The sequence below is a fragment of the Rattus norvegicus genome, chromosome 2 (assembly GCF_021556685.1).
Source record: "Rattus norvegicus strain SHRSP/BbbUtx chromosome 2, alternate assembly SHRSP_T2T, whole genome shotgun sequence".
NCBI lineage: Eukaryota > Metazoa > Chordata > Mammalia > Rodentia > Muridae > Rattus > Rattus norvegicus.
This window is the reverse complement of record NC_141535.1, coordinates 180,370,079-180,442,167: the sequence shown is the minus strand read 5'-3', so window position 1 is coordinate 180,442,167 and position 72,089 is coordinate 180,370,079. Positions and strand designations below refer to the sequence as shown.

The 72,089-nt window shown below is 39.5% G+C and overlaps 2 protein-coding genes, 4 long non-coding RNA genes and 2 pseudogenes across 7 annotated transcripts; 5 read left to right on the top strand and 3 right to left on the bottom strand.

Moving 5' to 3' along the window:
• Positions 1 to 3,561: 3,561 nt before the first annotated feature.
• On the bottom strand, positions 3,562 to 6,164 carry Dnajb6-ps8 (DnaJ heat shock protein family (Hsp40) member B6, pseudogene 8; annotated as a pseudogene).
• A 2,646-nt stretch (positions 6,165 to 8,810) lies between these two features.
• On the top strand, positions 8,811 to 11,024 carry LOC147996373 (uncharacterized). Its single transcript, XR_015672230.1, has 2 exons — positions 8,811 to 8,861; positions 9,817 to 11,024. It is a non-coding gene; the product is annotated as an uncharacterized LOC147996373 (long non-coding RNA).
• Positions 11,025 to 16,575: 5,551 nt separating this feature from the next.
• Anxa7-ps1 (Annexin A7, pseudogene 1) lies at positions 16,576 to 19,891 on the bottom strand (annotated as a pseudogene). Its single transcript, XR_015672220.1, has 2 exons — positions 17,601 to 19,891; positions 16,576 to 16,908 (listed from the first exon to the last, which is right to left on the bottom strand). The product of XR_015672220.1 is annotated as an Annexin A7, pseudogene 1 (transcript).
• A 7,120-nt stretch (positions 19,892 to 27,011) lies between these two features.
• Positions 27,012 to 28,768, top strand: LOC134485934 (late cornified envelope protein 1A-like). The gene is made up of 2 exons (XR_015672215.1): positions 27,012 to 27,058; positions 28,062 to 28,768. It is a non-coding gene; the product is annotated as a late cornified envelope protein 1A-like (long non-coding RNA).
• A 6,100-nt stretch (positions 28,769 to 34,868) lies between these two features.
• On the bottom strand, positions 34,869 to 36,511 carry LOC103691634 (late cornified envelope protein 1C-like). The gene is made up of 2 exons (XR_015678144.1): positions 36,461 to 36,511; positions 34,869 to 35,504 (listed from the first exon to the last, which is right to left on the bottom strand). It is a non-coding gene; the product is annotated as a late cornified envelope protein 1C-like (long non-coding RNA).
• An 8,912-nt stretch (positions 36,512 to 45,423) lies between these two features.
• Positions 45,424 to 47,283, top strand: Lce1b (late cornified envelope 1B). The gene is given in 2 exon segments (NM_001429384.1): positions 45,424 to 45,474; positions 46,606 to 47,283. A coding segment is annotated over 1 exon segment (441 nt). The 5' UTR covers positions 45,424 to 45,474; positions 46,606 to 46,627; the 3' UTR covers positions 47,069 to 47,283.
• Positions 47,284 to 63,918: 16,635 nt separating this feature from the next.
• On the top strand, positions 63,919 to 65,420 carry LOC103695131 (late cornified envelope protein 1C-like). Its single transcript, XR_015672195.1, has 2 exons — positions 63,919 to 64,103; positions 64,807 to 65,420. It is a non-coding gene; the product is annotated as a late cornified envelope protein 1C-like (long non-coding RNA).
• A 3,803-nt stretch (positions 65,421 to 69,223) lies between these two features.
• On the top strand, positions 69,224 to 70,960 carry LOC120100586 (late cornified envelope protein 1C-like). The gene is made up of 2 exons (XM_087637628.1): positions 69,224 to 69,295; positions 70,322 to 70,960. Exon 2 carries the CDS (start codon positions 70,345 to 70,347, stop codon positions 70,759 to 70,761), a length of 417 nt encoding a protein of 138 aa, XP_087493754.1. The 5' UTR covers positions 69,224 to 69,295; positions 70,322 to 70,344; the 3' UTR covers positions 70,762 to 70,960.
• The last annotated feature ends 1,129 nt before the right edge of the window (positions 70,961 to 72,089 follow it).

The following is a 72,089-nucleotide window of genomic DNA, read 5'->3' as shown; positions in this document are numbered from 1 at the left end:
GAACATGTATTAGTCACTAGATTTAACACTTACTAAAACCCAAGTTATAAAGAATTAATAAAGTTAAGTTCTTAGTGCTTAATGAATAATAAAGGGTTAAATTTTTAGGACTTCACGGAGCACTGAACAGTAAGAGTTAAGTTTTTAGCACTTAATGAAGCACAGAATAACAAAAAAGGTAAGTTCTCAACACAGAGCAGTAACTATGAGTTAAGTTTCCTTAGTGCTTATTTAAACATAGAGTTAAATAAAGCACAGAGGATTATAGTACTTAATAATGCTCAGGGTTAAAGAGAAAAGAAGCCAGTGATTTTTACACAAAGAATAAGCAAGAAAGACTTTAGAATCTTTTAGATGTTATCAGCAAGCATTCAGCATAGCTAGAGAGCTAGAAGCCAGAGACCATAAGTCTTTAAAACTTAAGTCTGGAGACCATGAGTCTTTAAAGCTACTTCTTACCAACACTAGGTCCTTCTTCAAGCCCATTCCAGGCTGGGCAGGCTCCTGGCAAGAGAGACTTTATCATCATTTCCCATTGTCACTTCTACAAGAAGGGTCTTTAAAGTGCACTCACTCAGCATATCAGTCCCCAATCTCTACTTCTCTTTTTGATTTTTCCATATGAAGTTGAGAATTGCTCTTTCAACGGATGTTAAAAAATGTGTTAAATTTTTGTTGGAATTGCATTCAATATGTAGATTGCTTTGGCTAAGATGGCCATTTTCTCTGTTATTCCTACCAATCCATAAGCATAGGAGATCTTCCCATCTTCTGATATCTTCTTCAATTTTCAGGGACATGAATTTCTTTTATAACCCATTATATAAACCAACTGAAAGAACAAAGTCACATGATCATCTCATTAGATACTGAAAAAGCCTTTGAGAAAATCCAACACACCTTCATGTTAAAAGTGTTGGAGGGATTAGGGAGTGAAGGCACATACCTAAACATCATAAAAGCAATATACGCCAAAATAATAGCCAACATCAAGTTAAATAAAGAGAAACTTGAAACAGTCCCACTAAAATCAGGGACAAGACAAGTGTGCTCCCTCCCTATCAATTCTTGAATTTCTAGCTAGAGCAATAAGACAAAAAATGTAGAACAGGGGATACAAATTGGAAAGGAGGAAGTAAAAATATCACTATTTGCAGTTGATGTGATACTATACGTATGTGACCTCAAAAAGTCTTCAGGAGAACTTCTACAGGTGATAAACAACTTCAGCAAACTGGCTGGATATAAAATTAACTCAAAGAAATCAATAGTTCTCCTTTAAACAAATGATAAAAGGGTTGAGAAAAAATTAAAAGAGGAAAAAAAAAACACCTGTCACAGTAGCCGCAAATAATATAAAACACCTCAGTCAGTATATCTCTAATCAAGCAAGTGAAAGAATATGACTCCTTTGTACAAGTACAGCACAATTTTCCTTTTCTTTCTTTTTTGAGGGTGTGTGTGTAGTTCTATATTGTGACTGTTACGAATGATGCAATGATACACATCGGTCTGTAGGTGTCACTGTGGTATGATTATTCTTTGGCGTATATTCGGAATTGGTGTAACTGGATCCAAAGGTAATTCTTGTGTGGGTTTTGAAGTTCTTTTTCTCCACCGTCCTTACCAGCATTTCTTGCTATTGGTTTTCCTGATGGTGGCATGATTGCTGTGAGCTGGAATCTGAGCATCAGTTTCTTGTCCATGTTCCTGATGGCTTAAAACAGTAAACTTTTTTCACATGTTGCTGGTTATTTATTTATTTACTTTTTTGAGTAGTGTGTCTTACCCTCCTGGGTCCCCTGCAGCGTTTGACCCCTACTGAGCCCTGCTGATGCAAGTAGAAGCTTTTTGTTCCTAACAAAGGAACGCCCTGGCCCAGCAGGGACACACCGGGCATGGTTCACTCCTGTCTTTCGTTCTTCCATCTTTGTTCCTGGGGGCTTAGGCCTGTCTTCCGGATCTCCGCAGAAAATTTGGGGCACAAGTTTGGTTTTTTGTTCCTGAAGCCTTAAGCCGGGTTTTCCCACTGGGCTTCCTGGAATTTTCCCCCCGGTGAACTTGGGGTATATATTCCGTGAATAAAGGTACAGATTTGGCATTCCTATGATCCGAATGACCCGAATATGTGTGTTTTTAAATCCCGCAGGCTTATGCCCAGATCTCGGTGCCATGTTGGTGCGGGCATCAGCAGTAGTGGTTGTTTATTTTCCCTTTTATTAGTTGCATCTCTTCATGGTAATCTTTTGCTTCTTTTTGTAATCTAGGCACTAATTCTCCTCCAAACATATACTGATCTACAGTTTTCTTTCATTTTGTTAGCTGTCCCTTTCCTGCTTGTTATATTTGCCTAGAATGCACTTTGAAATTAACCTCTCTCTTTATCACTTTTTCCTAAAAATGAACTTTGTTTTTTAGAAAGTCCTTGTGCATGTATATACCTTGAAGCATTTTCTCCCTCAGTTCCTTCAATAGTTGTCAGTTTTAGCTCTTGTACTTTGACTCATTGGAGTTGATTTTTTTCTTTTTTCTTTTTCCCTTTCTTTCCTTCCTTCTTTCTTTCTTTCTTTCTCTCTTTCTTTCTTTCTTTCTTTCTTCCTCTCTCTCTTTCTTTCTTTGCTTCTCTCTCTCTTTTTTTTGGAGTGTAAGTGAAACAGGTGTGTCTATGAGGATTTCTGACTTTCTCATTTCCAGTTACTGAAGAGGAACTCTCTTCTGCAAAGCATTTGGACACTTTCATAATGATTACATGTCTGTTCGTGTTTTGAAGTTTGCTTTAGTGTTGTACACATTATTTCCTGGCAGTCTATAGCAGTTTATGCTCTTTAACGTAATAATTTTGTTCTGGAATATAATTTGAAAATAGGTATTGTGATACTTTAACATTGTGCATTTTCTTCTTTTTCATGAAAGAATGCACCAAACACATTCACATTTATTTTTTAAGCAAATGACAGAAACTCAAATTACCTGCTTCTTTTAAACCTAAACTTACCATTACATATTTACACAATAGTGAAACTGACGAGGTTGCCAGCATCCTTGAACAACCAGAAAGCATCCTTAATTTGCACTAAACCAGAAATGTGTTACCTTTGAGGCAGTAATAGATTGCATCACTAAATACTGAAAATAAAATAGAAATATTTCTGTAGACGATTCATCTGGCAATGTTAACTTCACAGCAGGCTGACACTGCTCACAATTCAACACAGCGGGAAGAAGATCCATGCTGGTGTGAAAGACAATCTCCTCCTAGCAGGACTCAGGTGTCACAGCTCTCACCTCAGAGAACGTTTTGCTTAAAGCAAAGCGCATATAGAGCTTATAACAATTTTAAAGACAAAAAAAATGAAAGAAAGGTTTTATTTTGTTGTCCCAATAACAAACTCAAAAATCTGATAAATGGGGGCCCCGATGAACTGTTTTATAAACACTTTATATAAGGTACAGTTATACAGAAAGTCGAGTTCGTTTGAAATCCTCAAAAAATAAAGTTCCTGTTATTTCTCAAATCGTGTTTGTTGTGGTTTAACATTTCTGTTAAATGCGTGTGTTGAATTACTTGTTATCCAAGCGTAGCAGGTGCTCCTTGCCATTTTTCGTCAGGGACGTTAAGTGTCCATCTTCTTCAACTTCTACTCTTTCCTGACCGTTCTGTACAATTCTCTTTACATGACTTTTTTGTCATTAACTATTTTAGTTGGAGTTGCCCATTCCCATTGCTGCCAAATGACACTGAAGAGAAGGAAGTGAGACCGCCTATGACCTAGTGACCCGAATGGAGTAAAGCCTGTATCAAAAGCAGGAAATACACGCCTAAAAGAAGGAAATCCACTGAAGGCAGAGAAAGGAGCCAGCACCTCCGCTTCTACTTCCTCCGGGACCCTTTCTGTTCCCAAAAAAGTCATCAAATGGGTCTTAGAAGAAGTCAAATGAAAATGGGTTCCCTCCACCAAAAAATTCCCTCAAGACATCATCTAGGTTACGGTATGTGAAGCCAAACTCAAATGGACTGTCTAAATGACTTCCACCTCCTTCTCCACCACCATTTAATCCTTCTTTGCCATATTTGTCGTAGATGTCCCGCTTTTTAACATCTGATAATACCTCATATACCTCAGCTACTTGTTTGAATTTCCGCTCTGCTTCTTCTTTATTTTCAGGACTTTCGTCCCTGTGCCGTTTAAGTGCCTGTTTTCGATACGCCTTTTTAACGTCCTCAGGTGAGGCATGTCTGTGCACGCCCAGCACAGTGATCCACCGTGTTTTAACAGACTGTTGGAACAAATCCGAGGCCAGTGAGGGGGATGTCAAGCAGCTGGTCTCCTCGCGGCTCTGTCACAGCTGTGCTGGTGGCAGTGGTGGAATTTCCTCCCTCTTTCCTTTCTAATTATTTTCACAATAATAACTCTGTTAGTATGTAAGTGGGAAGCTTTCCCATCTTTAGTGTTGCCTTCAGTGCCTTTCTTTGGTGTCATAAAGAATCCATGTAGAACTGGATTTTCTTCCTTGATTTTATTTCACGGCATTTTTAGTTTTTTAAATTTTACAATGGAAAAGGATGTTTCCAGAGTTCTTTGACACTCCATTCAGTTTTCCCTTATAGCAATGTTGCTACCGAGCTTAGAATACCAAATTTGCAAAACATTGTATGTGAGCTTTTATGGGGTTATTTTAGGGCATATCAACAGTGGTCATTTTTTCCCCATTTTTCAACCTAACTCCCCTTTCTCTTTCTCACTGTATTATTATTATTATTATTATTATTATTATTATTATTATTTTATTTCCTGCCATCTACTCCTTTTGGGTGTATTTGATTCTTTTTTGTTCTACAGCATTTTGGTGTGCTATGAAACTGCTAGTTTATGCTCTCCTGACTTTCTTTCTGCAGGCACTCAGAGCTATGAGTTTTCCTCTTAGCACAGCTTTCATTGTGTCCCAAAAATTTGAGTATGTTGTGCCTTCATTTTCATTAAATTCTAAAAAGTCTTTAATTTCTTCCTTTATTTCTTCCTTGACCATGTTATCATTGAGTAGAGCATTGTTCAGCTTCCTTGTGTATGTGGGCTTTCTGTTGTTTTTGTTGATATTGAAGGCCAGTCTTAATCCGTGGTGATCTGATAGCATGCATGGGATTATTTTAATCTTCTTGTATCTGTCGAGGTCTGTTTTGTGACTGATTATAAGGTCAATTTTGAACAAGATACCATGATTTGCTGAGAAGAATATATATTCTTTTGCTTGAGGATGAAATGTTCTATAGATATCTGTTAAATCCATTTGGTTCATAACTTCTCTTAGTATCTCTGTATCTGTGTTTAGTTTCTGCTTTCACAATCTGTCCATTGCTGAGAGTGGGGTGTTGAAGTCTCCCACTATTATTGTTTGAGGTGCAATATGTGCTTTGAGCTTTAGTAAGGTTTGTTTTATAAATGGAGGTGCCAGAATTGAAAGTTCATCTTGGTGGATTTTTCCTTTGATGAATATGAAGTTTCCTTCCTTATCTTTTTGATAACTTTGGTTGAAAGTCTATTTTATTAAATATTAGAATGCCTACTTCAACTTGTTTCTTGGGACCATTTACTTGGAATTTTTTTTTTTTTTTTTAGCCTTTTACTCTGATATAGTGTCTGTTCTTTTCTTTAAGGCCCTCTATTTAGAAGAAAGTTTTCTTTAATGGAGGGTGTGGACTACACTTTTCTCTGGACTATAGGAACAGATATATAATGTACAGTTGGGGATTATACTACTGAAGTAATGATTGTGGTAAATTTGCCTCAAAGATTTATGACCTGTCTGGCCCTGTATAGTTGCCTGGGTTTCAGTATCAGACATTGAGTAGATCCTAAATGTAATCATAGAATAGTTGGATAACCCCAAGGTATGCCACAAGTATGGCCTTGGGTTTCTTAGGCTTGATGCTCCTTTTGTGCCTCACAGGAAAGCACCTGATAACTGAAGCCCTCAGTCTGTCCACAGTTTACTCTCCATGATGTTCACGTTGGTTGAGGTTTAAGTTTCCAGAGATCACACTCAAGGCTAGATTTCAGTCTTCTTCGAGCAAGCATACCTACCTCATACATACCTACAGTCAGGCAAGTAAGCTGAGGACCTGGGTGTTGTCTTGCCCAGAGGCAGAAATGTGGAGTAGCTACCATCTCAGCTACATCATCCTAGAAATCCCAAGGTTAGCCTGGCATAACTGACACTGGACAAATCAGGGATCAGTTCCTGACCTCTCCCAGTAACTAAGGCTACTGTAATAATGTGAGCAGAATAAGTCAACCCAGATGATACAGTTATTGACTCTGCAAGGTCATGTGACCACACATACCTCAGTCTGCCTCAGATGTTAGGTATTTTTTTCCCCAGTGATTCAAGTCTTTAGGAATAGCTTAAATGTCACTGAAGATGGTAGCAAGAGACTTTTATATCACCAAATATCTACAGAATAAAATGTGTTCAACTAGGGTTTATAAGAAAAATTATAATCCACAAACAAGCTTGAGGAATTTGTTTTAATTATGTTAAACATTGTACGAAAAAAGATTGAATCAATTTACATTATTAAGAGACTTAAAGTTGTAATATACATTTTAGGAAAAACCATAAACTAAAAGACAAAAATCACATCATTTAACTAAGAACAAATTTGAGAGCAGGAGGGAAAATATTTCATATGAACTATTCATAAAGGTCTTTACTTCTCTTAAGATACTTACAGTCCTGAACAAGTCTTTGCTAATGAGTTGTTGTAGTTATTCCTGGGAGGGCATATGGCTCTTTAGCTCTTTTGTCTCATATGCAGGAGTATACAGACAATACATCATAGCATATGACTGTTCCCGTGTTTTTTATAGGTGATCAACTTAATTTCCTACATACCATATGAACCCTCTTTCTAACTTTCTTGTTAGTAATATGCCATCTAATATTACAATTAATAGCATTCAGTTTCCATGAGAGATATGTGGTGGTTTCTACAGATCCAGCAATATTAAAAAAGTTAAGACCAGAGTACCATATTAAAGGATGATCAGATGTAAATTCATGAAAAATCTAATATAAAAATATTTTTAAGACATATGCAAAGCAACAGACAAAAAGGAAATGTATTCTCTCTGGTATCAACCACTGCTTTATTATTACTAAGGTTTTATTGATTTTAATTATAGTTATTAATTTATTATTTTATTATTTGCAAATTTTGTTTCTTTGGGACATTCTCATACACATTATTTATTGAATAACTCCATCTTCTTTTCTAAATTATAATTTATATTTTTCATTCATTTAATTTATATCCTGCTCACTGACCCTCCCTCTCAGCCCCCATACAATTCTGCCCTCATCCCTCATACCCTTTTCTTCTGAGTGGGTGGGGGGAACCCTGAGTATCCTCCCACCTTGTACTTCAAGTCTCTCCAAGGCTAGGCGTCTCCTCTCCCACTGAGGCCATAAAAAGTAGCACAGCTGGAAGAACACATCCCTCATTCAGGCAAGAGCTTTTGGGATAGTCCCTGTTCTAGTTGTTCAGGACCCACATGAAGACCAAGCTCTACATCTGGTACATAAGTGCAGGAGGCCTAGGTCCAGCAAGTGTATGTTCTTTGGTTGGTGGTTCAGTCTCTGAGAGCCCCAAGGGTCCAAGTTAGTGGTTTCTGTTGGTCTTCCTGTGGAGTTCCTAGCCCCCTGGTGGCCAGCTATCTTTCTTCCTATTCTGTGAGTCCCTAGTCTCCATCCACTGTTTGTCTAGGACTCTCCGTATCTGTCTGTGTCAGTTGTTTTCAATTATTGTTTCTGGGGCAAATATTTTGTATTTAATTGCATTTTTCTGTGTATGTCTGTGTTTTATTTGTTCAGTGTGTATACCTTTCTATGTTTATGTCTGCATATTTGTTTGTGTGTGTAACTGTATCATTGTAGTTAAGAAGAGGGTGTTATACGCCCTGAATCTAGAGTTACAATTGGTCCTGAGCTGTCCCACTTAGGTGTTAGGAATCAATCTCAGATTCTTTTCAAGAGCAGTGTGCATTCTCCACTGAAGAGCCATCTCTCTATTGGTGTGTTTAAATATCATACTACCCACCACATATTTAACAGTTTGTAAAAGTCTGTTGGAAGCCATATAAGAGAATTTTATTTTTCTTTATCCATGTCTTGGCATTTCATTCTCCTGAATATTCCATGGTAATAGTTTAAGTGGGAAATGAGACTGACTCAGTAGTCTTTCAGAATGACACCTCAGCATGTCTTGGTGCTGCACCAGATCCATCATGCTGGATTTTACTGCTTTAGATGTTTAAAGTGTACCCACATAAGCACAGCTGTGAAAGTATATGGATGGAAGCAGGCAGGCAAAGATTGTCAACTATTTTTAGCTTAGCATGCTTTAGATGTTTAAAGTGTACCCACATAAGCACAGCTGTGAAAGTATATGGATGGAAGCAGGCAGGCAAAGATTGTCAACTATTTTTAGCTTAGCATGCTATACATCACAATAAGAACCAGCAGAAAAGTAGGATGATGAAGAAATGAGTGGTGCCTAATGCAGACACCCTGTAGGAATGCCAGGTTTAAGGATCTATCAGTTCACTTCCTCATCTCATGCCTAAGTCATGCTCTAAGATAGATGCAGCTTGCCTTGCCTGCAAAGAGGAAGGTTGATGAGCAATATCTTATCATGATCTGTCACAAAACCATGTGGGCGTCAGGAGGCAGGGCATCCCATCCCTAGCCACTGTCTCACAGGCTGGGACACAGCCCAGGTTTAGAATAAAAGGACTGATGGAGAGGGCCCTTCCATCCACTTATTGGCTGAGATACTCACAGATCCTGTTCTACCCCTCATCTTGGTAAGTGTCCCCTGGAAGTAAGGTCAAAGACTTCCAGAGTGGAGCTAAACTAGAGCTGGAAAGAAGAGTGGAAAGGAACTCTTAGCCTTGTGGCCAGAACTGATAGATCATAAAACATCTGAGGTTTGAGGCAGTGGTAGCTTTGTCAGACACTAGCCACAGCTTTAGTTAGGGAGGCACTAGGAAGTCTTGGGTAGTCTGGCTCTGGAGAGCGCAGAGTGACTTCAGTGTTATAGGTCAGCTTAGGATGGAGTGCTCAGCACGGATAACTATGCATCTAGACTCCTTTCCAGGGGGAGGGATGGCTTTTAAAGAAAATGCCTTTTTTTTCTCTGACAATGAAGAGCTAGAGCATGGAAAGTTTACAGGACTTCACTTTGGTTTGGGAAAGAAAGTCATTCTTCTGGGATATGCTCATATATTTCTTTGATATGAGGGATACCACTAGGATGAAACTGACCTTTCCACTCTTAGCCTTAGCAGTTGGTAATTTGGACACATCTGAACTCTGGCCTCATAACAAGGGCTAGTGTCCCCATATCAGGTTGGAACAAGTACTGCTATTCTTTTGTCAGTGGTTGAGCTTACTCCCTAAGTGTTCTCAAGGGTCCTTTGAAATACTGACCATAAACTAAAAGCACCTTTAAGTACTGATTGATCTTTCCTTTACAATTAGTCATCTCTGGCACACATATGAAAACTTAGAATAGCAGACCTTTATAAAATGTCACTAGGCATTGATTTAGTGCTGCAACATTACAGGGAACAATATCTCATGTGCTTGTGTTTCTGATGTTCCAAAGACGTGAGAAACAGGATGTGATAATCTAAGTATATTATAAATGTACTGACTATAGATGCTGTTTCTATGATGATCACTAATGCTTCTGTGTGACCTGGATGGGTCAGGATGCCTCAGTGTTTGGTGTCTGACATGTGTGTGATTTTCTCACAGCTCCTGAACACACATACCTGAGATGTCCTGCCAGCAGAGCCAGCAGCAGTGCCAGGCCCCTGTCAAGTGCCCTCCCAAGTGCCAAACCCCAAAGTGCCCTCCAAAATGCCCCCCAAAATGTCCTCCCAAGTGCCCCCCTGTGTCTTCCTGCTGTAGCCTGGGTTCTGGGGGCTGCTGCAGCTCTGGGGGCTGCTGTGGCTCCAGCTCTGGTGGATGCTGCAGCTCTGGGGGTGGAGGCTGCTGCCTGAGCCACCACAGACCCCGCAGATCTCTCCGTCGCCATCGTCACAGCTCTGGATGCTGTAGCAGTGGTGGTAGCAGTGGCTGCTGTGGTAGCAGTGGTGGCAGCAGTGGCTGTTGTGGTAGCAGTGGTGGCAGCAGTGGCTGCTGTGGCAGTAGCCAGCAGTCTGGAGATTGCTGCTGACCTGGGTGAGGAAGACTTCAGTCAAGTGGTGCAGGAGGAGCAGAGTCTCAGAAGACTCCCCAGTGCTTGATGATCTCTATTTTCCTGCTTCCCTCCTTCCATGTCCTCTGGTGTGCTCAAACGTCCTGGCAAATGATTTTCAGTCTCCTCGGGAAATGACAATTTCCCTTTCCCCTTTGTTGCAAATTAAAAATGTCTTGACAACAATTCTTGACAAGAAGGTCACTTTTTTTCTCTCTCAGAATCATCCTGATTAACATCCCTTCATCATCTTCTCCTTCAAGCAGAGCATGACACCTAGAGCTATTGTCCTCTTTTACATATGTATGTGCTTCCTATGACTTTATACTGTGTATTTTATCTGTTAGAAAAAATTCTTAGTCTTTTTAATAGTAATGTCTGTGTGAACAATTAGAAATGGCAATCACTTCTCACAATTATAAAATAGGGAAACAAACCCTATGTCAAGGGAGTTGAAGGTGTATGTCCACTCTTAGACACTTATTAGAAGAATGATTATTTCACACTCAGATTAAATGAGGACAATTAGGACATTAGTCAGTCATTTCCTTCTTCACTTTTTTTAGTTGTTCTCTTCTAAACAAATTTGTGAACTAGAAATGCATAAATGTACACTTTTTCCATCATGTAACTTTTCTCTTATAACTGATGTGATATAATGTGAATTTCCTATTGGCTGATCTTTGGCAATGCTCTCATTCTTTCCCCTGTCTTAGTACCTGCTGTATTTATTCTTGACAAATAAATGCTGAGTTCATCAGTGGAGAGTGAATTGTTAGAAATCTTTTCATATTCCTGCTCACTATTTCTGTGTTTTAATTACTACATATTACTGCAGTATTGCTACACAAATTTCTCTTTGATCTTGTACTTTCCTTCATGTCTCTAACTCTGTCCATTGTCATTAGTAGGAAAGAGACTGTCATCATTTTCCCACCATCACTTCCACAGGAGTGTCTCTAAAGTACACTCACCCTGTCAATTCCCAGTGTAGTCAAGTTTACACACACACACACACACACACACACACACACACACACACACACACATGTATAAATGTATGTGAAAATGTCCCTATAATACTTATTCATATAGCTGCATAAAACTTAAGCAAAATAAAATTCATTCGTTTAAATCTAAGTTTATTCTTAAATTTTATTTAGAGTTATATGCCCCAAAGAGCAATGGATACTCTATGAACCCTGTTGAGAACTAATCACATGCAATTTGAACAATTTATAAAACAGCATAGCTCACTATAATATATAAATGGATGTCGAAGGTCATTCTGATTCTCAGGAATCTCCCTGACACCTGGGACAACTAGTTGAGTTATCAATTCTGTAATGCCCCACTTGCTGGGACCCTAGCAAGCCCAGCAGCCATGAGGGCTGTCCTGTCTGCTTTGCACTCTGTTTTTTTTGTTTGTTTTTGTTTTTGTTTTTGTTTTGTTTTTTGTTTTATTCACACCTCTAACTGCAACCCTGGATCTATACTCCACAGCTCAGAGCTTATCCTACCTCCCAGGAGGTCTGCTGCCACCTGAGATAACCAGTGCTGCCTGTTTTCCTAGAGGCCTTTTGCCACTGAAGACAACAAGAGGTGGTTTGCCATTAAGGACTACCATCACTATCTGTAGTCTCAGAGTCCTGCTACCAACAGGGACTACCAGGCCAGCCAACATCAGAGACAATCAGATGATTAAAGACCAGTGTAAGAGCAGATTCAACAAAAACCAGGACAAGATGGCACCATTAGAACCAAGCTCCCCTACTATAAGAAGCCCTAACATACTTAAAGATATCCTAACATATTTAAAGAGCAAGACAATGACCTTAAATTACATCTTATGAAGACTCTAAAGGCCTTTAAAGAGGAAATAAATAAATTCTTGAAGAAATACAGGACAATACAATCAAACAGAGAGAGACCTTTGAATAGGTAATAAATAAATATTACCTATTTATTTATATAAAGAATATAAATATTCCTTATATTTGAATACATATAAAGAAATACAGGAAAAAATGCAATCAAACAAGTAAAGGAAATGAATAAACCTGTTCAAGACCTGAAAATGAAAAAGAAAAAAAAACAATAGAGAAAACAGAAACAGAGGCAACCTTGGAGATGGGAAAACAGAACAATATGAAAGAGAACAGAACAATAGATGCAAGCATCACCAACAGAATATAGAGATGGAAGATAGAATCTCAGTTGTAGAAGATACCATAGAAGAAATTGATACATTAGTCAAAGAAAATGCTAACTCTAAAAATTTCTAGCACAAAACATCAAGGAAATTTGGGACCCTATCAAAAGATTCAACCTAAGAATAATAGGAATAGAAGAAAGAGAATATTCTGAGACTTAAGGAGTTAAGGGGCAGGAAATAGCTTCAACAAAATCACAGAAGAAAATTTCCCTAAGTTAAAGAAAAGGATGGATATAAACATACAAGATATTAACAGAACACAAAATAGATTGGACTACAAAGGAAAATCTACCTGCCACAAAATAAAACACTAAACATACAGAACAAAAAAAGAATATGAAAAGCTTCAAGAGAAAAAACATACAGACAGACATGTCATAATTACACCTGACTTCTCAACAGAAACTCTAAAAGCGAACCAAGTTTTGCAGACTCTGAAACTAGATGTCAGTTGAAACTACTATACCCAGCAAAATGTTCAATCACCATAAATGAACAAACCAAGATATTCCATGGCAAAACCAAGTTTAGACACTATCTCTCCACCAATTCAGCCCTGCAGAGAATAATAGAAAAATATCTAACACAATGAAAGTAACTATATCCAAGAAAACACAAGAAATTAATAATTTCACAGCAAAACCAAAGGGAGAGAAACACATACACACACACACACACACACACACACACACACACACACACACACACACAGAGTAATACCACTAACATCCAAATAACAGGAACTACCAGCCATTGGTTACTGATATATATATATCATAACATCAATGGACTCAATTCATAAATAAAAAGACACAGGGAAGGGCTGAAAAGGGGTGTTGAAACTGATTCAAAAAAGCAAGCTGGGGTATTCATTCTAATATCTATTAAACTAGGCTGTCAATGAGAACTATTCCAAAGAGATGGGAAAGGACACACCATCATCAAAGAAAATCTACCAAGATGACATCTCAATTCTGAACATATATTCTCCAAATGCAAGGACACCCACATTCATGAAAGAAGAATTACTACAGCTTACATTGAATCTCACACATCAACACTGGAAATCTTCAACACTCCGCTCTCATCAATAGACAGGTCATTGAATCAGAAACTAAACAGAGAATGTTCTTTGGTTGGTGGATCAGTCTCTGGGAGCCCACAAGACTCCAGGGTAGTTGAGTCTGCTGGTCTTCCTGTGGAGTTTCTATCCTCTCTGGGACACTCAATCTTTCCCTCAATTCTTCCACAAGACTCATAGAGCTCCATCTAATCTTTGGTTGTGGGTCTCTGCCTCTGCTTCAGTCAACTGCTGGGTGGAGCCACTCAGAGGACAGATATGGTAGGTTCCTGTCTGCAAGCAGAACGAGTATTATCAATAGTGTCAGGGAATGGTTCTTACCCACCAGATGGGTTTGAAGTTGGGCCAACCATTGCTTAGTCATTCCCTCAGTTTCTGCCCTGTCTTTCCCTTCACCTCTTTTGGGCAGGACAAATTTTGGGTTAAAAGGTTTTGTATGTGGGTTGGTATCTTTATCATTCCAGTGGGAGTACTGCTTTGCTACAGAAGGTGGCCACCTCAGGTTCCATATTCCCCCATTACTAGGAGCCTCAGCTAAAATCACCCTCAGACTCCCTGGAGCCGCTCCCATATCAGGCTCTGGAACATATTAGAGATGCCCCTGTCCCATAGCAGCTGATTTCATTTCACTCTTATGACCTTCTCTTTCCTTACCTGATTTTCCCTACCTGCCATGACCTTCGCCAAACCCTCTTCCATCCATGTTCCTCCTTCCATCCACCTCCAATATCTATTTTATTTCTTCTTCAAAGAAAGATTCAAGCACCCCCCTTGGGCCCACGTTGTTATTTAACTTCTTTGGGTCTGTGATTTGTAGTGTGGGTATCCTGTATTTTATAGCTAATATCTACTTATGAGTGAGTATATACCATGAGTGTCTTACTGGGTCTGGGTTACCTCACTCAAAATGATATTTTCTCAATCTATACCTTTGCCTGCATGTTTCGTGATGAACTTGTTTTTAATAGCTGGATAGCATTCTATTGTATAGATGAAACATGTTTTCTTTATTCTTTTTTTCCATTCTGTGAAATAATATCAAAAAGGAAATTACTTCCTTACTTCCAGCATACAATGACAATATATATATCTATATGGATATATATATATATATATATATATATATATATATATATATATTTCTAAAGTCAGAGCTACAGGTGAGTGCTGCTAAGTTCAAGCCTATCTTCCTATCTATCTTGGAATGAAGCTTTACCCCACCCCCTCCTTAAATCACATTTGTATAAGCATTCTTTTTGTAGTTGATTTCAAGTATGGGAAGTTCATTTTTACAGCTGGGATACACACACATACACACATACACACACACACACACACACACACACACACACACACACTCCAAAAGAGAGGAATAGGGGCATAGTGAGAAAATATTGGACCAAATAAAGAGCAAAAGCCAGCTGGGAAAACTCCAAATCTTATAAATCCATGTCTGTTGTCAAAAGGCTCCTATGGCTATTCCCTTGTAGCTCTCTTGACTAGAAGACCCTCTTCTCTACTGGGCTGGATACACTCTTTGTGTGTAATTCTTATTGAAAGACACCCCCAACATGTCTGGAATTTCCAACATGTTGGGGTTTCCAACAAAATCCAGGCTTCACCCTCACAGATTTATGCAATGGCCTCTAAGGCCTGCTCTTCAGACCTACCACATGCCTGATCTCAGAGGTTATCCTCAACCATAGAACAATATTCCACAAACCCTTTATTTCTGTATTCTTCATGACCCTAAAATCAGAGCCACAGGGTCAGTGCTGCCAAGCCTATCTTCCTGCTTGGAATGAAGCTATACCCAACCCCCTCCTTGAATCACATTTGTATAAGCATTCTTTTTGTAGTTGGTTTCAGGTACAGAAATTTCCTTGGGAAGTTCATTTTTACAACTGAAGCTTAGCTGGGTAGAGTCTTACCCTGAAGTCACAACTCCCTTTATTTCACTAAGCATCTTGGTACTTAACTCCTTAAGTACTAGTTACAGCTCTAACATGAAACATCTTGCTGTTCTTTTTCTTCTCAAATATTATGCATTTCTGTTTCCTCCGCTTGCTCTTTTGTATTGTAGACCTGCATACAAGGGATTATTAAAGCCACACAGCAGAATTCATACTCGGCTTAATTGAAATCTCCTGTGTTGATGAAATTAGTCTGAAATTTTTCAATTTAGCCTCAAGAGATTTTTAGGAAAAATGAAGAAAACAGCCACTATTTCAAAACCAAAATGTCACAAGCATGGTCTGCTAGTATTGTTCCTAACCTCCAGTTAGGCTTCCATAGTCCATGTTGTTCTCAACAGTGTTACCATCCAAGATTCTACTAGGGTGGTCTATTAAACCTTGCTTATCTTGAAGATTAGAACTGTGACTTCTTTCCTCTTCCTCTGCAAGCTCATACCTGTACATTTTCCTGAATTTCTCATCTCCAGCTCTTTACTGCCATATTGTGCAGCTTTGAGACTAGTGCCTACATGTGTTCTCAATCATTTTTCTGTTCCTTTGGTAGGTCTTATTAAGCAAATATCCTTTGTTCCATTGTTTGAAGGAGCTCCCTGACTTTTATTTGAAGTGGTGAATGTAATACATATGATACACAATGTAACATATACATTGTAACATATACATTTTGTAAACCTGTATGTAAGGTGACTACTCCTTCCCTCATCTCTATAAACTGTAAACAGGACTACTACTTGTACTTTATTGGGAATGGAAGGCCAGATCTCCTTACTGTGTATAGTTACTTAAGGAAACGACTCAGCTTTTGTAGTTAGACCACTCAGTGTTTTTAGTTAGACCACTTGCAACTTAGTGTTTTGTTGAGTAACCATTTTGCAGGAAGTATTTCCATTTAAAAACATAAAAGATTAATGTTCCAATTACTTGTAGCTTCCCCAGTATCAATTAGGACTGTTTGTGGGGCACTTGGGAACTGTTTTTTTTTTTTTTTCTGTGAATTTTATTTAATTTGAAATCCGGATTAGAGTGAAAGCAGTGGGAGTGAAGCTTTACAAATATTACATTATTATGTCATTGACATGGCTTTTACACTGATTGGATACAGAAAGAAAAAGACTAACATTAGAATTAAGGCAGTGACAACATGTGCAAACGCAACACACCCCCTGACAGGCCTCAGTGGAAAACCACTCTGATCAGTTGGTATCTGACGTGGCTGCATGCAGGTCTCATTGCTCGGAAAGATAGGCACTGAAAAACTTCATTCTTTAAAGGGAAAAAAATCCCCCTTACTGGCCAACGATGGCCAGGAGCAGCTTCCTGTAATCTCCACTCGTGTCACTTGCAATCATCGTGCTTAAGGTCTTCTGACACATCTATGTTGTAAAAATATAAAAATTAAAAAAAATATGGTTGTCTTTTGCCTCTCTGAGTCTACACCCCGGTGCCCCAAGATATCTGCTAGATATCTTGGCGGAAACACAGCCCAGCCGCACACTTTCCTACACTCAAACCCCCACATAAAGGAACTCACATCACAATAATCTTAGATCCAATTTGTAAGATATAATTGCCCACTTAAACATACAAAGCCCGGTACTATCCATCCCTTGAGAACATTAATAACAACCCGTAAATACACAGAGCAGAATCTTAATATCACCTGCCATCTTGTCCTGCCACGGCTTCTCCCCTCTCTCTCCTGTCTCTCTCTCCTGTCTCTCTCTCCTGTCTCTCTCTCCTGTCTCTCTCTCCTGTCTCTCTCTCCTGTCTCTCTCTCCTGTCTCTCTCTCCTGTCTCTCTCTCCTGTCTCTCTCTCCTGTCTCTCCTGTCTCTGTTCTAGTCTCCTCCTCTTCCTTCAAACTTCTCTCCCGCCCATCCTTCCTTCTCCTCCAATGACAGACCTCCTTCTATCCTGTCCCTGCCCCTCCCCTGTACTTTACAAATTCAATGGAGAGGTGGTTCTGGTGAAGTTACCTGAGTCCTGAGTACCAGACTAGGCAGCTGTCCTTGGGGCAGTGGAATTAGCATCAAAATACAGATAACTCCAGGGCAAACCACAACACTTCCCGGTGAACATCTGTTTTATCTGAAAGAGGTCAATCTCACTCCTAGTGACCACAATCCTGACCAGGGTGGAGTCATCCGTTCCAGCGCCTTTCATGGAATAGTAGAGTCACTCAGTGAAGAAGGCAGGGCGGCTGAGGGCGCATTGCAATATGGTCTTCAAACCGCTTTCAACATATCCGGAAATTTCCCGGCTCACACTGCTTAGCAAATTTCGATTAGCCATCCTGGAATAAGCCTCCTTGGTGGCTCTCAGCTGAGGGAAGCTCCTTGTGGCAAGGATCATGCTGAAACAGGATTCGTCTGTCCCTAGCCTCCCCTCCCCAGCCTGATAGAGGCGCTGGGCGTCTTCCTGGGCCATCTGGTGGTTTACACTCAGGCTCTCGTCACGGTTTCCCTGGCACATGGACACGAGGAGCCATTCGAAATGTCCTGAGGTATCCGATCTAATGTCCCTCTCGAGCTCGCGACCAAATTCTAATTGATAGCATCTAACAATGTCTTGGATTTCTTAACTTGTTCTTGTGCACAAAATCTCTATCAACACACGCTCTTGAGTTCTTGCTCCCTGCATCGCCTTCCATAAACTCCAGGCCTCATAGTATGTAGGATTGATCCTTCCAGGGCAAGGATTAATTCTTCCATGTTTCCACTCAACTCTGACTTGAGATCTTTAATTAAATCCTTGCCATACATAGTCTCAAAATCTGCTTTAATTTGTTGCCTCTGGTCATTGGAACGGTTAGACACAACATCCACAATCGCTTGCTCATCAGTCCCAAACCGCTTTATTGTTTTGCGGAGAATTTTTGCATCTCTCATAGCATCGAAGTTGGAGGCTGGGCAGATTGTTCCTTGGGTGCCCTGAGTCACTGAAGGCTGGTCAGGGTAGGGAGATTGTCCTCCGGGGTACTGAGACAGCATCTGCCGTCCAGGAAAGCCACCTGGGACTGGAACCTGGGCTGGTCCACCGCCGTAAGACTGTGCAGGTGGCTGTGGATAGTCAGAAAAGCCTGCTTCACCGGGTGGGGCCCCAAAGCCTTGGCCTCCAGGATAGGCTGGAGGACCCCCTGGATTTAGGGTTCCAGGATAGCCCCCAGCGGCTGGATAACCTCCAGGTGTGGGGTAGCTTCCAGCTCCTGGGTAGCCACCACTAGGAGCTGGTGGGTAAGCACCTCCTCCCATTGGTGGAAAGCCACTAGGGTACGGATACTGACCCAAAGTGGGGATAGAGGACTCCTGACCTGCAGAAGGATATCCAGGGAAAGGTGGGTAGCCTGTCAGGGGGTAGCCTGGGTATGACATTCCTGTTAGGACACGCGCAGGGTTCCACGACTACGGCTGGAAGGCCAGACCAGAGACTGGGAACTAGCCTTGTTTTGTTTTTCTAACAGACATTTGCAAGACTGAACATAATAGATAAATCAGTTCCTTCTGAAAATGTGAAAGAAAAAAAAAAAGCTAGGTAGTTAAACTTAAATTGACATCATCTTGTTTAAGCATATTTTATTTCACTAAGAGAAATTTAATATCAAGGACTTTTATTTTTTTTCCTCCATCTTTATTAACTTGGGTATTTCTTATTTACATTTCAATTGTTATTCCCCTTCCCGGTTTCCTGGCCAACATTCCCCTAACCCCTCCCCCTTCCTTTCTATATGGGTGTTCCCCTCCCCATCCTCCCCCCATTACCGCCTTTCCCCCAACAATCACATTCACTGGGGGTTCAGTCTTGGCAGGACCAAGGGCTTCCCCTTCCACTGGTGCTCTTACTAGGATATTCATTGCTACCTATGCAGTTGGAGCCCAGGGTCAGTCCATGTCTTTGGATAGTGGCTTAGTCCTGGAAGCTCTGGTTGGTTGGCATTGTTGTTCATATGGGGTCTCAAGCCCCTTCAAGGACTTTTATATACTCTATTACTAGGAAATCGTTTTTAACTACAATTTAAAAATCATTGAAAACGTGATCCACATCATAGCCATACTTTTCCTCAAATTTAGTCAGATGAGCTTCTCAGAGTGAGGTGGGGTGGGGATTGGAATACCACAAAGACCCACAGCGTGCTTGCAGGCAGTGTGTCCCTGGAAAAATTCGGGGCCAGAGCAGCACTGTTAACACAAGGTACATGTGTCAGGTATTTGTTTGCTTGTTGACATTCTGAAAACAGCAAGATTACCAATTGTAGAAAATATTTTGTATGTTTTCTTTTTCACTGGCTCAGAAAGCTTCTCAAAGTATCTGGTCACTACGACTTCCTTCCTTTTAATAGAGATGAAAAACGTTCTTATATTTAACTGGTAACAAAACAAAAATAAAAGAAAAGGTCAATTTTGTCTTGCTGTTTCAGTGTGTTTAAAGAGTAGTTTCCATATTTGCAAGGCTCACTTCTGAGAGCTTGGAGATAAGCTCCCTCTTCACTCTCAGGGGTGATAGTGCTGGCCTCATGCTTCCTCTTCAGGAGGGGGAAGGGTATTGAACATGGCTAACACTCTCAAGTACACAAGTATAATGACATAAAGTATTTATTTTTAGCCTTGGTATGCTGTTTAAATTATTAGCTGGTGCATTTCTTATGGTCTTTTGGATAGACATAGTATACACTTCAGATGTAATGTGTAAATCCTTGCTAGTGCATGTCTACACAGTGAACTGCTATTCAAGAAGGATATTCTTCCACATAACAATTTAAAAACTATTAAATGATGTTATCAGATATGGATTATGCAATGACTTGTTGAGAGGTGGATTAAACAGGGCTGCTTGATCAGTTAGCTTCCAATATAGCTTTACATCCAGAAGCTCTGACTAGTGGAGATGAGAAAGATTTCAAAACCTGTCTGCCTATACTTACCAGCAATCTAGGCTTGTGATCAGAATGAATAATCCCAAGAAACTACTTGATCAAGTTTGTTTTGTTGTCCTGGATTTGAGATGTGCATTCTCCCTTTAAGAATGTTGATATATGAGTGTAAAGAAGTTACAGAAACAATGATTAGATTTTCACTGAAACTTTCCCTTTGGCCACATTGTAGAGTTTCAGATTGTCCACTGATAGTGCTTCTTTAGTAAGGATGTGTTAAAATTTAGCAGTCTTTTTAAAAGATTATGCAGTTCTCTATTTATTGTGCCATGCCTGGTTCTATGCGCAGCCGGTTAAACAAGTTTCATATGTATTTTTCCAATGTTAAATCTTATCCCTTTGCCCTTTGGAAACTTCTATCTTGAACAATGAATAGAAGAGGCTATATAAATTGCCTCCTATCCTTAAGATTTCACTATATGTTAATAGTAATGTATAACTATTACAATCTATGAAAAAAAGTGGATTTAAATTATAAAAAACGTGCTTATAGCATTCAACAAATTTCCTACTTCAAATTTCCATAGTCTTCCACATTGTTCCAATAAACAGCATGTTCAGGTCTGTCAGACAGTACCCCATTCTCAGTGTCAACTTTTGACTAAATAACTTTTCTATTGGGGTGGGGACAAAAAATAACTTTTCTATGGTTGTGAAGAGACATCATAAAGGAAACATATAGAAGAAAGCATTGATTGATGCTTACAGTTTCAGAGGGTGAGTTCATAATCATCAGGGAATGGAGCATGGCCAGCAGGCAAGTGGGAAATTGCTGAAGCAGTAACTAAGAGCTTATATTTCATCTATAAGCAGGACACATAGAGAAGATCCAACTAGAAATGATAGATTTGAAACCTCAAAGCCTACCCACCCCAATAACATCCTGTTTTCAAGGAAGCTACACCTCCTAACATTTCCCAAACAGTTCCACCAACTCTGATACCAGGACTCATTTTCATTTAAATTAACATGTCCCTATGTATAACAACATGAGTTCAATCCCAGAGACCCATATGATAAAGAGAACCAATTGCTACACTTCTCTTCTGATCTCCTCATGTTCATTATGACACAAAAAGAGCTCTTCCTCCTGCCAATAAAGAAAACATAATAATATTTAAAGTGTATACAATATGACCTATTACAAATTATTTTCTGAATAATTTAAAGCATATTAAAAGGCAAAATTTAGGAAATATATTTCTGATTTTAAAATTTATTGCAAATCTAAAATAATGAAGTTGTCAACATACTAGGATATAGAGATGCATATTAACTGGAAGAAATTAGTAAGAAAATAATGGAGAGTAATTGGAGTAAGGAATGGAATGAGACTCAGAGAGAGAGAGAGAGAGAGAGAGAGAGAGAGAGAGAGAGAGAGAGAAAAGGGACCCTGCTTTCTATGTGACATTAACATTGTATTCAGTGCAAGAGAGTTCTTGCACTGAGAGAGAGAGAGAGAGAGAGAGAGAGAGAGAGAGAGAGAGAGAGAGAGAGAGAGAGAGATCTCCTCATATACATGGTTAAATAACTGACTCTCAATCAGAGGCCAAGGGAATTCAATGGGGGACACAGCTTTCTCAGCAGAATTATAAAAATTAGCTATGTACTTGCTCGAAGATGAAGCTTACATCAAAGCACACACAGGATGACTCTGTATCAAAGGCCTAAAACTAAGAACAAAGCACAAGAGGAAACCTTGCAACATTGGATTTGGCAATGACTACCTAAACTGGATAACAAAACTCTTTCTATGTAAAAGATTATTACTCAATAGCTCAGTAAACACAAATAAAGCAAAGCTTTGAGATAGGACTTAAACATGTGTAAATCAGACTTCTGAGAGTGTAGCACTATAAACAGTATAAAACAAACTCTTCAACTCTCCCACAAAAGAATGAACAACTAGATTTATTCAAGAAGGAGGTTTAATACGTATTTTCCCAAAGAAGATAAAAAATAATTACTAATTATATGCAAAGCTTATAACTGCTGTTAGGTAAGTGTAAATACACCCAGATGACACTTCAAACGAGACTGCGTATTGTAAACAGCAGAGATTGAGAGTTGGTAATAAGTGTGCAGAGGAATTAGGATACTTACTCAAAGTAGAGAACAGGAAATGCAATGATGATTATAAAAAACAGCATGATGTCTCCTAACATACACCAGCAATCCCAAGAGAAGCAGAAAGTCTAGCACCTTGGGAAGGAATTTGTTTACCCATTTGCAGTTGCATTGTTTACACTAGCCAAAAGGCTTATGTAATTCAATGTCCATTAATTTAGGGTGTTATTAAAAATCCTGGTGGATATACACAATGTAATATTAAACAGTCTAAAAATAGAGTATGTATGTTAATACGTGGAACAAATATTAACATATTGTGTTAAATATAATAAACCAACAGCCAAAAGACTGATTGTGTTTTTCTAATCTGCTGAGTCTCATCTACAGCACTCTATTACTCTTTGTACCCAGGCAAGAAAATGTTCAGTTTCAGTAATTAGATAGAGAGAGTAATAGAGTTATTAATGAGTGAGCATGCAAGTTAAGCTTTGCAGATTATATTCTGCAGACTGAATATAGAACAATGTAATTGTATTCAATACATAGAGGTAAATAATCAAAATCGACTTTGATTTTAAATTTTCTGTGGTGTGTTTGACATTTTTGGAATAATAATGCTAATTATAACTACTTAGAAATGTTGAAAGTACCTGCATATGCCATATTAAAACCATACCACTAACATCACCCAGATAAAAAATAATTTTTATTACATTTGTCTGTCTGTCTGTCTAGTATATTGTGCTTATGGGTATGAATGCCTACATGGTACAGCATGTATATGGAGATCAAGGACAATTTTCAGGAGTTTGTTCTTTTCACCATATAAACCTAGGTATACCAGTCAGGTTGTCAGGCTTAGGATAAAGTACCTTTATCCACTGAGCCTTCTTGATTGCCCCAAATAACATAACTTTAGGGAGCAAGTGAGACAGTTCAATGATTAAGATCATTTGCTGCTCTTGCAGAAGACCTGCATTCAACCGCCAGGACCCACATGATGATTCACAAATTGTAATGACAACAGTACCAGGGCTCCAACTCATTCTTCTTGCCTCTATAGACACCTGCCCTCAAGTGATATGTATGCATATAATTAGTGGCATGTATACATTAAAATAAAGATTTTAAGAAGCTATAGATTTAAATGATGCTACTATAAATTCTAACTGAATTTTCTTTTACACTACAAAATAATTGTTTTTTTCATGAATATTTCAAGGGTTTATGCTTGGTGCATTGTTGGATCACATAGGATCACATCATTGGATCAGTTTAAATTGTTTCTAGTTCTGATTCAACAAATTTTTCTTGTAATCAACAAGAAGGAAATTTGCCTGCAAATGACATAATTACAACAAAGGGAGCCCCTGAAAAGCCAATAGTTGACAGACCACAATGACTATAGAGATCTGACACATATGCCGGATGAACTCACGCTCAGGTATTAAATTCCAGTTACCTGTATCAAGCTGGGTGTTCATGTATTACTTATGCAGGTCATCTGAAGACTTGGGTGTTGTCCTGCACACTGACAGAGGTGTGGACCAGCTGGTATTTCAGTCCATCGTCATCCTCAAAATTGGAAGTTGAGTTGAGCAGACCTTCCCCTGAATCCAGAAATCAATTCCTGACCTCCCCATGTTACTAAGCTCTTTGAAACAACCTGACCAGAAGAACAGATATCACAGCTGGTGAGATGGTGGCAGAATTTTAGTGATGTTGTCCCAATGCCTCACAGTAGGAATCACAGAGTGCAAGTCATTATTAGGTGACATGAGTCATTAGGAATAGCTATTAATATTATGAAATGTTCTGGTAATGTTAGAGAGGATTTAAGAGTCTTAAAATAATCAACATACGAAGCATTCTGTGAATTAATGAAAATAAAATACAAAGGCCAGGATGGTAGTCCTATCTTTATTGTAGCCATATGGATAATAAAAAAAAAAAAAATCAGAAGGACTGATGCGAATGCACCTAACAGGGCAAAGTGCACAGCATGTGTTGCGGGAAAATAGATTTATTACAAAGTATAGAAAATAAAGTGATCCAATTGCGATAATTTCTTAGGGAAAGTGAAAAATATCCAATGTACACGTAAAGCAAAAGGCCAAAGCTCCTTTAAACTGTTTGAAGTCCCTACTATACCTCAGACATGTAATACTACAAAGAGTAGTTTATTTGAACATGTACTAGAATAGAATAGATATTCAAATAATCTGGTGTGGGTATTTTCTGAGAAGAGTCCTGTCACTTGTACTTAACAGTCTCTGAAAAAAAAGTAGATATGAAGAGATGCATAGATAACTAGATTAATAAATATAAGCCAAGAGATAGTTGCCCGATGACAGAAAGACAAAAAGAAAGATATACGGAGTCATATGTCTCACATTTTCTTGATGCTTATCATGCTCATGTGCCTTGAACATTGTTCCAACATCTTAGTCCTTTATTCCCAAAGATCTTTTGCTTTACCTGACTCATTCTAGCTTGTGTTTACAATCTCCCTGAGTTTGTTCAGTTTTAGGGAACAACACAGCGTGACTCTACAACTCTCTTGTACTGGACTATATCTTAACTATTTTCATTGAAATGCTAAAATTGACTAAATCCAATCCCTCCTTCTATAAGCAACTTATACAACAGAACAAAAAAATGGGAGGCAGGGGGAAAAGACATTATAGAGGCCTAAAAACAACAGGTCAAAACCATCCCATTAGTAAGAATTCTTGCTCTTGACCAGGTCATGGAAGGATGTGTCTCATTTGCCTCACACGGATAAATAAATATGCCTGCAATCTGCCACAGAATTTTCTCTCTTCTCTTATCATCTGTGTACATCATCCCCTCCATCTATATGAAGCCCTAAACCGCAAACCTCACACTAGTACAGACAACAAAGATGTGTGTTCTATTCGTTTTACTATTTTCTCACTTCTTATACTACCATGCCACCCTAATCCAGAAATTGGCATTTGAAAACAAGCATATGAGAGATGGAGAGATGGTGCAGTGGTTAAGAGTGCTAGGACCAGGGTTTGAATCCTAACACCGTAACAGCTTAGAACTCTAGCCCCAGTGGATCTGACAACCTTTTCCAGCATCTACTGATATTTTCATGCATATCCACATTTTCACACAGATACAAACAAAACATAAAACTACAACTTACATCTGTAAAAACAAAGAGATGGGTTCCCTTCTGCAGCATGCTTGCTCAGAGGAATAGAGGGGACATTCATAGCCTATGGGCAGGACGATACAAAATTCATGAAGCAGTCCTCCTAAAAAATGTAAATCCATCTGACAACTGAAACTCTTTTTTTTCCAGAAGGAAATGTTGTCTTTTAATTATTAGTAGTATATATTAATTTTACAGAAATGGTGTTCTCATAAAATGTTCATACATAAGAAGTATAACTACTGAGGACATAGCTACAATTGTTATTTTATTTTTTGTGTGCACCTGTCTGGTGTATAGTGAGTGAGCATGTACCTGATGGGTGCATGTCTGAGGCAGGTACATGAGGATGACAGGAGTTACGTCAGGATGTATAGTCTTGTTCTCTTCTGCATCTTTTTATTTGAGACATGGTTTCTCATAGAACCCAAAGCTCCCTATTTCAGGCAATTCAACCTAACTAGTCTTAGATCTTCTGAAATCACCCAGTATCTATACCATTCCACTTGGATTATAGGCATGTTCTGTGCATCTGATGTTTTGTCATTTCTAGAGATCCAAATTGCACATCAAGTATTTTACCCACTGAACTGTCTCTTCAGCTTTTCAATTATTTTCTTTTTTTCTTTTTTCTTTTTTCTCAATTATTTTTCTTAAAGAAGAGTTTCATCTCTATTTATTCAGAAAGCCAAAGGAAACATCTATTAAGAATCTGATATAATTCATTTTCTCTCATAGGATCTGTTATTATTTTTAATACTTCACTAACTTTAATAGTGCTCAGCTAATTTTCATTAACACTTCAATAGTACAGTTAAAAGGGGAAATATGAAGGCCCAAAATATTTCAAAACACAGCCTTAGCTGGCCGCCTACAAGGCCCAGGTCTTTCATCCTAGATTTTGCCTCTGTAGATGTCTAGTCATATGATGCAGCCATATGATTTGGCATAGTAGTGTAGATAGCTATGTGAGTTACTGGCTTGAATACTGCAGTCTCATGCTATAGGTAGTAAATGAGATATACTGAGAAATGATTAGTTCCTAAGGTTGATACCCTTTAAGTATGTGAAACTGAGGATGACATGAATCTATTTCCTCCTCACACCTTGCCTAAACCACAGTCCAGGCTTAAGCATCCTTGAACCAATGGGGCAAACCTGGTGAAGAATATTTCATCATCACCAGTCATAAGACAATGTGGGTGTCAGGATACAGGGCCATTCATGCTCAGCCACTGTCTCACAGGTCAGGACAGAGCCCAGGATCAGCATAAAAGGGCTGAGGGACAAGATACTGCCATACTTCTCCTGAGGTGTTCACAGATCTTGAAGTACCTGTCATCTTGGTAAGTGTCCCCTGGGGGCAATAGCAGGGCTTGTACCAAAGGGAAGCTGAGATGAGAGATGGTGGAAAGACTAGTAGGGCCACAGAGCCTTCAGTTTATTCTTACAGAAGATATAGGGTAGACAAGAATGATGGGTAAAAGGGCACTTTCACAGCAATGTGAGGCATGAGTAGACAGGGTCCATATAACAGAGGGCTCTGCAGATAACAAGCTTCTCTTTAGAGTCAATCTGTCATAATGGGGACTCTGAAGCACAGCTGGTCATTCACCTTAAACAAGCTTCAAAGGGTTACTTTTCAATTCATCCTTGATCCCGAATGTAAAGGAAGCAACAGAGGGAGGCAGAATAGGGTAGTAGATGTTTCTTTGAACTTGAAAAACCCAGAGAAAGTCTGGGATTATTCACACACTTCCAGACATGACCGGAATACTACCAGCCTTACCATGGTGGTGCTATCCTGTAGAGCAGGTGGTGAATTTAGAATATGGGAAGGCTTTACAGAGAAGAGTGGCAGGGATTCATGGTCCTAGTCTAGGAAACACGGATCTTTCAGACATTTCATTGAGGGAATCACTTTACCAATCCAATAGACCCAAATCCTTTACAGTAGTGACTTACATAGTAAAATCAGCTTGGAAGTTATGAAAGAGAATGATTGGACTTTGTTGTAAAATAAATTTTTTTTCTGGAAGTGATGCTTTAATCTTGTCTTTAGTCTGAAGACAAGTTTGGAATGGTTTTCTCTGCCACATTTAAGTTTGTGGTTCTGAGCCTTTCAAGAGAACATTAGCTTGTCATTCTCTGCTGGACAGCACATGCCAGTTCTTACCTGACCTAAATGAGTTTTTGATGTTACCAAGACATGATGATGAGGATGTGAGAGGATGAGTGCATTAGAACTGAAATTACTAGAGATGGTGTTTCTATGATTATCATAGATGCTAAGCATGCAGGGTACGGTGACTGGACAGTCATGGTTCTGACTTCTTGACTCTCCTACAGCTCCGGAGCACTCATCAGTTGAGATGTCCTGCCAGCAGAGCCAACAGCAGTGCCAGCCCCCTCCCAAGTGTACCCCAAAATGCCCTCCCAAGTGTCAGACCCCTAAGTGTCCCCCAAAATGCCCCCCAAAGTGTCCTCCCAAGTGCCCCCCTGTGTCTTCCTGCTGCAGCTCTGGTAGCTGCTGTGGCTCCAGTTCTGGTGGCTGCTGCAGCTCTGGGGGTGGAGGCTGTTGCCTGAGCCACCACAGACCTCGCAGATCTCTCCGTCGCCATCGCCACAGCTCTGGATGCTGTAGCAGTGGTGGCAGCAGTGGCTGCTGTGGCAGTAGCAGCGGCTGCTGTGGCAGCAGTGGTGGCAGCAGTGGCTGCTGTGGCAGCAGTGGTGGCAGCAGTGGATGCTGTGGCAGCAGTGGTGGCAGCAGTGGATGCTGTGGCAGCAGTGGTGGCAGCAGTAGCTGCTGTGGCAGCAGTGGCAGTAACCAACAGTCTGGGGGCTGCTGCTGACCAGTGCCATGAAGATCTCAAACATGCTATGCAGAGGAAGCCATGTTTAGAAGACCAGCCAATGCTTTCTGTTCTTGTGTTCTTCATGTCCTTGTCTGTGAACTGCTGAAATTCTGTATCAGGTTATGAAATTGTCCCAGTGACCTAATCTTTCTTCTTCAGTATTTTGTGAAAATAAAGTCTTGTTTATTGAGTCTACCAAAACTCTTGTTTATCTTGGCCAGGACCGCTGTCACATATTAGTTTTAACATCTGGGGATCAGTAGTGCCTTGAATTGAATAGAAGCTGATATTAGTTGGGTGAGTCATATAGTCAGTGTATAGATTGCTCCACAGAGTATAGGTAATAAAGTGTCTGTCATCCTTTACTGTGCACAAATGAGGCCAATCCAACTGTCATGTTCAGCTTAGGCTAGTTTACTTTTTTGGCTATGTAGGTGTTTTCTCTGGTGTCCCTAACTACTAACTAAAAAGTACGTATTTTAAAAGTAAGTGCTGTGGTATTCTAACATCTCACATGAATCAAGAACTGATCAATATCAGGTGCTCTTCATTGTCTTAAAATGTAGACAGGCCCAGTGCCCCTTATGCAACAAAGAAAGGACCTAACAATAAGAATGAAGGCAAAAATAATTATTAGAAGAACATATAATGGCAAAACTTTGAAATACTGGAATTTTCTACTTCTGTGAAATTATAGCACAGTACCAAAACTGAAAGTAGATTGCATGAACTACATTAATGGTAAATTTTTCTATGAATGACTGAACAAAGCCCATACATCAAAAAGACAATCTTTGGTATCAGTATATCTGACAGCAAGAGATTATTCATTGTGTAATAAACACTTTCAACTTATCAACATATAAATGAACAATCTGATTTAAAACTCAGAAAAGACTCCATATACATATGTTAAAAATAATAGAGAGACACTGTCCCATAAACACAGGTCAAGTTGCTCAATATGACTATTAGGCAAATAAAATCCATATAACTTATAACTTCAGAGCCAAGAGGGTGGCGACAATGAACACAACACAGAGTGACATCTCGTGAGGAGTATGCAGAGAAATTGGTACCTCTGTGCATTGTTTGGGATGTATATGAATATGAAAAACACTTTCCTCAAAATTAACAGGATTAACTATAGGTCATACCTCCATCTCTTTATCTGTCTTTCATTTATGAGTCTATCTACATGTATATGTATGTATCTCTCTTTATATGCATGTAACATATGCATTGAAAACAAATATTGGGTTAAAAGTCTTCTGGGTGGGTTTATGTCTCTTTTCTTATATTGAAAGTCTACCCTGGCTACAGGGATGGCTACTTCAGTTTTCATATTCCCAGCTGCTAGGAGTCTCAGTAAGGGTCACCCCCATATACCCTGGGACTCTCCCTAGTCCCAGGTCTCCGGGTAGTTCCTGAAGTTCCCCCACCTATTTCTATTCTCTCTTCTAGCCCTCTCTCTATATGCTCTTCCCATAGTTTATCCCCATTCCCATTCTCTTTCCTTGACCCTGCCAACTCAGGTCCCTTCCTTCATCTACCTCTGATATTTTATTTCCCTTTCTGAGCGAGATTCACTCATCCTCTCTATTACTTAGGTTTTTTGGGTCTGTGGATTTTAGCATGGTTATCCTGTATTTTATGACTAATGCCCACTTATAAGTGAATGCATATCATGTATGTTTTTCTGGGTCAGAGTTACCTTACCCAGGAAGATATTTTCTAATTCTGTACATTTTCCTGAAAAATTCATAATGTCTTTGTTTTTAATAGTGGAATAACATTCCATTGTGTAGATGTAGCACATTTTCTTTATTCATTGTTAAGGGCCATCTACATTGTTTCCACTTTCTGGGTATTACTAATAAGCCTGCTATGAACATAGTTGAGCAAGTGTCCTTGTAGTATAGTGGGGCATTTTTGGGTATCTTCCCAAAAGCGATATAACTGGGTCTTAGGGTAGAACTATTTCCAATTTTATGAGAAACAACCAAATTAATTTTAAAAGTGGTTTTACAAGTTGGCATTCCCAGTAGCAATGGAGGAGGGTTGCCATTGCTCCACATCCTCACCAGCGTGTGCTGTCACTTGAGTTTTTGACGTTAGCCATTCTTATAGGCGTAAGATGCAATCTCAGTCATTTCCATTTACACTTCCTTGATGACTAAGGATTTGAACATTTCTTCAAGTGAGTCTCAGCCATTTGAGATTTCTCTATTGAGAATCCCTTTTAAGCTCTATTTGGATTATTGGTATTGACTTAGTCTTTACATATTTTGGTTCTTAGCCCTCTATTGGATGGAGGATTGGTGAAGACTTTGTACCATTCTGAAGGCTGTGGTTTTGTTCTACTGGTGGTGTCCTCAGTCTTGCAAAAGCTTTTTAGTTTCATGAAGTCTCGTTTATTAATTGTTGGTCTTTGTGCCTGATCTATGGGAAGCTGTTCAGGAGGCCGTCTCCTCTACCAGTGAGTTCAAGGAAGGTTCCCATTATCACTTCTATTTGTTTAATGTGTCTGATTTTATGTAGAAGTCTTTGATTCACTCATACTTGAGTTTTGTGGGTGATACACACTGATCTATTTGCATTATCCTACATGTATATATCAAGTTAGCAAGAACAGTTTTTTAATGACATCCTCCCTTTTCCATTGTATGGTTTTGGATTCTTTGTCAAAAATCAAGTGTTTATAGGTGAGTGGGTTTATTTCAGGGTCTTTGACTCAATTCCATTGATCAACTTGTCTATCACTATACAAATACTATGCTTTTTAATAATATTGCTCTATAGCATAACTTGAATTCAGGCGCAGTGATACTACCAGAAGTTCTTTTATTTCACAGGATTGTTTTAGTTATCCAAGTTTTTTCTTTTTCATATGCAATTTAGAATTGCTCTTTCAAGGTCTGTAAAGAGTTCTAAGGGAAATTGCATTGAATCTTTAGATTGCTTTTGATACGATGGTCATTTATACTATGTTAATGTTACTGATCTATGAGCATGAGAAACTTTCATTTAATATCTACTTCAATTTTGATCTACAAAGATTTGAAGTTTTTGTCATACAGGTATTTTATTTGTTTAGGTAGAGTTATACCAAGATATGTTATATTATTTGTGGCTTTTGTAAAGGGTGTTGTTTCTCTAATTTCGTTCTCAGCCTGTTTATAGTTTGTATTGAGGAGGGCCACTGATTTTTTTATTCCAGCCACTTTGCTAAAGGCATTTATAAGGTGTAAGAATTCTCTGGTAGAATTTTCAGGTTAGCTATATATACTATCATATCATCTGTAAATAGTGAGATTTTGAATTATTTCTTTCCAATTTATATCACCTTGATCTCCTTTAATTATGTTACTGATCTAGCTATAACTTCAAGTACTATGCTGAGTAGATATAGTCAGTGGATAGCCCTATCTTGTCTTTGATATTAGTGGAATTGCTTTAATTTTTTCTCTATTTAATTTGGTGCTGGCTATTAACCTGCTACATATTGCCTTTACTATGTCTGGAAATACACCTTGTATCCTTGATCTTTACAAGACTTTAAAAATGGAATGGTGTTAAATTTTCTTAAAGGCTTTTTTAGCATCTGGTGAGATGATCATGTTTTTCCAACAGCTGTCTCTATGCTCTACTTGAGACAGTTCTCCAAGAGGTTGTCTTTTGCTATTCTAAAAAAATAATTCTCTGGATAACTCATCTCCTGCAAATCATAAGCCCAATCTTTTATTTTACATATGAATCCAGTCATTTACTTCAGGTTTCCTTTTGATTATCCTGTGAATCTGTGTCCCTTGTCCCTAGCCCCTTAATTCTTAGGCAGCAAGCACACATTTTCTTTTAACATTGCAAATGAATTCAGAAATCTGTCTATCTCTGCTAAACATAGATGATAAGCTAGCTGGTGGGACCCTGTCCTGAAATTATCATTTCTACCACTCATGGGTTTAACCTTTCTGTGTTTCAGCCTGAGTTTGAACTCAGGAATCTTTCTGCTTTTGTATCTGCCTGCTTTTCTGTCTTTCTGACAAGTTAGCTCATTAATGCAGCTACCTTTGTTTCTTTATCTTTGTGAAGCCCCTCATATAATTCATATGCATTCTTATTTTTTTCATACTTGAGAAATTATTCATTTTTGAACTCATGTTTTTAGAGATATTTTCCACAGCGTTATGGGCTATCCTGAAGGTCCCAGGATATACTATTTTGTTGAGACATTAGCCATAACTTCACCTCTTTGACTACTGCTGTCTTATTATCATGGAGTCTTTAACACCAACAGGAAGGACATTCCTTAAAGGAGGAATATAAAATATGTACATTATTATACAAACAAGCCTTATATCCACAGCAACCATCAACACTCGTGGAAGCTGTGTTGGCAATGTTTGCTTCTGTAGTTCCTCTTCTCTTTCCTAGGTTTTCTATCTCCTGGGTTGTCTCCATTTGTGTTATCTCTATTGCTTTTATTTCCTTTTCAGATCTCATATAATCTTATTTATTTCCTTTAATCATTTGATTTTATTTTACTATATTTCTTTATATTTATTCATTTTCTCTTGAAAGACCTTTTGATTGTAGTTTCCTATATTTTAACAGATTTATTTATTTATTCTTTAAAGGCCTTTATCATCTTCTTAAAATGAGATCTAAGGACAGTGTCTTGCCCTTCAAGTATGTTAGGATATCTAGGGCTTGCTGTGGTAGGAGAGCTGGGTTCTGATGGTGCCATGTTGCCCTGGCTTTTGTGAATCTGCTTTTTTCCTGGCCTTTACCCATCTGGTTATGTCTGGTATTGGCTGGTCTGGTAGTAGGTGGTGGTAGCAGGCCTGTAAGACTGCCAGTAAAGCTGGTAGTTCCTACTGGATACAGGCCAATGGTTTTCTTGAGTGTAAGCAGGCCTCTAGGGAAGCACGCAGCATTGGTTTTCCTGGTTGCTACAGGTGGCTTCAGGCTTCCCCGGTGGTGGTGGGGGTCAAGCTCATCTGTGGCCTGGGTAGAAGTGTGCAGATCCAAGACTGCTGTTAGAGGTGTGCACTGCAAAATGGAAAGCAGTGGGCACAGAGCAGACCTCTCGGCTAGGATTGCTGGGGTCTCAGTAGGCAGGGTTTTGGGGAATGGGTATCTCACCTGGTTGTCCTCAGTGGCTCCCAGGAAGGAAGCTGAGCTATGGTATTTATATAACACACACACACACACACACACACACACACACACACACACACACACACACGAATTGTTCAAATTGCAAGTGGTGAACTTTCAACAGTATTTACAGTGGGAAAATTTCTGTTTGTGGCATACAACTCTAAATATTATGCAAGAATAATTTAATTTTCATTTAAATTAATGAATTTTTGCTTAAATTATACATAGCACTGTGAATAAGTATTATAGGGGCATTTTCACATACAGTTACACTTACACATATGTATATAAAATTGACACTGGGGATTTGACAGTGTGAGTGAGTGCACTTTAGGGACAATCCTATGGAAATGACAGAGGGAATAATGATGACAAGTTCTCTTTTCTAGTAATTACGGTGGACAGAGTTAGAGATCGGAAGAAAACCACAAGATCAAAGACAAATTTGTCTTAGTACTACTGTAGATATATGTATTAAATTAAAACAGGAAGGTAGGGAGCTGGTTTATGAAAAGATTGCCAAACATTTCACTCTCTACTAATGAACTCGATGTTTATCAGAATTTCTGCAGCCACTAATTTAGGAGAAAGAATGAGACCATTGCCAATAGTCAGCTATACAGGGGTTCCCACATTACAACAGATCAGTTATAGCAAGAACATATGTGATGAGAAAGAAATGTAAGTCTCTACATTTCTAGGTCACAACTGTGTTTACAAGAAAGCAACAAAAACATAAAGTGGACAGAGAAATATAAGACCGCTGTGCTGATTATCCTCATTGAACTTGACTGCTGTGTCACAGTCCTTCTAATAAGTGTCTAAGAGTGGACATTTGGCTTCAAATCCCTTGAGTTGAATCTGTATTCAGGTTTTATAATTGTGAGGAGTGATTGCCTTTTCTAAGTTCTTACATCAGCTTTATGTTAAAAAGATCAAGAAAGTTCTTACAGATAAGGCGGAGCAGTAGGTATAAGTCATAGGAAGTAGGTACAAGTACAAAAGAGGACAATAGCTCGGAGAGCCACTTTCTGAAAGAAAAGATGACAGTGGTATAGGAATCAGGATGATACTAAAACAAACAAACAAACAAACAAACAAACAAACACAAACAAAAGAACAAGAGTCTTTTCGGGAATGTTTTTCAAGGCTTCTTTAATTGGTAACAAAGATGAAAAGAGACATTGTCCTCTCCAAAGTAGAATGCAGAGCATTCCCTGGGGATTTCAGCATCTCAGAGGGCAAGGCAAGGAGGAAAATAGGGGGGGAAAAAGAGCATCATTACTAAGTCTTCTGAGCATGTGTTCCTTCGGCACCGCTTTTCTAGAGTCTTCCTCACTGAGGTCAGCAGCAGTTCCCAGACTGCTGGCTACTGCCACAGCAGCTACTGCTGCCACAGCAGCCATTGCTGCCACCACTGCTGCCACAGCAGCCACTGCTGCCACCACTGCTACAGCATCCAGAGCTGTGGCGATGGCGACGGAGAGATCTGCGGGGTCTGTGGTGGCTCAGGCAGCAGCCTCCACCCCCAGAGCTGCAGCAGCCACCAGAGCTGGAGCCACAGCAGCCCCCAGAGCTGGAGCCACAGCAGCCCCCAGAACCCAGGCTACAGCAGGAAGACACAGGGGGGCACTTGGGAGGACATTTAGGGGGGCATTTTGGAGGACACTTTGGGGTCTGGCACTTGGGAGGGCACTTGGGGGTGCACTTGGGAGGGGGCTGGCACTGCTGCTGGTTCTGCTGGCAGGACATCTCAGTTGTAGTTGTTCAGGAGCTGTGAGAGAGTCACATACTTGTTAGACACTAGACATTGGTCATCTGACCAATGCTGACCCCTCATAAGGATTCCAGAAACACCACCTATAATCATTTTATTTATAATATTCTCAGGCTTTCCCATCCTGTCCTTCATGTCATTAAACATCAGAACCCCACGCAGATGGCATATTGTTTATTTTTTTGGACTCCAGTAGCAGTAAATAAACATTTAGTGACATTTAAAAAGATCTGCTATTCTTAGTCCTTGTACATATGCCAGTATATGTGCTACTTCAGAGGTAACTAGTTGTGAAGGAAAAAACAAGCATACTTGAGGTTGATTTTAGTTTAAAGTCAGCATTTCAGAGGACCTTCTAGCCTAGCCCCTGACAAAAAAAAATATGTAAAATTTGTTCAGACATTCCTTGGTAACACAAGCCCCTGTTGTGAAGTCAGGATTCAGATGTAACCAAATCACCACCTGCTCAAGCTAATGGTGGTAAGGTCCATGCCATCATGGTGGTGTCCTATTGATCAGCAAAAATATATGAACAGATTCCAGAAGCTGGGCTCTTTTTCTTTCCCAAAAGAGCCCAAAGCCAAAATGAGACCCTGCTGACTTTCCTGACTCTAGATTTTTATCGGCAGGGAGGGGAAGCATTTTCTTCAAAAGCCATTCCTTCTCCCCCGGAAACCTGTTCAGATGCACATTTCTCTGTGCTTGATTGTCCCACCCAATGGGGTCCCATACACTGACAGTACTGCTCTCCAGAGCCAGAGTACCCAATGCTTTCCAGTGGCTCTCAGAACCGAGACTGTGACCAGTGCTTGTCCAAGATGCCAGTGCTCAACTCTCACATGTTAACATGATATGTCATGGCTACAAGACCCACGGATCCTTCCCAGTCTCCTGTCCACCTCTAGTCTGGCTCCCCTCCAAAGTCTCAGCCCTTACCTCCAGTGGACACTTACCAAGATGAGAGGTAGCACCAGATCTGTGGGTATCTCAGCCAGTGAGTGGATGGAAATGTCCTGTCCATCTGTCCTTTTATTCTGATCCTGTGCTCTGTCCCAGCCTGTGAGACTGTGGCTGGAGATGGGATGCCCTGCCTCCTGACACGCACATGGTTTTGTGACAGATCATTAACCTTCTTCCTTGAGACCAAGGCATGCTGCAACTCTCTTAAAGCATAACTTAGGCATGAAGGGAAGGGGTGAACTCCTAGGTACTTATACCTGGCATTCCTACAGGGTATCTGTATTAGGAACTGACAATTTCCCCATCACCTTTTTTCTTTTTCCTGATGGTTCTTACTCTGACATGTGCAGCTTGTAGCCCACATTGAGCTAATCAAATCTTGAAGTTTTCTGCATGAGTGCTTTCATCCATTCACTTTTACAGTTGTGCCTATGTGTGTGAACTTTAGACATCCACAGAAGTAAAATCCCTACACAATGGATCTGACTCAGCACTGAGCTATGTGGAGGTATGGCTGTGAAAGTCTATGTAGCTTGTGTCATTACACATTCCATTCTATCTATTTATATTCAGTACTATCACAATGAATATTAAGTAGAATCTTTTTTGAAATATATCAAATTAATGAAATTTCAATTCACAGATAAAAATGTCTCATGGGGAAAAAGAAGAGCATTTTATATTGTTCACAACAGACATGTATGTAAACTGCTAAATATGGGGTGAGTAATCTGCTTTTCAAACACAGCAAATAAGAGAGGTTCATATCAGTGAAGAATTCATTCTGCTCTTATAGTGAAGATCTGGACTGATTCCCAGCATCCAAGTGAAACAGCTCAAAACCAACTGTAACTCCTGCTTCAGGGCATCTAACACCCTCTTCATAACTCTAAAGGTACAAGCAGGCGCGCGCGCACACACACACACACACACACACACACACACACACACACACAATAACACAGTAGTTTGGAAATAATAATTTAAAAAAAGGTGGAGATATAAACAATATCTATGAAAATGTCCCAAGGAAACCCAAGATTTGGCAAATATAATATGAATTTAAATAACAAAACAGTGATCATTACCAGGGAGAGCCAGTTTCCTTATTTTTGTCTGTTTTTTTTGCATTTGTCTTGTTAAATATTTTTGTATTGAATATTTCATGAATTTACATCTAATCCATCTTTATGAATATGGTACTCTTGTCCTTTATGTTTCAATATTGCTGGAGATCTCTACAGAAGCCATCATGTCTCTCTCATGGAAACTGTATGCTCTCCTGGTGATGTCAGATGGCACATTAGTAAAAAGAAAGTCATAAAAACAGTTCACATTATGTGGAAAGAAGGATGTTGTTCACCTAAAAATAACACAGGAGCAGACCATACGCTGTGACATATTGTCAGTTTACTCCTGCATGGGAGACAAATAGCTATGGGCCATATGCACTCCCAACAATAACTATCCAAAGTGGTTATAGAGAACTTGACCAGAACTGTATGTCACTCAAGAGAAATAAAGACCTTTATTAAAGAGCCTTTTGCACCATTTAACCTGAAGAGTTTTCTACCTTCTTTCAAATATGTTCTTAAGTAATTGATGTTATTTTCTGGTCTTTATTTTATGATTTTCCCTAAAATGTATGATAAACATTTTAGGTGCCTTGATAGTGCACCTTGAATCCACCTTTTTCTTTTAATCTATGATGTTTAATATAGTCAAGATGAATTCTTTAACCTTTCTTAGTATTCATGTTTTTCTCTTATAGTCAATAGTTGAACACATTCATCTTATAGACATTTACTATTGTCTAAGCTTCTCACTAGCATCTTTTTGATGTCTAAGCTTAGGAAAAGATTTTCCTAAATACTTGGATCATCCAAAGAACCTAACCTCTGAGACAGAATGAAGTTGTTTACTGTTTCAACTGGGTTGACTTTACTTTCCTGCTCAGGTTACTGCTTAGTTACTGAGAGAAATTAGGAAAAGATCCCCGATTTCACCAATAGCAATTATGTCTGGCTCACTTTGGAACTTCTGGGATCATTTGACTGAGATATCAGCTAGTCCACACTTGTGTCTCTGTCCAGAAAAGCATTCAGGTCCTCAGCTGACCTGAATGATCATAAATATGTATCAGTAGCATGCAAAGCTAGAAGAAAACTAGAATCAAGACTTGAATGTGAGCTCTGGAGACTTAAGCCTCAAGCTAACATGAATATCATGACTACTAAGCTGTTGACAGTCTGAGGTTTGCAGTTATCATGTGTTCCTTATGAGACATAACAAGGAGCAGGAGGACTCAAAAACCCCAAAGTTGCAGTTGTGGCATAAGCTTGGGGTTATCCAATAGCTCTCTAATTAAACCTAATATCTACTCAATGAGAGGGAAATCATGCCTGGTATTGAAACCTAGACAACTATAAAGGGCTAGTGATGTTCTAAGTCTTGGAGGAAAACTTATCTCAATTGATTTACTTCATCAGGATAAACTTTAACTGCACTCGACATAGCTGTCCCCACAGAAAAGTGTACTCCTTACTCTCAATTAAAGAATTTATTTTCTAAACAGAGATAATTAAAGAATACCACAACCATTCAAAAATGCAGACTGCAAGGATCAGTTCCAAAAGAAACATCTGCATAACAAGCTCAGCGACTAAGGCTAACTGCCATTATGGAATAGTGAGTGAAAAAGTGGAAGGGTCAGAACATCAGGGAGTTTGCGATGAGAATGTGTCTCCTAATAATATTGTAGTCTCACCAGCATGGCTGCCTAAACATGAGTCAAACAATAGCAACAATAAAAATGTCAAAGTGAACAGAGGAAATCCCTGGAGGTCTCAACCTTCCTGAAAGGCCTACAGACAACTCCAATGCTGAAAGCAGGAGAAACACTCTTTCCTGGGGAAGAACACATAAACAAGTTGCTTACTATAAAATGTTTAGATATAAAATATATCTACAGATAGCATTATCATACTGACAAAGAATGTTAAATTAAGAAATGTGTTTCAATTATATGTCTGAAATACACATCACAGAAAAAGAGGCAATGAATTTGAAAACGGTCAAGCAGGGGTGTGTGGTAGTGTTTGGAGGGATGAAGGGAAATAGGACAATGATGGAGTTGTATTGAAATCTCAAAATTAAAAGAAAATAACCTTCTACTTGACATGCTAATTTTAAAAATTAGCAGGAAACTATATAAATACACAATAAATATAACTGAAAACCAATTTTCATAAGTACAGACACCAGGATCCTATTTTTAAAAATAACACGTAAACAATAATTTCTACATAGATCTTAATCCTACCAGGAAAAGGTTGTTTACTTTCATAAGATCTATGCCACTATTGTCCCAATGGACCTCTTCTGCCATTCCTGTCATGATTGTAGCTCATAAGGTTTCCAGTAGGATAATACTTTTGAAGACATTTTCTCCAACTCACCAGAAACTAACATAGCATGTTTTTAGACTATTAAAGGTAACCAGAATGTTGTAAATTTCCTCATCAGTACCAATGTGTTTGCCTATGCACTGTGACAAAAGTGATTGGTGCTTTTATCAAAAGAATCTTAGCCATATGCTTTTGGTTCAGAGCCCTAAACAGCCACAAGAGTTTATATTCTTTTGGTTATCTCTGATACAGTTTTCAACAATGATGTGAGGTGAATTATCCTAACTTAGTTGTGGATCTATACTAGACTACACTGTACTTCAGAGAATCATTGTCCACAGATGATAGTAATACACACAGCAATGCATATTTCTACATGGCATCATTAACATCTATTGTGTTATATTTTCCTACCCACCCTCACTGTCCTCTCCTCCTACTTCATCCCTTAAATTTAGAAGAGGATCTAGAAGGGGCTCTTGAAGGACTTATTAGGAAGAATAAGGGGTGAATATTAACAATCTACAGAATATGTATGTGACAAAGATCAATGAACTGATAAGTAATATATTAAAACAGTGAGAATAGAGCACATTAAAAAAACAATACTATGATGGTTGGTTTGATTATTTTGATGCCAGAATTGTGAAACAATGGCTAATCAGTAAATGCAATAGAGTATATTAATAGACTTAGAGTCAAGGTCACGATACTCTCTAGACTGATGTAAAAAAAAAAACCCTACAGGCAAGGAAACATCCTTTATGAACTGAGCAGTGAAGAAGTTTGGATTATAAAGGATGTATCAACCATTACCTAAATTAGATAAAGTGAAAATATTTCATGGTAAATTGAGAAGAAGACAAGGATCTTCACTTTTTACACTTATAAAATTTTAGGTACAGGCCTGAGATAGAAAGGCATAAAAAAGATTCAAGTGGAAAAGGAAAAAATTACCCTTTTTTCAGAAAATATTAGCCTATATCTGAAATGCCCTAAATTGACACTAGAAAAATCTCAGATAGTGTTGTACAAAAATCAATATCCTATGTTTAGTATTATTTGTATAAGTTATGGTAGCATTTGACCAAAAAAGTGCTGTGAGATAAACAAAATCAAGGAGGCAAAAGAGTTCTACATTGTTACTTTATGACACTGAAGAAAAGCATTGATGGAAACACTAAAGATGGGAAAGCTTCCCGTTTTAATATAATAACAGAATTATTGTGTGAAAATAACTATATTATAGAAAGCAATCTTCAAGTTCAATCTAATCCTCATCAAATAGACTACAATAGGAATTTTAACTGAAATTGAAAATCAATTGTAAGACATGGTATTTAATAGAGCTTATACCAACAAAGTAATCAAACACAGAAACTCAAGGTTGTAAGTATCAAATTACTATACTTTCAAATTTTATACTTCAGAGCAAAATTATTATATTAAATTGCACAAACTGTAGAATACTGCTGGAAAATAACCAGTGATATAGACTTCAGAAGCCAAAGATAACCCTACACAAAGACAAGTTGTTATCTTTTTTTTTCTTTTTTTCAGAGCGGGTGACCGAACCCAGGGCCTTGAGCTTGCTAGGCAAGCGCTCTACCACTGAGCTAAATCCCCAACCCAAGCTGTTATCTTTGATTGATTGGTTTGGAATTCTCTTTCTTTGTATAGTGTAGGTATCAGGGAGACTGTGTCATCATAGAATTAGTTTGACAATGTTCCTTCTATTTCTATTTGGAATAGTTTGAGTATTAGCTCTTTTATGAAATTCTGGTAGAATTCTGCACTAAAACCATCTAGCCCTGAGCTTTTTGGGTTGGGAAACTTTTAGTGACTGCCTTTATTTCCTTGGAGGTTATAGGGCTATTTAAATTGTTTACCTCATCTTGATTTAAGTTTGAGAAGTGGTATGTTCAAGAAAATCATCCATTTTGTTTAGATTTTCAAATTTTGTTGGGTACAGGTTTTTGAAGTAAGATTTGATGATTCTTTGGATTTCCTCAGTGTCTGTTGTTATGTTTCCCTTTTCATTTCTGGTTTTGTTTATTTGGATACTATCTCTCTGCCTTTTAGTTAGTTTGGCTAAAAGTTTGTCTATTACAACTTTAAATGCTGTTATGTGAATATTAATTGAATTTTCTCTTGTATTCTAAGATGAATGTATAATTGCTTTGCTTGTTTACAGGTAAAATGGAGAAAACAGAAGAAAACACATTAATCACTGTTTTCTATAAAATTCATAGAAAGACAACTTTTGAGATAAAATAATTTCTGGATAGAGGTCACCAGCATTTCTTATATTGCATGAGATGGAGAAATGGAGACACTTTGACAAATAGAGCACTTGTAAACCACTGTTTTTCTTATCCATATGGTAATATGAACCTGATACCTATACTAGAGAGTATATAGACAAGCCTTAAATCCCAGTCTCCCAAAGCAGGCACAGCACTCACACATCCTCAGAGTCACACATATGAGCTGAGGACTTAAGTATGCACATGCAGAGACGTAGAGGTATGTATCAGCTGGCATCTGAATCTTGTCATTCTAGAAGGTGGAGTTGGGGTTACAGACATGTCATTGCAGAAACCAGGAAGAAATTCCTGACTTGTCTCCATTACTTAGCTCTTGGAGCGACCTGAGCAGGAGAGCAAATATGAGTGCTAGTGAGACAGTAGCAAATGTTCCGGTGATGTGGCCTCACACTACACTGTCTCAGGATGTACATTGTTATGTAGTAACTTGAGCCTTAAGGAGTAGTTATTAAATTTTGAAACATCACAGATCATGTCCACAGCATGGTTTAAAAGGTTGAAAATAGCCAAAGTGTACATCATTCTGGTATTTTAGGTTTATTTATGTGTATGTCTATGAGCACTTGTATGTATACATGTGTTGTATATTCATGCTTAATAATATGGGTATCAGAAAAGAGTGTTGGATCCCCTTAAATAATAGGCTTTTTTGAGTCATCCAAGGGTGTCAGTCCTTTGCAAGAATGGCAAATGTGCTTAACCACTGAGCCATCTCTCCAATACCAAGCACCCTATTTTAATTAATGAAAAACAAAGTATAAAACTTTGGTCAAGTTTTGAAAGAGTTCATTATAATCTCATGTACATGACCTAGCACATGAGTGACACCAAAATACAGGAGATGGAGTGGTACTTTCCAGATGAGCAAAGGCCACAGCACTGTGTTACAATGAAAAGCATATTCAAAGTACAGAAAATAATGTGGCTCAGTCCTAACAACTGTAAATTGGAAAATAATAAATTGTTGAATAGGAGTTGGGCAGAAGCCATAATTCACACTTGGGTTTAAATCCCTTACTTAGTTTTCTTAGCCTGCTTTCCATTGCTGTGATAAGACATTGATCAGAATCAACTTGAAGTTTAGAGGGGTTTATTTGATTTACATATATTAGATCAGTCCATTGGAGGAAGCCAAGGAAGAATGGAGGGCAGGAACTGAAGCAAAAACCATGGAGAAATGCTGCTTATAGGCTTTGTCCCCCTGGCTTTCTCAGTTTGCTTTTTTAAATATCCCAGAACCATTTGCCAAGGAATCAAACTGCCTACAATGAACTGGGCCTTTCCCCACTAGCCATCAATTAAGAAAAACCCCACGGGCTTTTCCACAGGCCAATCTCATGGAGACATTTTATCAGTTGGGGTTTTGTCTTCTCAAATGACTCAAACCTATATCAAGTTGACAAAATCCAATCAGTACAGCAGAGCACAGATTCCACCAGTAACTGAGTGTTAACTATTTGGATGTGATGTGAAAAATAAATTAGGGAATGACCACATAGTTGCAATTCTGCCTAAGCGTCTCACATTACAATATCATGCTGTCTTCCTCAAAGTTCATAATCAAGAGCCATAAAGTCAAAAAATAATCAGCAAAACCATCATAGTGTTTTATTTAATGGTTTATGGCTTGGCATTGGTCCTTATCCTTGTATCTACCTCTCAGTGAAGACAATTTTCAGAGGACTCTGGGAATTTGGGTACATGTCAATGTTGGAGGCTCAGAACAAAAGTGAGTGAGACTATAGACAGACATATAGAGACAGACAGACAGGTTAGAGAACCGATGATCACCAGAAAAAGTGAATTTTGATTAAAAAAGACACAAACCACTGTAAATACATAGTCACTACCTCTATTTATACATATGTGCATGTCTTCTCCACATTTTACTTAGCTCATCAAACCCATCTAAGAAACAGATTAGTCCCTGTGGCTTCTCAGTGAAGGGTCCATCAGTGGCTAAGGAGAAATTGAATTTCCCCTCATATGATTCAATTTGATTTTGGTTTGTTGATATCTCATTGTGTTAGTATATTTTTTAAATCAAAGCTCATAGTCATGTTTGTCTTTTCAAGAATTTTAGCTTACAATAAATTTCAACCCTTTTTTAAAAACAATAAATTTGTACAAGTTAAAAATACCATTTTGTATAAAGCCTGTGGCAGTGAAGGACTGAGGAAGGGGAGGGACTTTAAAAATAAAAATACAAGCCCATTTCTGGTAAGTATGCAGGATATGTGATCTTAAAACTCACCTGACTACCTAACAGTTCCCTACTACCTGTTTGTCAACATAGAGAAGCAGATGTTAGCATAGCCCAAGCTTTCCCTCTTTTCTTCATTTCTCACTTTTGGTCATCATCATTTTCAGTGATGGCCTTCAGAAATCTAAAACTCCATAAGAGTATGAAGAGCAAAGTTGTGACTCCACTTCTTCTAAGAGTCCCACACTGTTTAGGATTTCTCCAGTTACGTTCTCATCAGGAGAAAAAGGAAGGTGATTGAAAAACATATTAAACACAACAACTCATAGATTCACTGACTATAGAAAGAACTAAACTTTATTATATTTTCTGTTGACATTAATAATACAAAATAGTGGGGTTCACTGTGAAATTTTCTGATGAGAATGACATAGGTCAATCATATCTATCAATCTTAAATCATTTTTAAAAAGATCTATACCTTGTCATCCCTACACAGGTAATTTGTCAGAGAGCTACCATGTACAAGTCTTTCCACCAGCTACTGTTTTTTCCCCCATATTTTTCACTTTCTACATTTTTGGTGATACTCTTTGACTTTCACAAGTCCTTCCCTTTATGAATAATTCTCATTGATATCTCAATATTATAGATAAAGAGAGAAACTGAGACACAATAAGCAGATTTTGAAATCCCATCTCAGTTTATCTGGCTTCAGCTGGGTCTTGTGACTGGGATTTGTCTATCCTGACAGATATACTCCTATGGCAGGAATCCTTGAAGCATGAGATTAAAGATGAAAGGCATCCACTTGCTAGCCTTATGCTTAAGACATAGTCCGAGCTGAATGAAGGATCCATTAACCCCATGGAGGAAGGCTGCTAAGGAACATTTGGTCATTGCTAGTCACAAGACCGTGTGGGTGTCAGAAGGCAGGACCAGCCATACCCAGCTACTGTCTCATAGACTGGGGCAGAGCCTAGGAATAGAATAAAAGGGCTGAGAGGCAGTGCATCTCCATTCACACACATCCTTTGGTGCCCAAGGATCTTGTGCTGCCTGTCACCCTGGTAAGTGTTCATTGGGGAAAAGAGCATGGCCTGTACCAGAAAAAAGCTAAAAGGAGACCTGGAGGAGAGGCATAGCAGGACCCCACATCCTGGAGACCACACTGACAGAACATAGAATGTGGGGGTAGGAGATGGAAGTGTTGGGGAAAGATACTTTGAGTCTATGGAAAGCAATAGAAGGAACTGGGTACCTTTGACTTTTGAATGAGAAGATAATAATCTACCCTTCAGTGAAGTAGTCCCTCAAGAAGGGATCCTGAAATACAGAAAGCTTTGGACCTTGGTAGGCTTCAGGAGGAGGAGGAAGAAGAGGAGGAGGAGGAGGAGGAGGAAGAGGAGGAGGAGGAGGAGGAAGAGGAGGAGGAGGAAGAGGAGGAGGAGGAGGAAGAGGAGGAAGAGGAGGAGGAGGAGGAGGAGGAGGAGGAAGAGGAGGAGGAGGAGGAGGAGGAGAGCTGGTAACACAGCCTGGGATAAATTAGGAAAAAAGAATAACAAGGAGGACAGAGCACCAAGGGATCTTTGGGTTTGGAAAACACTGAGCCATGGATTGAAATTTCATCATAGGCTGCTCAGAATTTTTAAGACATACCAGGACAAGACCAGTCAACATAAAATGTTGAATTGAGACTTGCCCAAAAGAAGGGAGCAGGCATGGTTCATGCTTTCAGGAATAAGCTAGATATGTTATGAAAAGGAGTTAGAACATTGATCAATAATTATCATTTCCTTCTCTGATATCACTATTTTGAACAGTTTCGGGAGCTTGAGGGATCTGTGGAAACCTCATCAGAATCACCATAAGGCATAATAGTTATAGATCAAGCCCAATGGCATTGTAAAAGATACCATTTAGAATTATTAAGTGGAGGAGTAAATTATTCGAATATGCCTCCAGACTATAAAATCTTTCAAATTGGGGATTGTTACAGGAGAATATATTTTTAGAAAGAATAAGAACCTGTTTTATTTTTCCTGTCAAAGCTTACAAGATAATTTGACATTACCGGCCACTACTGCAGAAGGCTTTCGGGTTTCTTAGAAATAAAACTACTTTTATGGAGTTTTTATGACTATCAGCTATGTTTAGACCCCAGGATTCAGGTTCTAACTTGCCCTGTGACTCTCTCACAGCTCCTGAATATCCACAGCCAAGATGTCCTGCCAGCAGAACCAGCAGCAGTGCCAGCCCCCTCCCAAGTGTCCTCCCAAGTGCCCTCCCAAGTGCCAGACACCAAAGTGCCCTCCAAAGTGTCCCCCTAAATGTCCTCCCAAGTGCCCCCCTGTGTCTTCCTGCTGTAGCCTGGGTTCCGGGGGCTGCTGCAGCTCTGGTGGCTGCTGTGGCTCCAGCTCTGGTGGCTGCTGCAGCTCTGGGGGTGGAGGTTGCTGCCTGAGCCACCACAGACCCCGCAGATCTCTCCGTCGCCATCGCCACAGCTCTGGATGCTGTAGCAGTGGTGGCAGCAGTGGCTGCTGTGGCAGCAGCGGTGGCTGCTGTGGCAGCAGCGGTGGCTGCTGTGGCAGCAGCGGTGGCAGCAGTGGTGGCTGCTGTGGCAGCAGCTGTGGCGGCAACCAGCAGTCTGGGGACTGCTGCTGACTTGAGCAACTAACACATTAAACAAGCCATTCAGGAGGAAGCCATGTTCGGAGGACTTTCTCTGGCCTGTTCTCTTCTGCTGACCTGTTCTTCTCTCCTGATGCCCTGTGTGTCCTGGGCTCTAAGATGCTGTAATCTTGTGAGATGTTTTGAATGTCCCCTTTTGAAATGCCTGTCTTCTCGGGGACAAAATAATAAAGTGCTTCCCTAACAAACTTCTCTAGATTCTTGATCATTTGACTACAAGCACTTTACAGATCAGCTTTGCCAATCAAGTGTCAGTTGTTCCAAAGATGACTCAGAAGCCTGGGTCTGTGTGGCGCAGTAGCAGGTTAACTCACAGGGTGTGGACAGTGGTTCCTCACTCACCTACATTACTGCCTACAGTGATGATCAATCTATCCAATATGTTGCCCATTGGTGTTATTGTTCCTTTACGGTTCACATCTATTTTCTGGGTTTATATCTTCTACTCCATTGTTAGTAATTATGATAGTAGCATTTATAAGAGGTGGTTTGATATGATGTGAGAGGTCAATATCTAATACCTCTCACTATAGTGAAAATTCCTGACAAACTATGCATCCTTTAAATTGAAGGTATTTGATTGCTTATTTAATCATCAAGTTATGATTTGATTCCAACCTTTCCACACAATCAGGATTACCTAGAGGAATCACATAACACAGAATTTGAAAGAATGAACATAAACTTCATCCAAGAATTTAAGAAATCAAGAGAAGCCATAAAGATGAAGTTCAATAAACTTAAAGTCAATAAATGCCTGAGTGATGCTCAAAATCACAAAACCATAATGCCAACGGAAACAACAAAAACAATCTAGGATTTGAAAATGGAATTCAAAATGGAGACAGAAACATTAAAGATGACTCAAGCTTAATGGAAATGGAATTGAAAAATCCAATAACTCCAGAAGAAAACTCAAGAAGCCTGATAAGTTAGTTTAATCAAGCAGAAGACAGAATTATCAGGATTCAAATATAGACCATCTAGAAGAATTAAGCAAGGAATATTAAATAGTCTAGCAGAAATAAGCAAAGTAATTAAATCTGTTTTTAAAGACACTGGGGAAACACTTGTAGGAAATGTAGGACATCATGAAAAGACCTTCTAATTTTAATATATATATATATATATATATATATATATATATATATATATATATATGTACACTGAGGGCATCAGATCCCATTCCAGATGGTTGTGAGCCACCATGTGGTTGCTCGGATTTGAACTCAAGACTTCTAGAAGAGCAGTCAGTGCTCTTAACCACTGAGCCATCTCTCTTGCCTCAAGGCCTTCTAATTTTAGGAAAAGATGAGGAAGAAGAATTTCATGCCACTGGTGTAAAACAGATCTTCAACAAGAACATGGAAGAATGCTTACCCAAACTAGGGAACCAACCCCTTTAAAGCTACAAGAAGCATACAGAACACCAAATAGACACCCCCCCCCCTCGTTAAATCATAGTTAACACACTAAGTGAATAGAAGAAAAAAATGTATTGAAAGCTGGAAGACAAAAAACACAAGTCACATATAAAGGAAAACCTATCAGAATGATGACTGGTTTCTTAATGGAAGCTTAATGGAAGCTTAATGGAGCATTCATTCCAAGCACTAAAAGTCCATGACTGACACCCTAATCTAATGTATCCAGTGACACTATATGCGGCAGTGATGAAGCAAGAAAAATTTTCTACAATACGAACAGCCTAAAACTGTTGTATTTGGTGAGGAGAGATGGTTCCATGGTTAAGAGCATGCATTGTTTCACCAGAGGAGTCAAGCTTGATCCTCAGCACCGACTTCAGTAGAGTTTGTAATCAGAGATTCTGATACATTCAGCAGTTCTTTTACTACTCAGGGTTGTTTTAAGAATCTTAGGCTCTTTGTTTTCATATGCAGCTTAGAGTTGTCCTTTCAAGGTCTGTCAAGAATTATGTGATAATTTTTATGGGGATTGCATTTAATTTATGGATTGCTTTTGGTAGAATGGTCATTTTTTTATTGTATTAGTCCTACTGACACATGACACATGGGAGATAAGTCTATCTTCTGAGTTCTTCTTTAATTTCTTTGGTGACTTGAAGATTTTCTCATACAAGTCTTTTGCTTGCACAGTAAAAGATATCCTAAGATATTTCACATTATCTGAGGCCACTGTTCAAAGTGTTGTTTCCCAGATTTCTCTGTCAGGTTATTTATCACTTGTCTATATGAAGGAAACTGATTTTTTGAGTCAATTTTATATTCAGCTTCTTCGCTTAAAGTGTTTATCAGCTATCATAGTTTCCTGATGGAAATATTGGGTTCCTTATCTATACTATTATATCATCTGCAAATAAAAATACTTTGACTTCATTTCCATTTCGCATTTCCTTGATCTCCTTCAGTTTTCTTAATCTTCCACTGAAGACTTCAAGTACTATATTGAATAACTATGGAGAGAGTGAACAACTTTGTCTTAACCCAGATTTTAATAGAACTTATTTGAATTTCTCACCATTTAAGTTTATGCTGACTGTTGGCTTGTGGTAAACTGCCTTTATCATGTTGTGGTATGTCCCTTGTTCCTAAAATCTCAAGGAATTTTATCATGGATGGGTGTTAGATTTTGTCAAAGGTCTTTTTTGCACATAATCATGTATGTTTTGTCTTTCAGTTTTCTTGAATGGTAAATTATATTTACTGATTTATGTATGTTGAACAATACCTGCATCTCTGTGATGAAGCCTACTTGATCCTGATGGGTGATCTTTTTCATGCATTCTTGTTTTCAAGAGAGTATTTATTAAGATTTTTGCATTTATGTTTATAAGTGACATTGGCAGTAATTATCTTTATTTATTGAGTCGTTATGTGGTTTGGGTATTAGGAAACTATGCTCTCATAAAATAAACTTGGTGATATTTCTTCTGTTTCTATTTTGTGGAATAATCTGAAGGGTACTAGCATTGAAAGTGTTTCTTGGGCATATACCCAAAAGATGCCCCACCATGCTACAGGAGCACATGGTCCACTATGTTCATAGCAGCCTTATTTGTGATAGCCAGAAGCTGGAAAAATCCCAGATGCCCCATGACAGAAGAATAGATACAGAAAATGTAGTTAATTTACACAATGGAATATTACACAGCTATTAAGAATGAGGATATCCGATAAGCAACACCCCATGAGCAAACTTGAGCCTCAGGACCACAGGTAAGACCAACTTTTCTGCTGCAAGCGACCTGCCTGGTGAACTCAGGACACACAGAGGCAAAATTCCTCTAGGACCGGACACTTCTGGTATTGAGTGGGAGACCCAAACCAGCGGATCCCTGCCTGCAGCAGCTCTCTGCTCCCAAACCCCTTGGGAGAGAGCCCTCACCACCTGGTCAGGTGGGCACTCCTGAAGCTGCAGAGCAGAAGAGACCACTAACACTGCCCACCCCTGCCCACATCCCTGGCCCAAGAGGAAACTGTATACGGCCTCTGGGTTCCCATAGAGGAGGGCCCAGGAGCAGCAGGTCTGCTGCATCTGAGACACTGCCGGAACCTTAAGGGACCGACCAGATAAACAGTTCTCTGCACCCAAAACCTGTGGGAGGGAGGGTAAAACCTTCAGAGAGGCAGACATGCCTGGGAAACCAGAAGAGACTGCACTCTGCACACATTACTGATTCCAGAGGAAAACACCAAACGCCATCTAGAACCCTGGTGCACGGGAACCCTGGTGCACGGAAGCTCCCAGAAAGGGCGGCACAGATCTTCCTGGTTGCTGCAGCCACGGGGAGCTCATAAGCAACACCCCACGAGCAAACTTGAGCCTCGGAACCACAGGTATGACCAACTTTTCTGCTGCAAGCAACCTGCATGGTGAGCGCAAGACACAGGCCCACAGGAACAGCTGAAGACCTGTAGATAGGAAAAACTACACGCCCGAAAGCAGAACACTCTGTCCCCATAACTGGCTGAAAGAAAACATGAAAACAGGTCTACACCACTCCTGAAACACAGGCTCATAGGACAGTCTAACCACTGTCAGAAATAGCAGAACAAAGTAACACTAGAGATAATCTGATGGCGAGAGGCAAGCACAGGAACCCAAGCAACAGAAACCAAGACTACAGGGCATCATCTGAGCCCAGTTCTCCCACCAAAGCAAACAGAGAATATCCAAACACACCAGAAAAGCAAGACCTAGTTTCAAAATCATATTTGATCATGATGCTGGAGGACTTCAAGAAAGACGTGAAGAACTCCCTTAGAGAACAAGTAGAAGCCTACAGAGAGGAATCGCAAAAATCCCTAAAAGAATTCCAGGAAAACATAAGTAAATGAGTAGAAGCCCATAGAGAGGAGTCACAAAAATCCCTGAAAGAATTCCAGGAAAACACAATCAAACAGTTGAAGGAATTGAAAATGGAAATAGAAGCAATCAAGAAAGAACACATGGAAACAACCCTGGATATAGAAAACCAAAAGAAGAGACAAGGAGCTGTAGATACGAGCATCACCAACAGAATACAAGAGATGGAAGAGAGAATCTCAGGAGCAGAAGATTCCATAGAAATCATCGACTCAACTGTCAAAGATAATGTAAAGCGGAAAAAGCTACTTGTCCAAAACATACAGGAAACCCAGGACTCAATGAGAAGATCAAACCTAAGAATAATAGGTATAGAAGAGAGTGAAGACTCCCAGCTCAAAGGACCAGTAAATATCTTCAACAAAATCATAGAAGAAAACTTCCCTAACCTAAAGAAAGAGATACCCATGAGCATACAAGAAGCCTACAGAATTCCAAATAGATTGGACCAGAAAAGAAACTCCTCCCGTCACATAATAGTCAAAACACCAAATGCTCAAAATAAAGAAAGAATATTAAAAGCAGTAAGGGAAAAAGATCAAGTAACATATAAAGGCAGACCTATCAGAATCACACCAGACTTTTCACCAGAAACTATGAAAGCCAGAAGATCCTGGACAGATGTCATACAGACCCTAAGAGAACAAAAATGCCAGCCCAGGTTACTATATCGTGCAAAACTCTCAACTAACATAGATGGAGAAACCAAGATATTCCATGACAAAACCAAATTTACACAATATCTTTCTACAAATCCAGCACTACAAAGGATAATAAATGGTAAAGCCCAACATAAGGAGGCAAGCTATACCCTAGAAGAAGCAAGAAACTAATCGTCTTGGCAACAAAACAAAGAGAAGTAAAGCACACGAACATAACCTCATATCCAAATATGAATATAACAGGAAGCAATAATCACTATTCCTTAATATCGCTCAACACCAATGCCCTCAACTCCCCAATAAAAAGACAAAGATTAACAAACTGGATACGCAACGAGGACCCTGCATTCTGCTGCCTACAGGAAACACACCTCAGAGACAAAGACAGACACTACCTCAGAGTGAAAGGCTGGAAAACAACTTTCCAAGCAAATGGTTGGAAGAAGCAAGCTGAAGTAGCCATTCTAATATCAAATAAAATCAATTTTCAACTAAAATTCATCAAAAAAGATAAGGAAGGACACTTCATATTCATCAAAGGAAAAATCCACCAAGATGAACTCTCAATCCTAAATATCTATGCCCCAAATATAAGGGCACCTACGTATGTAAAAGAAACCTTACTAAAGCTCGAAACACACATTGAACCTCACACAATGATAGTAGGAGACTTCAACACCCCACTCTCATCAATGGACAGATCATGGAAACAGAAATTAAACCGAGACCTAGACAGATTAAGAGAAGTCATGAGCCAAATGGACTTAACAGATATTTATAGAACATTCTATCCTAAAGCAAAAGGATATACCTTCTTCTCAGCTCCTCATGGTACTCTCTCCAAAATTGACCATATAATTGGTCAAAAAATGGGCCTCAACAGGTACAGAAAGATAGAAACAATCCCATGTGTGCTATCAGACCACCCCAGCCTAAAGCTGGTCGTCAATAACAATAAGGGAAGAATGCCCACATATACATGGAAATTGAACAATGCTCTACTCAATGATAACCTGGTCAAGGAAGAAATAAAGAAATTAAAGACTTCTCAGAATTTAATGAAAATGAAGGTACAACATACCCAAACTTATGGGACACAATGAAAGCTGTGCTAAGAGGAAAACTCATAGCGCGGAGTGCCTGCAGAAAGAAACAGGAAAGAGCATATGTCACCAGCTTGACAACACAGCTAAAAGCTCTAGAACCAAAAGAAGCAAATACAGCCAGGAGGAGTAGAAGGCAGGAAATAATCAAACTCAGAGCTGAAATCAACCAAGAAGAAACAAAAAGGACCATAGAAAGAATCAACAGAACCAAAAGTTGGTTCTTTGAGAAAATCAACAAGATAGATAAACCCTTAGCCAGACTAATGAGAGGACACAGAGAGTGCATCCAAATTAACAAAATCAGAAATGAAAAGGGAGACATAACTACAGATTCAGAGGAAATTCAAAAAATTATCAGATCTTACTATAAAAGCCTATATTGAACAAAACTTGAATATCTGCAAGAAATGGACAATTTCCTAGACAGATACCAGGTACCGAAGTTAAATCAGGAACAGATAAACCAGTTAAATAACCCCATAACTCCTAAGGAAATAGAAGCAGTCATTAAAGGTCTCCCAACCAAAAAGAGCCCAGGTACAGACGGGTTTAGTGCAGAATTCTATCAGATCTTCATAGAAGACCTAGTACCAATATTATCCAAACTATTCCACAAAATTGAAACAGATGGAGGACTACCGAATTCCTTCTATGAAGCCACAATTACTCTTATACCTAAACCACAGAAAGACCCAACAAAGAAAGAGAACTTCAGACCAATTTCCCTTATGAATATCGATGCAAAAATACTTAATAAAATTCTGGCAAACCGAATCCAAAAGCACATCAAAACAATCATCCACCATGATCACGTAGGCTTCATCCCAGGCATGCAGGGATGGTTTAATATACGGAAAACCATCAACGTGATCCATTATATAAACAAACTGAAAGAACAAAACCACATGATCATTTCATTAGATGCTGAGAAAGCATTTGACAAAAGTCAACACCCCTTCATGATAAAAGTCCTGGAAAGAATAGGAATTCAAGGCCCATACCTAAACATAGTAAAAGCCATATACAGCAAACCAGTTGCTAACATTAAACTAAATGGAGAGAAACTTGAAGCAATCCCACTAAAATCAGGGACTAGACAAGGCTGCCCACTCTCTTCCTACTTATTCAATATAGTTCTTGAAGTTCTAGCCAGAGCAATCAGACAACAAAAGGAGGTCAAGGGGATACAGATCGGAAAAGAAGATGTCAAAATATCACTATTTGCAGATGATATGATAGTATATTTAAGTGATCCCAAAAGTTCCACCAGAGAACTACTAAAGCTGATAAACAACTTCAGCAAAGTGACTGGATATAAAATTAACTCAAATAAATCAGTAGCCCTCCTTTACACAAAAGAGAAACAAGTTGAGAAAGAAATTAGGGAAACGACACCCTTCATAATAGACCCAAATAATATAAAGTACCTCGGTGTGACAGTGTGACTTTAACCAAGCAAGTAAAAGATTTGTACAATAAGAACTTCAAGACACTGAAGAAAGAAATTGAAGAAGTCCTCAGAAGATTGAAAGATCTCCCATGCTCATGGATTGGCAGGATTAATATAGTAAAAATGGCCATTCTACCAAAAGCGATCTACAGATTCAATGCAATCCCCATCAAAATACCAATCCAATTCTTCAAAGAGTTAGACAGAACAATTTGCAAATTCATCTGGAATAACAAAAAAACCCAGGATAGCTAAAACTATCCTCAACAATAAAAGGACTTCAGGGGGAATCACTATCCCTGAACTCAAGCAGTATTACAGAGTAATAGTGATAAAAACTGCATGGTATTGGTACAGAGAAAAACAGATAGACCAATGGAACAGAATTGAAGACCCAGAAATGAACCCACACACCTATGGGCACTTGATTTTTGACAAAGACGTCAAAACCATCAAATGGAAGAAAGATAGCATTTTCAGCAAATGGTGCTGGTTCAACTGGACACAAACATCACACCGAGGTACTTTATATTATTTGGGTCTATTATGAAGGGTGTCGTTTCCCTAATTTCTTTCTCAACTTGTTTCTCTTTTGTGTCAACATGTTGAAGAATGCAGATCGATCCATGCTTATCACCCTGTACAAAGCTGAAGTCCAAGTGGATAAAGGACCTCCACATCAAACCTGATATACTCAAACTAATAGAAGAAAAACTAGGGAACATCTGGAACACATGGGCACTGGAAAAAATTTCCTGAACAAAACACCAATGGCTTATGCTCTAAGATCAAGAATCGACAAATGGGATCTCATAAAACTGCAAAACTTCTGTAAGGCAAAAGACACTGTGGTTAGGACAAAACGGCAACCAACAGATTGGGAAAAGATCTTTACCAATCCTACAATAGATAGAGGCCTCATATCCAAAATATGCAAAGAACTCAATAAGTTAGACCGCAGGGAGACAAATAACCCTATTAAAAATGGGGTTCAGAGCTAAACAAAGAATTCACAGCTGAGGAATGCTGAATGGCTGAGAAACACCTAGAGAAATGTTCAACATCTTTAGTCATAAGGGAAATGCAAATCAAAACAACCCTGAGATTTCACCTCACACCAGTGAGAATGGCTAAGATCAAAAACTCAGGTGACCGCAGATGCTGGCGAGGATGCAGAGAAAGAGGAACACTCCTCTATTGTTGTTGGGATTGCAGACTGGTACAACCATTCTGGAAATCAGTCTGGAGGTTCCTCAGAAAATTGGACATTGAACTGCCTGAGGATCCAGCTATACCTCTCTTGGGCATATACCCAAAAGATGCCCCAACATATAAAAAAGACACGTGCTCCACTATGTTCATAGCAGCCTTATTTATAATAGCCAGAAGCTGGAAAGAACCCAGATGCCCGTCAACAGAGGAATGGATACAGAAAATGTGGTACATCTACACAATGGAATATTACTCAGCTATCAAAAACAATGACTTTATGAAATTCGTAGGCAAATGGTGGGAACTGGAAAATATCATTCTGAGTGAGGTAACCCAATCAAAGAAAGACACACATGGTATGCACTCATTGATAAGTGGTTATTAGCCCAAATGCTTGATTTACCCTAGATGCCTAGAACAAATGAAACTCAAGATGGATGATCAAATTGTGAATGCTTCACTCCTTCTTTAAAAGGGGAACAAGAATACCCTAGGCAGGGAATAGAGAGGCAAAGATTAAAACAGACACAGAAGGAACACCCATTCAGAGCCTGCCCCACATGTGGCCCATACATATACAGCCATCCAATTAGACAAGATGGATGAAGCAAAGCAGTGCAGGCCGACAGGAGCCGGATGTAGATCGCTCCTGAGAGATACAGCCAGAATACAGCAAATACAGAGGCGAATGCCAGCAGCAAACCACTGAATTGAGAATAGGACCCCCGTTGAAGGAATCAGAGAAAGAACTGGAAGTGCTTGAAGGGGCTCGAGACCCCTTATGAACAACAATGCCAAGCAACCAGAGCTTCTAGGGACTAAGCCACTGCCTAAAGACTATACATGGACTGACCCTGGACTCTGACCTCATAGGTAGCAATGAATATTCTAGTAAGATCACCAGTGGAAGGGGAAGCCCTTGGTCCTGCTAAGACTGAACCCCCAGTGAAGGTGACTGTTGTGGGGAGGGCGGCAATGGAGGGAGGATGGGGAGGGGAACACCCATAAGGAGGGGCGGCATTAGGGGGATGTTTGCCCGGAAACCGGGAAAGGGAATAACACTCGGAATGTAAATAAGAAATACTCAAGTTAATAAAAAAAAAAGACAAAAAAAAAGTTCTAACAACAAAAAAAAAGAATGTGGATATCCTGGGTTTTGCAGGCAAATGGATAGAAAATATCATCAAGCATGAGGTAACTCAGACACAAAAGAACATGCACAGTATGTACTCACTAATAAGTGGATATTAGAAAAAAAGTATAGAATACCCAAGATGTAGTCTAGAGAACTCAAAAAATGTCAACAAGCTGAAGGGCCCAAGTGGATGCCTCAGTCCCACAGGGAGAAAGTAGAAAGCACCCACAAAGTGGGGGAGGGACCTGGTCAGGAAATGAAACAGCAGAGGTTGGGGGGAGCATGATCTACTATTGGATGGCGAAAAAGGACTGAAGCCCTGAGGGCCAGCATAAAGTATAGAAACAGGCTACCTCAGTAGGTAAGAAGTTGGAGGAACCTCCAGAATGTTCCACAGACCTGGGAAGTGAGGATCTCTCATGACTCAATTGGGGGACTCTAGATGAAATGCTCTACAGTGGGGTGAGGAAACTTGTAGAGCCCAACTCCAGCAGAAAGACAGGACATCAAGTGAGGAATGGGTTTGCTATCCCACAGTCAAAATTCTGACCCATTAATTGTTATTGCCTGAAAGAACTGCAGGGATGGAAATGGAGAAGAGCCTGAGGAAAAGAAGGTCCAGTGGTAGACACTTCTTCTATGAAGGCAGTATCACTTTAATACTGAAACCACGTAAAGACACCATTAAAAGTAGAATCTATAGACCTATATTCTGGATGAACATAGATAGAAAATACTCAATAAAATACTTCCAGAAAGCATACATACAGACTTCAAAAAGTTTTACAGTATGAGTATCTTGACTTTATTCTTGAGATGCAGGGATGATTTAACATAAGAAAATAAAAGTAATAACATAAATGGAGTAACTGACAAAAGTCGCATGGTTATCTTAATTAATGCAGAAAAAGTCTTTGACAAAATCCAACATGCCTTTATGGTAAAAAGTTCAAGAGAATAAAGAGCCTGAGGGGAACATCATTCAACATAATAGAAGCTATATATGAAAAATCACACCCAATATCATCCTAAATGGAGAAAAAAATACATGAAATCCCACTGAAATGAAGAATGAGATAGGGATATTTACTATCTGCACTACTTTTTTAATATTGTATTTGAAGCACCAGCTCAAGCAACGAGGCGAAAGAAAGAAATTAAAGAAAATTATGGATAAAAAGAAGCCAAGTTACCTTTATCAGCAGGTGACATGACATGATGCATAAGAGAATCTAAAATCTTGACCTCAAAATTTCTAGAAATTATCGACAATTTTACCAATGTGGCAGGATCTAACTTGTAAAAATCAATAGCTATTCAGTTCACCTCAAACAAACATACAGAGAAAGAAACCATGGTCACATTTTCATTCTCAATAACCTCAAGAAAATACAATTTCTAGGAAAAGCCTGACCAAGAACATAAAGAGTCTTTACAATGAAAAACAAAGCCCCTGAAGAAAACTAGAGAAAGACTATAAAATGGAAAGATGTCAAACGCTTATGGATTGGTAAAACTAATACTGTGAAAGTTATCATTCTATCAAAAACCATTTATGGATTTAATTAAATCTGAATTAAAATCTCCACTTCTCTCCTCACAGAAATAGAAAAAATATTCTAAATATATATATGCAATCACATAAGACCCTGAATAGAAAAAACAATTCTGAACAACAACAAAAACCCCTGGAAGGAATGTAAGTCTGAACCTTAAGACATATTACAGAGACATAGTAATAAAAACAATCTGGTATTGGCACAAAAACAGATAAATAAATAATCCACTAAAGCAAAATTGAAGACTCAAAACTGATTATACTTTAGTCATCTGATATAGAACAAACTTGCCGAAGAAACACACTGTAATAGAGGCAGCATCTATAACAAACAGTGCCAGAAAAAACTGATGTCTACATGTAGAACAATGAAATTAAACCCTTATCTGCCATCTTTCACAGAATCCAATTTCAAGTGAATTAAAAAATAGAATATAAACCTAAAGCACTGAAATTTCTTTTTTTTTTGTTGTTGTTGTTCTTTTTTTCGGAGCTGGGGACTGAACCCAGGACCTTGCGCTTCCTAGGTAAGCGCTCTACCACTGAGCTAAATCCCCAGCCCCAGCACTGAAATTTCTAGAAAACAAAACCAAACCTATGCAGTACCCTTCAGAATATAGGTGTAGGAAAGGACTTTCTGACTAGGACCCATTTATCCAGGAGTTTAAGCCAAAAATTTATAAGTGGGGCCTTATATATAGAATGTAGAGGATCCTCATTGGTTCTGACCCAATAGCTTCCTTTCTGAGCACCAACTTTCATGATTCCAGAAGGCATCATGCAAGCCGACAAGGGACAAAAGCAACCAGTAGACTCATCCAGCTATGATTCCAATGAACCGCAAGAACAATAAGCATGATGAGATAACCCTAAGGGTAAAATAGTGGCACAGATTCTTGTAAGTACACAACAGCTCTCTAACTGGGTTTAAAACTTGCTCAACAAGAGTGAAATCATGGCTGGTACTGGAAACCTACCCAACTGCCCATGACTAATCAAGTCATGGATTTTGATTTTGGAGGAGCTCCTAAAACTGTCACTTTGCTAATCAGCACAATTCCTAAGTATATTTTAAAAATCTATTTTATACCCACAGGTAAGAATGAGTTTCATCCCTCACCAAGAAAACTTCTCTTTGTCACAGAGATCATTACAGGAAGCCACAACCAATTAAAATGCAGAGAACAAAAGACCATGTGGTGTCTAGTTCCTAAGATATGTAAACAATATAGCTTCTGCAAGGAAGGCTTAGAGCTCATAGTGGAAGAAGAGGAAGAAAGATTATAAGAGACAGAAAAACTGGAAGTTTGTGAGATTTAATTCCCTAAAAGTGTTTAAAATGTCGTATCCGTGTAATCTCACCAACACTGCTTCTAAACAAGACTTGAAAAAAGATAGCATCATTAGACATGTTAACATGGAATAGTGAAATCTTGCTGGATTCTGTCTTAGGAAAGAAAATATAGGCAACTACAGAATACTGATGGCCATTTTGGACAGAGAGGCAGGAGCAGAGCAGATATAGGCTGGGGACTGTTAGATGTGGTGGCAGAATCCACCAGAAGCCATCGCTGGAAATTTTCTAACATAGAACATTGATCAATTTAGGATGATAGATAAAAACATAAAGAAAAAAAGAATACTGAGAACAGGAGAAATAGTCTGCCTTGGGAAGAGCCCTGAAACTGACTATCCAATGCTAAGAGGTTAGCTCTGCTCATAGGCAGCCAAGTAATACCATAAGGAGTGATTTTGTTACATTTATATACTTAGGAATGCATGTGTACATATATCTGTCCAACAATGATTGAAAAACTAGTGTTCAGGAATTGGAGTGAGATCAAGGTGGGAGGTATAAGGGAAGAGTTTGAGAGAGAAAAAGAAAGGGTAAATGACATGATATTTTCATTTTGAAAGGTAGAGAATGGGTTATAAGTCACTTTTGAAATTAATGAACAAAATCAACATGAAACCACCATTTATCTTTGGTATTTCTTACATAAAATTTTTCATTTGGAAAAGGATAATAGTCATATTTTTCATTATGTCATAGTTTTGATAGCTACTAGGGAAGAGAATGATGCAAATACGTTTTCTGTTCAGTGTACTATTTAACAATGTTGCTTATGGAAACAGGATTCAGTGAGTAAAAATAAATAATTTTATGTCCTCAGTAATAATACTGGAGAATAATAAACGCTGAAGGATAATGTTTAGCATGATTTTCAGCAACTGAACATTCTACTATGGCTTCTAAGCTTTTTGCTGGAGCCAGGCATCACGTGGTTGCTTGCTATGCCCATTGTGATTAGTTATGGTTTTCTGTAATGATCTTCGTCTGTTGAAGAGAGAATCGACTTTAATTATCCTTAAGTCTTATTTTTCTTGAACCTAGATAACTCACTCAGATGTTCTATGACTTGGGTAAAGTAACCGGCATGCCAATGTGACATGGGACAGTGAATTTTATATCCCTGATCAAACTCTTTCTTCCCTTTAGTTAATTATTTAGACTAATGCCTTCCTGGTATCTAGTATTGCTCCTTCCCCTAGTCCCTAGTTTTTTGGTTTAAGATACAGAGCCTTATATAATGATTGTATAAAAGGTTTATAAAACTGAAGGAAGGAACTAATACACTAAATATTGTTATAGGCTAACAAAGAAGACAAAACTATCCGGTATGATTTGATTATGGTAACAGTTCAACAGTTTTCTCTTATATTTGATGAAGTGGAAATTTTACCCCAAAAGAGAGAACCATGTCAAAGTGAGCCTCAGCAAAATCAAAGCTTGGCTGAGCATGGCAGCCACCTTGAGCTGACATCTAACCCAGCTGAGCTCATAGTCAGGGATCAAATTCCAGTCTTCCTGAAGTAAGCATCATACTTACACACCACTTATCCAAGTCAACTGAAGTCTTGGGTGTTGTCCTGAACACAGGCAGAGGTACGAACCAGTTGGCACCTTAGCCACCCATCATCCCATAGCTGGAAGCTGACGTGTGCAGAGCCGCCATTGGAGAACCCCGCAGTCAGTTCCTGGCCTCTCCCTGTTACTAAGCCCTCTGGGGGTAACCTCACCAGGAGAACAAACGTCACAGCTGCTGAGACACTGGTGGCAGATCTTTAGATGATGTGGTCACCATGCCTCACCCTGCAGTCTGAAATTGCAGATTACTATTGGGTGACCCATGTCATTAGGAGTAAGTATTAATATACAGAAATATCATTGATAATGTTGGAGTATTTAAATATCTTTAAACGGCTAATGTATGCATCTTCCTGTGTTGAATTAATGAAGATAAATACAAAATGCTGGAAAGGTTGTCAAAAAATTTACCATAGGCTTATGTAAATAACATGTTACATGAAAAGAAAAAAAAATCAAAGGGACTGTGATGAGTAGACATGGCAGGGCAAAGTATTCAGTATGTGTTGTACGATGAAGCATTTTGTAGCAAGTGTGAAATATAGTGGGATTTAGCCAAAAACATTCATTAGGGAAGGTAGAAAATGTTTAAGATGCAGGCTAAGTAAAAAGCTGTATCTGATAGCACTTTGGATTTTTACTTTAACCTGTTGGGAGTCCTGAACAAGACCAAAATAATTAATTAATGTAAATTATTTAAGAGAAGAGTCATATCTTGCATCTAATATTAGAAAATAATTCAGGAAAAATCACATAGCCTAGTGCCAAAATTCTGACAAGGAATGTTAGCACCTGTAAATCGTAAAGCCTCTGAGAAAAATTGAGTAGTAGTGATATGTAAATAAATACATAGCTAGCTAGTTAGAGGATAGATAGATATGTGCACACATGGTAGACATGTGCATAGTAGATTATAGGTGACAAATAAGTGATACATAGATAGATAGACAAAAAGATAAAGGATATTAAACTATAGATAACAGATGAAAATTAGATGATAGATATATAGATAGATGAAAGACAGATACATAATAGAGAGAAGGCAGATATGTACATTATAAGTAAACAGACAAATGATAGACAACAGATAATGGATAAATTGACAGATGGAGTCATGATAAATTGCATTCAAGTTTCCTCCAAATCTATAGATAGGTAGATGTCATCTCTCACACATTTCCTTGGTGTTAATTATTCCCATATGACTTGAACATTATTCCCAATCTTACCCATTCTGGAGTCCAAGGTAGCTAGCAGAAGAGGCCTTGCTTCTCCCCTGACTCCTTCTGATTTTGACTATCTTCCTGAGTTTGGTCAGTTTGTAGAGACTATCACCATGTGATGGTCTTTATAATCACCTTGTTCTAAATTAAACCTAATAGATTTCCAGTGAGATTTCCAAAATGGGGACATTCAACACACCCATCCATATGCAAACTGTAGAACAGTAGACTTTTGTGAGAACCAGGGCAATGAAGGGAGTACATGGGCCTAAAAACACAGCTCAAACACATCCCAGGAATTAGTAAGAATTCTTGCCCTTGAAGTCCCCTGCTCCTGTCAGGGAGAAATGTGTCTCTTCTTACACACTTTGATTCACATGGAAGAATATGCATACATCATTTCACAGAATTTTCTCCTTTCTACATATTTCTCATCTGCAGACATCAGATATCATTTCCTTTATCTCACATGACCCTGAGAAAAATGAATCAATCAAGCAACAAACAACAAAATTAATTTTCTCTAGAAAATATTAGAATTTGAAAAATTATTCTTATATTACATTAACTTTATGGGGTTTCCATGTGAAGTTTATTGCATGTATATGATGTATTTTGACTATATCAACACACATTCAGTTAACTCTTTTAAAAGAACTAACTTTCCCCTCTTTATTCAGCAGGCTAAACATGTATTTTTGTTAAGAGTTTTCAATGTTCTATAGATGATTTATTCTCTCCTACCTTTTCAAATATATTACTGACTTTCACTACAGACATAAGTAATTTTCTTCTATTTTTAAAAGTTACACTTAAAAAGGAAAAATGTACTGGTCAAATAGGTTTCAAAACCTCATATCATCCCTCTGCTCACTCAAATTACTTGACCAGAGTTTTGCCTGTTTAGATGGGTTATGGAGTTACACACATAAGGAGAGTACAAAACACTATGCAAGTAGCCACGCTTGAGCACTGCAGTTTTAGGAACTCTATCTAGAGTAAATTTGATTAAAAGACTATCAGGACAGAAGGGAACACTAGAAATAGGAATCAAGTGAGATAGACTAAGAATTGAGCAGTCTCTAAGCACATGCCTTTCAGGTATGTGAAGTTAAGGATGCTAGGAATCCACTTCCTCCTCACCTCATGCCTAAACCATAGTCCATGCTTGAGTATCTTTGAGTCCCAAGGAGTAAGTCTGGTGAGAAACATCTGGTCATCACTAGTCACAGAACCATATGGGTGTCAGGAGTCAGGGTCATCCAAGCCCAGCCACTGTCTCACGGGCTGGGCAGAGGCCAGGATTGGAATAAAAAGGCTGAGTGGCAGAGCACCTCCATTCAGTCCTCCTGGGGTGCCTACAGATCTTGTGCTGTCTGTCTCTTGGTAAGTGTCCATTGGGAGCAAGAGCGTGGACTGAACTAGAGGAAAGCTGAGAGGAGAGCTGGAGGGGAGGCTGAGAAGAACCACAGAGCCTGGAGGCCATTCTTCCAGAGGACTTAGGATGGGCCAGAATGATGGGTAAAGAAAAGAGCATTCCGACATCCATAGGAGGCATGAGCAGTCAGGATCCATTTGACTTAGGGCTCTGAGCAGAATAAGCTTCCCTTAAGAAGAGTGGGCCTCGGGCTGGAGAGATGGCTCAGCCGTTAAAGGCTAGGCTCACAACCAAATATATAAGAAGAGTGGGCCTCTCAGAAGCACAGGAAATTGTGCATATTCTATTGATGCACTCCAAAACACAGCCCTGGGCTAGCCTTCAAAGGAAGAGATGGAGACAATAGGGTACATGTTTCTCTTTGTAGTGAAATCCATTTTACCTGAAATGATGCTTTAAACAGTCAATTTCCAAGTCTGTGATTCAGAACCATTTTATACTTCCTAGCTTGTCATTCACTGCTAGACACTAAATGTCAGTTTTTACTGGTTTATGTGGGTTTCTGAAGCTTACAATAAATAATAGTGATCATGTAAGAGGATGAATATTTCACAGCAGAAACCTCTAGAGTGTGTCTCTGATTATTATGGATGCAGAGGGGAAGGGTAGCCCCAGAGTCCTAGTTCTGACATGTGTGCAACTCTTCCACAGATCTACTGCTCTCACTGTTGAGATGTCCTGCCAGCAGAACCAGCAGCAGTGCCAGCCCCCTCCCAAGTGCACCCCCAAGTGCCCTCCCAAGTGCCAGACACCAAAGTGCCCTCCAAAATGCCCCCCTAAATGTCCTCCCAAGTGCCCCCCTGTGTCTTCCTGCTGTAGCCTGGGTTCTGGGGGCTGCTGTGGCTCCAGCTCTGGGGGCTGCTGTGGCTCCAGCTCTGGTGGCTGCTGCAGCTCTGGGGGTGGAGGCTGCTGCCTGAGCCACCACAGACCCCGCAGATCTTTCCATCGCCATCGCCACAGCTCTGGATGCTGTAGCAGTGGTGGCAGCAGTGGCTGCTGTGGCAGCAGTGGAGGCTGCTGTGGCAGCAGTGGTGGTTGCTGTGGCAGCAGCTGTGGTGGTAGCCAGCAGTCTGGGGACTGCTGCTGATCTGGGCCCTTGGACTTCAGACAAGCTGTGGAGACAGAAGTCAAATACAGACAGAAGCCCTGACTCCACTCCTCTTTTCTGTTGTGCTCTATATTCTGGACTCTTGGTCATCCTATGCAAAGTTGTGACTTTCTCCTAAAATGAACAGACTGCAATAATAAAAATCTCCCCTTTCAAACATGACTAAACTAGTGTTTATTTTTAACAACAGCATACTTCTAAGTCGGTGTTATTAGCAAGTCAATGGAATTACAGCCTATAGCAGTAATATGGGCCACCAGATTCCCATGCAGTAGGAGCACAATGAGAAGCATGCAGAAGCTCAAATGGATCTGTTTTTCTCTGCTTGCATCTGAAGAGCTGTGGCTAAAGTCGTATAGACAGAGTTCTAAGTAAGTGGAAGGTGTACGCAACAGAGGAGAGGATGAGGCAGGTGATGGGAAGGATCTACTCGCTGGTTTCCTACCTGCAGATTTGAAACAGCTTCCTTTTGACCTCACAGAAGGAGGCAGACAATGAGCAGTCAGTCAACACTTTTGGGACCCATTTCTGGGTCATTTGTGTGCTCACATAACCAGGGCGAGTGTCACAGGCTGAAGGGAGATTGCAAGGACATGGCAAAAGGGCTTAAAACTAGAGAATATCTACTCACCACCTCTGGTTCTCTTTTTTTTTTCTCTGTGGTCCTGATAAGTGATTTCTCTAAAGAACTTCATGAGCTTCCCAGAGGGAAACATCAGAACATGAGAATCTGGACATGGGCTCAACGCAGAGGTAGAACAGGAACTGAAGAGATGCTAGAAAATCTGCTAAAGGTCAATGAACCTTCAAGCAGGCATGCTTTGAGAATGCTGGTGGTCATGCCTCCATCCATATATGCCTGACACACTTTATTTCTTAATGCCCTTAGGCCTCTGATATTGCACATAAACTAACATGTGTTCACTTCCTGTTCTTACTTGAAGCCTTTATTGTGACAATTTAGTCCCTATTCGGTGACCAAAAGCACATTTGGGTCCAAACACTTACAGAGATGTGTGACCCTCACCCTTTTCAGTGTCCCTTAAGTGGTCAGGAGTGGTGCCTAGACATCTTCTGTACCAGAAGCTCTAAGGATGAATCTTGATATACAAGGTGAAATTACTTGTACCATGGGGAAAGGTGGAAAAGGCTAGTGTCTCCATAAAGGAAAGTACCTGATTTGGGATAATTAAACGTGATAAGCTGGGATATGCTCACTGGTGGCCAATCAGTACAAAGCCTCTCATTGTGCAATGATTGTAACTTGGGATTAACAATTCATGTGATAACCTTTGTACTCCTTATTCTCATATATGTAGATGTGTGTTATTTTATGGCTCATACACACATTTGCGAAGTACATTACTTAAATATATTGGGAATTACCTCCCCAAAGAAATGTAATTTCTTCCTTACTGACAGCTTTTAGAGTATATATTGATGGCTATAGGGAACACTTGCTCTTATTGGCTTCTTCTGTGGGGGGAAAAATTCATTTGTTTACAAGGTCAAACTGAGGATCCGATGCTATAATTCAAAATGTTTGTCAAACTATTTTGGAGATAATTTTCTCTATGGCTTATCCTGAAGAAGCTTAGAACATGTAAAGAAATGGTTGTATAAAGACAATGGAGCAGGAATGAACCAGCTCTGTGGGATTTTTACTCTGCTTAAGCTCCAGCTTGGTCATCCACCAATAAATATATGCTTACTACAGAACAGGGAGCTGCTGGACCCTACATCAGACACCATTACCTCCTTATGCGACTGACCCACTTTTACTGAGTGTTTGTCTAAATTACCCCATTTTCTTCTCACATGGACAGTCAGTCGGTACCTAGGACAGATCAGCATGTGATGACTGCTGTCTGAACTACCACAGCAGACTCTGGGTGATGTAGTGATGCTGCCAGGTATAGGGACCTCCAGCTTCTGTGACTCAGCAGCCAGAAGTTCAGAGGCTTTTGCAGAATGTACTTTGCTTCTTCATCCACCTGAGACTGGTTAAGTGTCTGAGTCATACTTGAGAACTTAATGGCTGGGTGGGGCATCACACATTTTGGGGATTAGAAAAAATATTTCTTTCAAAACCATTAAAAAGCCACATTCACCTTGCCGAAGTTCCGAACCCTCCAAATGAACGCCATCCTACATTACAGCATGCAGTGAGGTGATGTGGGACTTACATCACTGTGCGCAAGTGCCTATTAGATAATTCATTCTTCCTGCTTGAATTGCCATTGCCTGGTTCCTATCTCTCATGCTGCTGGCTACTAATGTCTCAGTAGGTAGAAGATCAAGACAAATACTAAAAGTGCAAATTAGGTTGTCCGTATGTCTGTCTTTTCCCACTAATTCTGTGCTTTGCCTTTAAATTAAAGCACTGCCTCTAGGAGTTCAAAGCTAGCCTAGTGTACAGAGTGAGTTCTAGGTCTACATAGAGAAATCCTGTTTCAAAAAAACACAAGTAACATAATACAACAAATAAAATTATCAAGGCCCTTCAGTAACACCGAGACATTTTTGTTTTTTTAACTTGTGATTCTCTTCATGTCTGTCACTTGATTCTCGGACCATGGTAGAATCTGGCCATTGCCATCCCTTTCCTCACACTCTCCTCACACCTTTAGACCCTATATTCTGTTCCTTTACCTACTAAATAGCCAACTGGTCAATTTTCTTGCTGAATTTATAAATATACACACACATATTAAGACATTAAAAAATTCACAGAGAAGGTAAAATTATGTGAGAATACCCTGCTAATTAAGGTTGCAATCTACCATGTTACAGGATATCTCTTCTGCAGTGGGCACAAAATGGAGGACTTTTTTACTAGCAGGGTTCCCCCTTCCCTGACCTTGTCTGGGGAGTCTACCCCCATGTCCTCTACCTGGGGAAGGTCAAGTAGTCCTTGACAGACGGACAAATTCAACTTCTTCCTTTGTAGGACAAGGACCCACCCAGTCAGCAAGTACCTGTTAATCCTGGAATGTCTCTCCATACAAATGGGCTGGTGAAATTAATAGATATTTCTCAGAAATCAAAATACAATTGAATAAGATGACTTTCAATCATTTGAAAATATTCAAATTTGATAGCCATAGTAGAAACGCAAATCCAATACAAACTACAGTGAGATTCTCTCTTACCCCACTGGTAATATAAGTCACTGTGAAAAATGGACCTATTATGTCTATATACACTTGTGGACATTTACTCAAATGACACCACGTCAACATAGCACAGACACTCGTATATCACTATCATGAGTCTTTACCATATATAAATTACAGAACAAATCTTCATATCTAACATAGGGGAATGGATTAAGAAAATATGGTGTATGTTGGGGTTTTTTTCAAAGAAGTTATTTTCAGAGAAATAAAAATAACAGGATAATTCTATTAGGTGAATTAAGGCAGTTGGAGAAAGAAAAGTATATATAGTCTCTCATGCTTTCATTGCTCAATTTGATATAGACATACAAAGCTGTATAATTATATATGACATGAAATTCAAAGTGAAACTGTCTGTAGGAGTAAATGGAACTAATGATAGTGGTAAGGGTGAGACAAAGAGAAGAGAAGATGGTACTGTCAAATACATATAGTGGGCAGGACGGAGGGAGATAGATGCGAAATCAACTTTGTACCTTAAACCTGAAACTTGGAATGTGAATCATTCAAAAAGAGCCTCAAAATGATCAGCTGAGCAATGAGATACTCTTATGGATCCTTCAGGTATGTAAGATTAAGTTTGACAGGAATCCACTTCCTCATCTCATGTCTACATCATAGTCCAAGCTGGATGCAGCATCCATGAACTCCACAGAGGAAGGCTGGTGAGAAACACCTATCTGTTCATCACTAATCAGAGGATCATGTGAGTGTAGGCAGGGCCTCTCATGCCCAATCACTGTCTCACAGACTTGGGCAGAGCCCAGGATCAGAATAAAAGGGCCGAAGGACAGAGCACCTCCATTCATTTACCTTCTGAGGTATCTACAGATCTTCTGTGCCTGTAACCTCGGTAAGTGCCCATTGGGATTGGGAAAATGGCCTATACAGAGGGAAGTTAAGAGGAGAGGTGGCAAGTCAAAATGAGCTGGGTAAAGCCACTGAGCTGAGTCATGCTAGCAGAGCAGAGAGCAAGGGGTGGGGGGTGATGAAGGCTGGGTAGGAGTGGTTGAGTCAAAGGGACTCTAAAACTCCTGGGAGGTATTAGAAGGAACTAGGTTCCTCTGACTTCAGAATCTGAGTGGATATTCTGCCCTCCTGTGGAGTGGGTGCTCAGGATGGAAACCTGAAATACAGAGAGCTGAGGAGCTAGGTAGGCTTCAGGAGGGGGAGCTCCCTTTTGTAACACCTCCTTGGGATAGCCTGCAAAGCAAGACTAACAGGGAGGACAGGGCACCAAAGGGATCTTTGGGCTTGGAAATCACAGCGCCATGGATCTGGAATTTGATCACAGCTGCTCAGAATTTTTAAGACACTGAGCACAAGAATTACTATGTCAAACACCAGTCAAGGTAGGGTGTTCACATGAGTTTAGACTTGCCTGAAACAAGGAACCAGACCTGGTTGATGGCTTCAGGAATGGATAAGTCTTTTATTAAATGGAGTGTGAACACTGATCAATAATCTTTATTTCCTTCTCTGATGTCAGTATCCTCATCGGTTTTGGAAGTGGCAGGAATCCATGGAACTGTCCTAAGAATTACCATGATATACAATGACTGTAGACCAAGCACAGTGGCATTGTCATTCAGAGAAATTAATGGATGAGGAAATTATACGGATTATGACTCCAGACTATGAAATCTCTAAACTTAGGGGTTGTTACTGGAGGAAGGTTCCTCTGAAGAATAAGAATCTCCTTTTCCCTGTCAAATTTTGCAAGACAATTTGATTCTACTGACCAGTACTGAAGAAAGCTTTGGGATATGTTAGAAATAAAACTACTTTTATGGACTTTCTATGATGATCAGTGATGTTTAGAGGTGGATAGGATAGCCCCAGGATCCTGGTTCTAACTTGCACTGTGATTCTCCCACAGCACCAGAGCACTCACCATCTGAGATGTCCTGCCAGCAGAACCAGCAGCAATGCCAGCCTCCTCCTAAGTGCCCTCCCAAGTGCCCTCCCAAGTGCCAGACTCCTAAATGCCCTCCAAAATGTCCCCCTAAGTGCCCTCCCAAGTGTCCCCCTGTGTCTTCCTGCTGTAGCCTGGGTTCTGGGGGCTGCTGCAGCTCTGGTGGCTGCTGTGGCTCCAGCTCTGGTGGCTGCTGCAGCTCTGGGGGTGGAGGCTGCTGCCTGAGCCACCACAGACCCCGCAGATCTTTCCGTCGCCATCGCCACAGCTCTGGATGCTGTAGCAGTGGTGGCAGCAGTGGCTGCTGTGGCAGCAGTGGAGGCTGCTGTGGCAGCAGTGGTGGCAGCAGTGGCTGCTGTGGCAGCAGCTGTGGTGGTAGCCAGCAGTCTGGGGATTGCTGCTGACCTGAGCAACTAACACATTAGATAAGCCATTCAGGAGGAAGCCATGTTCAGAAGACCTTCCCTGGCTTGTTCTACTCTCCTGCTGCCCTCTGTGTCTTGGGCTCTACAATGCTGTAATCCTGTGAGATGTTTTGAATGTGCTCTTTTAAAGGGTCTGTCTTCTTGTGGACAAAATAATAAAGTGCTTCCCTAACAATCTTCTCTAGACTCTTGACTATTTGACTACAAGCACCTTACAAATCAGCTTTGCCAGTCAAGGCTCAGTTGTTCCAAAGATGACTCAGAAGCCTGGGTCTGTGTGAAACAGTAGCAGGTTAACTCACAGGGTGTGGACAGTGGCTCCTCACTCATCTTTACTGCCTACAGTGATGGTCAGTCTATCCCATATGTTGCCTATTGGTGTTACTGTTTCTTTAGGGGCCCACACAACTATTTGCTGTTCTAGCAGTGAGAACTGCAGTGGCTCCTGTGGCAGCAGAAGTGGCAGCAGCTGTGTTGGTAGCCAGCAGTCTGTAACTGTTGCCTACCTTTGCCACGAGGACCTCAGACAAGCAGTAAAGAAGGAGGACAGTGGTTGTTCTCTTCTTCTGTCCTGGGTTCTGGGATGCTGAAATCATGTGGAAAATTATGAATCGCAACCATTCTTACAGAAGTGTCACTTATTTTCTTTATTACAAAATAATAATGTCTTTCCTGTTGATCTTCTCCAGACTCAATCATTTTGACTATCACCATCCCTACGTTTCAGTCAGTGGTGGTAGTTTATTCCATAATACTCAGTATTCAATGTCTGTTAACTTTCTGAGCTCTTTATGTATTTTGGATGTTAGCCCTCTAACAGATGTGGGGTTAGTGAAGATTTTTTTTCCCAATCTGTAGTTGCTGATTTGTCTTATTGACTGTCCTTTGCCTTACAGAAGCTTCCCACTTTCATGAGGTCCCATTTATCAATTCTTGATCTTAGAGCGTGAGCCATTGGAGTTCTGTTTAGGAAATTTCCCCCTGTGCCAATGAGTTCAAGATTCTTTCCCACTTTCTCTTCTATTAGATTGAGTGCATCTGGTTTTATTTTGAGGTCCTTGATCCACTTGGAATTCAGCTTTGGGTAAGGTGATAAATATGGGTTTATTTTCATTTTTCTACATACAGACAGGCAGAGCATCACCATTTATCAAAGATGCTTTCTTTTTTCCATTGTATATTTTTTGGCTTCTTTGTCAAAGATAAAGTGTGTGTAAGTGTGTGGTTTTATTTCTGGATTTTCAATTCTATTTCACTGATCAACCTGTCTGTCTCTGTACCAATACCATGCAGTTTTTATCACTATT

Excerpts from the sequence above, each read along its gene's own strand:
- LOC120100586 (XM_087637628.1), top strand. The coding sequence starts at position 70,345 with ATGTCCTGCCAGCAGAACCAGCAGCAATGCCAGCCTCCTCCTAAGTGC.